Source organism: Nannobrachium achirus (assembly GCF_963921795.1).
Source record: "Nannobrachium achirus genome assembly, chromosome: 6".
NCBI lineage: Eukaryota > Metazoa > Chordata > Actinopteri > Myctophiformes > Myctophidae > Nannobrachium > Nannobrachium achirus.
Window position 1 is genome coordinate 54999541 of NC_137815.1, and position 72089 is coordinate 55071629.

The window sequence follows — 72089 nt, forward strand, 5'->3', positions numbered from 1 at the left end:
ATCATGGGTGTTGTCAGATATACTTAGAAAGAGCAAAACAATTGTACTAGAATATGTGTGCAAAGATATACCTTCAACAAAACCATGCATTGTATAATCAAAAAGAACAAATGGAATAAAGAACACACTTACACACTTCTAAGTGGTCAAATCAATAGTGTGTAGTACTGTGCACACTGAATTCGGTTTTGTAGCCTAACTAAGTACATTTACTCAAGAACTCTAGGCTACTGAAGTAAAATATTGAGGTTTACTTCAGGCTACTCGAGTATTTAATTTTTGAGCGATGCTAACCGCTCCTAAGTCTGGCTCTGTGTGTAGGTCCCTATGTCCCTATGTCCTTATGAACATGAGATTAACGTCACACGAGACTAATGTCATAGAAAGTACCCAGAGACCGTCATCACCATGCACAGGCAAATATTTTACTTTATACTCTTTGAATTATTTGACAGCTCTAGTTACTAGTTACTTTGCAGATTTATATTATCCTATTACAAAACATACATTAACCACTTAAGCCGATTTTATATTTAGTCTATTTCAAAATTGTGTTGCCTTGCGACGTGTTGTACTTGTAACCTTTGTAGATCTGCAAAGATGTTGACAAATGTTAAAGATTTGTTTATTTACTTTGGTATTTTAATCACATTTTGATGCCAATACTTTTGTACTTTCACTCAAGTAAAGTTAGAGGCATTTTACATGGGTATTGCTACTTTTACTTATGTAAAAGAGAAAACTTCCTCCACCACTGGACTTCGGTCCCTACAAAACACAAACGTATGCTGTCCATTCGCTATTTATGAACGGGTTCAGAATTCCTCTCCTCACAAAGGGACGTCACATTAAGAGAGTCGCCGTTTTATGACTTCCTGTTCAGAGCTGTGCCTGAGGCTATTCCACATACAAGTCATTATAGTTAGCAGAGACTCGGAGATAGAAACCCACATGCTGTTCTACAGTATATACTGGCACTGTATCACAAAGTATACCAGAAAAAGATCATTATACTTTTGAACAAGAGAGAGTAATACAACAGAAGCTCATGGCATTGTTCACAGTTCACAGTGGTCGACTGACTGTGTAGTCATCTTTTATAAGATCCCCAAACTCACTGCTAGTACCGTATCAAAATAGGTTCCATGATCTACATTTTGTTGACTTTCATCAATAAAACAGATGCCTTCACAATACTTGATTAAAGTAAACAGTAGATGACTGATCAGGCATTTAGCCGATGCTCTTATCCAGAGCAGCTTACAAGTGTGAAATCGGAAAGATGGCACTGCTTCATGAATTATTTGGAGCGGTGATTGCCGCTCCCTACGCTTGACTTAGTCTGTCATGGACCGTTCGTGCAGTTATGCAGTACTAACAGCTGCAATGAAACTTTTGTTACAGAGGCTCAAACTCACCAGGAATCATTGAATATTGAGATGTGATGTATTGTAAGCTTGTAGATCAACTACTTACGCAACAAGGAGGATAGTTAAAATCATAAAGGCTGATGAATACAAAGTAAACTAGGAAAAGTGCTCCTCGGAGCACAGGTCACCGCCAGGTCAGGTAGGTTATTGTGGGCCAGCACTGTTTAAGTCAGCAATCAGGATGGAATATGAAAAATAGGATGGATCCGTCTTGATCACTTGACTATAGAGATAATGTGTACCAATTTGCGTGATGTTTGGACAACATTTGTGGGACTAATATAAAATAATATGTTTTGCAAACATTGCCTCCTGGTAGCGCTATAATAGGGCAATTTTAAAAGGGAGGCATTTGCTCCTCAACGTAGTGGGAATGTGTGTGCAAAGTTTCACCGCATTCAGATGCTGCATTCATGATTCCCAGCATTTTGTTCACTTCTGCAAACTTTGGAAGTCAGTCGTTGCTAATCAGAATGGAATATGAAAAATCTGTTAGACCCGTTTTGTTTAATGACTACTATTAGAGATACTCTGTACCGATTTGTGTGATCTGTAGGCGTAATGTCCAAAAGTATTTAGCACAAATCGGTCTCCTGGTGGCGCTATAACAGGTCCATGAGAAACATTTAGGGCAGAGGTTCTGCTTTGGCATACAGGGAGTGTGTGTGCATAGTTTCGCTACCATCAAGCCAAGGGTGCCGGAGATTAGCTGTCCACAGACGGACGGACGGACGGACGGACGGACGGACGGACGGACGGACAGGGTGCAAAACATAGTCTTCACCATTGCCTGGCAGCCTGGCGGAGACAATGATTGCCATGAAATAAGTATGGGCAGTATGGGTTTTCATCATTGATTCATTGGCATTGTGGTATAGTGTTTCCTTCTTCAGTTCATCTCAAAGAACAAGATGCTTTGTTTTCACTGCATGTCTGTGATTAGAACCAGGTGCACATGCAGGCCATTTTTCCTGGTATGTATAAAAATGTGTGTGTGTGTGCGTGCGCCATGCGTGCATACATATGTCTATGTATAGTACACATGCATGTGTGAAGTATGTTTGCAAAATATCTGGCAATTGCTCAAGACTTTTGTGGTCTGCTGGGTGAATCTAAAGGGGAGTTCTCGTGAGAAAAGCACAAACGTACTCTTTTGAAATTGAACCCAGATGCTGCCTCGACCATTTCATCCAGCTCTTACCACACAATGCTCCAAGGTATTTAATGTACATAAATATATGAAACCACTAAAGCACAACCCCTTTAAATGTATTTGTTTTGTTTCGCTTATATTAGGCGGAAGCCTAAAATATACACCATCATAAACTTTGCACCAGCCACCGGCAGTGGCTCAAGAGGTAGAGTGGCCATTTGAGAACTGAAGGGTTCTTGGTTCATTCCCCAACTTGTCCTGGCTTACAGTCCTTGAGCAAGCATAGTGTAGCATAGTGTACTCACACTATGCTGCTGTAACGCCTTAATTTCCCTTCGGGGATTAATAAGTATCTCATCTCATCTCTCATCAAGACACTGTCTGCGCTTTCGTTGCCCATTGCTCCTAAGAGTTAGGATGGGTTAAATGAAGACTGTTTAGACATGAAGACATTCAATCAATGCTCTATGGGGGAAAAGGAGTATTTTTAAATTATGTAATTAATTATTTGACAGATTAATTGAGAGCTAGAGTGAAGATCTGGAAACTGGGGTGAGGGGATCCACTCTTGGTATTAGTAGGGACTCGAGCAGCAGCATTCTGGATCAACTGCAGCTGTTTTTAAGGGAGACCGGTAAAACACTGTTAGAGTATGAGTCTACTGAAGGAAAGAAGCCCATATTCCAAACTGCCCCGAGCGGTAACAGATGTGCTGAACTGTCAATACACTGTAAACAAATAAAGCCATATGACGTGAGTACTGGGCCTTTGCTGAGAGGCCATGAGAAGTATATGGGCTTGCTGTCTGGGGCACACACGTTTAATGGTTTTCATAGCTCTTTTATCCAAAGTGTCCACCCACACTGATGGCAGAGGTAACTACGTAATGCACCAACCATAGCCGACAACTGCTTTTCCTCAGGAGCCACTGCCATCAGGCCACCTCTATCACTGTGTGATGAAGACCGGCTTTGTTTGTGGTCTAACTCTGTTTGTTGCTTATCAGCTACTGACAATCAATTACCTGTACACCTCAGGGCAAGGAAGAGAGCTGGCAAGGTCGTAACAGACTGTATCCGCCAGGCATGTGCACACAAACTGTAGACATCAAAGTGGGCTTGAGCCCCTGCCCTTTTATCCATCTGTAAAAAGTGCCCTGAATGCAGTTTTTACTATGGTGAAAGAAATGCAAATGCCCTCTTTCCATGCCATACCTGAAGGCAGCATTCAAGAGAATTGCCTTGTCCAAACTCTCCTGAACTTGAATGCAGCATCGCATGTTGGCCTCTCTGTGTAGAAATCAATAATCAAAAATAGCTTCTGTTTACAGGCGAGTGAGGTAAAGCCACCATTTGTTTTGTTGAGTAGTTACTGTCATAGCATAGTTTATCATAGCGCTATAATCCATGGGAATTTACCCACGAACCACTGACCATATAAACATCTAAACAACACAGCTTAATTATCATTGACTAAATATAAAACAAATCTCGAACCAAACAACTTATTTAAAAGAGGCAGATATCCTTCCTGAAAACAGCACTGTGCAAAAAGTGTAATTGAATTTGAATGAAGAAAAAGATAAATCTGAAGGAAAGGGGGGAAATGGAGAGAATGACATGGAGAGGACAGGAAGAGAAAGTGAGGGAGGACACGGCTCTTCCCGGTGCCCTCTTGGGGGAAATGGTTAATTCTGCAAGGAATTTGGGATTTAAGCAAAAACTAAACATAACTAGCTAAAAGGTCCAGTGAATATTTAACTAGGGTGACATTATTGCTAGGCAGTGGTGGAAAGTGCATACTCAAATACTATAATAATAGTAATGATAATAATTTGGTCTGCAGTCCTTTGTGGTATTAGCCTAAGTATTAGGAGCTTGCTCAGGGGCACTTCGCAATGTAGACCGGGTCCGGGATGCGAACCGGGAACCTTCTGCTTCCCAGGCAGCCGCCACAGCCGATCTATATGCTCACAATGCGATCATGAGACGTGTTGTGAACTTGTAGATCTGCTATTTTCAAAAAGGTTTGACAAATGTTGATAAAGTTATTTTACTTTGGTACTGCAAGTATACGTTGATGCCATTACTTTGCCATACTTTTACTCAAGTAAATTCAGAATGCAGGACTTTCACTTGTGTTTTGACACTTGTGTTTTGAATGTGTTTAGACATTGTGGTATTGCTACTTTTACTCAAAGGGGAAGACCACCCATTTTCAATATTGAACTATGTCATCTATACTATAATTTTGCGAATGTCTGACTGAGTGAGTGAGTGAGTGAGTGTCTGTCTGTCCCAGCGTTTCTCCTCGGTGGCTGGAGCAATTGATCTGAAATCGCATCACCATCAGCATATGAACACACCTGACATAACTGTGAAGCCCGTTTGTCACTTTCACAAATCGTATGCTGTATAATAGCATTTTTATGGTGTATCTATATCTATTTAGCCTACAGTACCTTTTGTGACCACACATGTTAAGGGAGGGGCGCTGTTGTTCAGGCCATGCACAATCACACACAAACCCACACACACACACACACACACACACGCGGGGGGGGGGAGTGTGTGTGTGTGCAGGCGGGCAGGCGGGCGGGCGGGGGGGGGGGGGGGGGGGGGGGGTTCTGGCCCTGTTACAGATGTTGTCCACAATCATGCAGATCGGTACACAGTATCTCTGTAGCCGTTAAATGGAACGGGTATTTCTTACATTGATGCTCCTACATATTAGCATGCAAGCACCAGTTAAAGTTACTTTCCATCCCTCATATACTGTGTGCACAGTGCACATCCCATAATCCACACACTGCACATCATTTCGGAGCTCATATCTTTGAACGGGTAAGGGCTAGTTAATATAACTTAGAGGAGTTGTGTGGAAATAGAAAAAAAGTTCCCCCCTTCTGTGTTGCCTTTTGCCTAGGACTGGAAAATTGATTTTGGTGTTTGTATTGTAAAGTACAACGGTGTGATGTCATCAAGTTGTACTTTACAATACAAACCCCAAAATCAATCCTCCAGTTCTAGGTTTTTTTCTATATTTCCACACAACTCCTCTGAGGTATATTAATGACATAGTTCATTATTGAAAATGGGTGGTCTTCCCCTTTAAATAAAACAAATCTGAGGACTTCTGCAACCTATGGGTGCTGTCCAGCTGTGGCATGGATCTCTCTCTCTCTCTCTCTCTCTCTCTCTCTCACTCTCTCTCTCTCTCTCTCTCTCTCACTCTCACTCTCTCTCTCTCTCTCTCTCTCTCTCTCTCTCTCTCTCTCGGGCATGGGCAAAGCACGCTCATCTTGGGAAAACATTGAGTTCTAAATGAACCCCACCTCAGCGCCCCACAGTTTTTAACTTAATGTTACTGATAGGGGTCTGGTTTTGGGGCGACAGGGAATAGAGAGGAAATGGATGGGGGGAAATTGTGTGTGTGTGTGTGTGTGTGTGTGTGTGTGTGTGTGTGTGTGTGTGTGTGTGTGTGTGTGTGTGTGTGTGCGTGTGTGCGTGCGTGTGTGCGTGTGTGTGTGTGTGTGTGTGTGTGTGTGGTGGGGGGCGGGCAGGCAGCAAGGCAGGGACAGGGGACCGACCATGGGCAGCAGTGCTGGTATCAGGTTACAAGACCATTCCTCGAGCTCGTAAGAAGGGTTCCACAAGCCACTCTGGTTTGCTACAACTGCCCCCCACTTCTTGTTGTTGCTTCTTCGTTTTTTTTTCTTTGTGTAAAGAGGGGGGGGGGGGCTTTTTCCTTTTTTCACAAGTCATTTAGCATACCTCCACCAGTGGTTCCAGATGTCAGATGTACAGTGAGAAGGAGAGCAGCTACAGTATAAAGAACTCAACATAGCAGTGGTTCTCAAAGAGGGGTCCGTGGACCTCATCAGTTTAACCACTTTAACCCATATGCATTTGCTGTTTGAAAATAGGCCATCTACAAGCTCACTTGTAAAAAGATAATAATTATATCTTTGAAACATTTTGACAATGCAGACCTTGTATGGGGGTCCCTAATGTTCATCAATCAGATAGGGGTCCACAGCCACATACATATTAATTTGGGGGTCCTTGGCATGAATACGTTTGAGAACCACTGGGTCTTGTCACAGGGGTGCTACAAGTGTACCCTGTGGAGATGTGAAAGCTGTCTTTGCTGCTTAGGGTATTGGATCGGCTGCTGTTGATTAATGGCATTACTGGCAGAGTGGTGGGGGCCGCTGAGGCCGCAGTGAAATGGATTAATACTATTAGCATAACAGTGAATGACACTTTTGTGTCGGATAGAGAGATATTCCTTTCCTCAGGCAATACCTCCATAAGCCTAAAGTGTCAAAGTGTCACAGTCTCATTGTCCCCTATAATATGGGGGACAATAGGTATATAATACCTTCCTTTGTGTATTGGATTACAGCTAGTCTCCAGCGAGCACAAACTGGTTCAATGCTCAAGCATGACGTTTGCGACTGAATAAGAACAATAGATTCATCATTCAATCCATTTTTATTTAGAGTGCCAAATCACAACATAACTTAATTTTCTCATGACACTACACTCATCTCGAGTCGACACGCTGTGAGCTTGTAAATCTACTATTTTCACTATTACACTTTTTATTTTTCACGTTTTATAGCCTTTCACTGATGATGGCATGCCCAAAATAGGGATAGATTATTAATAGATTATTTTATAAAACAATCGATTATCACCCATTTGTTTGATTAACTGTTGTCTTCAGATAGATAACTGAAGTAATGGTCATAGATCACCCTTTCTTGAAATGTCACAATTAAACATCCAGGATCTCTGTAAGCCCAGTGACCGCAGAGCTTGTGGCCATGTCAGAGAGAACACACAGTTTATAAGCATCAGTGCTGCGAGGCATTTGAAGAACGCTGCTACATTTTCCTCTCTCCAAAAATGCATGCCAACCAGACCTTATTCTACTCTTCTCTCCTTGTGCTTTTCCCTCCTTTTGCCTCTGCTTCTCCAACAGAGGAGGGGGGCTCGGGTCGGGGGGGTCACGGAGGCAGGGTTGTTGTAAACCAGTGAAAGAAGGGGTGTGGGGCTGGGCTTTAGTCGGAGAGGGGAGGGGGGTGTATAAAAACTGTCAGAACACAAGTGGTGCTTTATATTCACCCCTGTCCCGCGCTCACAGGGTAAAAAAGAGAGGAGGAAACCCTAAACTGCTGTGGCCCTCTAGTCCTCGTCTCTCTCTCCCTGTTATTTCACACACCCACTCCCACTCATTCACTCACAGCTCGCTGGACGTGTGCTCGCACAGAAGGAGAATGGCAGCATCATTCACAAGGAAAACCGGGGAATCCTGGAAGATGATGGCTCTCGCGGTGCTTCTCATCGTTTCGCTCTCAAACGGTAGGTGGAAAAGCTGGTTTTGGTTCAGTGGTTGAAACTTGTATAAGAAATCTACAGTGAGAGAGAGAAAGAGAGGAAGGGTAGCAGGGGTGGATGGGCGTTTGTCTCAATGATTTGTAGGGCCAAATGTGTAGGTTTTAACCTTTCTACTCCCTAGAATGATAATGAACTCTGTCAGTCCTAAAAACACAATGAGCTTGCATATGTTCTGGATAATGGTATGGAAAACAGTTTTATCTTTTTTTTTTTTTTAAATGCTGAAAGGGAACCGTTACTTTGCTTCATACCTTGGCAAACAAAGGGATCATTTTAGGGAGAGGCTTTGCAATTTTGTATGGACACAGTGATGTTTTTTAACTTACAATGCCTATTTTTAATTTATGAACTCATGCATGATGCTCAGACAGGCCACTCCTTTGTTTACTAAACTTGTTTCACGTCAAAGAGGTTCATTGCTGCCCCTTTTCTTTGTCTCCTAAAGTTCTGTTGGACCCCCACCCCCTCCACAAACTTACTCTCCCTCTGCATTGGGTTAGGGGTTAGGGGACCACCTTCTCTAGCTATGTCTGCAATTTCATTGACCTGATTCTCGTGATGTTCCATGGCCGGGAGATATGTGTGTATTTATATTTAGAAGGTGCTAGCGTGAGTCCAGTCAGCCTGTGAATGCGCGCGTGTGTGTGTGCGTGTGTGTGTGTGTGTGTGTGTGTGTGTGTGTGTGTGTGTGTGTGTGTGTGTGTGTGTGTGTGTGTGTGTGTGTGTGTGTGTGTGTGTGTGTGTGTGCGTGCGCGCGTGCATGTGTGTGTGTGCGTGTGTGTGTGTGAGTGAGACATGGGTGTGGATCTTGCGTGTGGGCAGAGGTTGTTTATGTGGACAGGATTGTAAGAAATGCGGTGTTGTTGATAGGAAGGGGTGGGGGGGTTACCGCAAATGAAACTATGTGTGTAAACAATATGTGGATTATGTGTCATCTTAAATTGTACATTTTGTTGTTTGAGCTCAGTTTCATCACGCTAAGCTAAAAATGCCTTTGTCTGGATGTTGATAATGAGTTTATTGTCACTTTGGGGTTCATAATCCCACTACATAAGCTCATGCATGTTAGGAAAATAACTTTTACACAAGTGCACCTTTGTTAAATTATTGTAGTTCAATATGAGCATGCAATTAACTCAGCCATTGTTTTTCATTGTAATGGAATTGAATTATGTTTATATTTGTCTAATAATCTGAGATCTTTATTCCAGATCCCAGACAGATTCATTTACAATAGATACAGAGTAATCTTTTGTCTTGGGAAATTAAATATCGACAATGCTGCATTGCTTAATTCAAACCTCATGTCTTGTTCATGGGATAGAGCTCATGACATCATGGATCTGGAGAAGGACAGCTGGATCTGCTTTGGAGCCGTATGGCCGCTAATGTATTCCATAGATTATGGCTGAGTTGCAACAGAACTTTGTTCCACATTTTTGTCCAAGAGAATTTCATCATTTCTTGAGGTATATATTGCATTGTTTTACCAGACTCTCTGAAAGAGAGAGAGAGAGAGAGAGAGAGAGAGAGAGAGAGAGAGAGAGAGAGATCAAGGGAAAGCAAGAGACAAAAGATCAATAACAGAAGAAAAAATTGAGGGAAATAAGACCTTTCAAGTTCAAAACGTATTTCCACTGCAGGGTCCAACAACGTCTCTTTCAGTCTGTTTTTTTTATTTATTTATTGTTGGATAGTCCTGTCAAACCATGGGAGCAGGGGCAGTGTTAAGTCTGTGAGCTTGCAGATCTACTATTTTCGGCATGCTACACCGTTGTGCGGCGGAGCATGAGTCAGGCATTATGTAAGCACAACACAGATAGGACTGCACTGAAATGAAGTAACAGTAAGTCAGAGAGGTTTCACAGATGTTAGCCAGCTAGTAGTGCAGCATAACGGTTACTTAGGCAACCTGGGAAAGGGTGGGCATTAGGGGTTGGCATTAGGAGAGTTGCGTTGCCAAAACATTATGTAGAGTTCCGGTAAGAAAATGGACCCGAAGGGATGATTGAGTAATGGCATTAAAGCCTATAGCATTTATTTTCAGTGTCATTAGTACTTGTAGAGGCCGATTTAGCAGGAACAAGACTAGACTATCTTGTCTTTGTTTCAAAGTGACAAAATGGATCTACCCTGAGGTCACAAAAGTGAAATAAAGTAAGATAAGGGGCCACACCATAAAATTCAAAAATGTCTATTTTTTCATTTATTTTATTATTCCCAGTGTATTTTTCCACGTAAATACAAAAATAATACAATTCATTAACTCTAAGCCTGGGTTTTCGTTTCTGTGATTTTCTGAGTGGGTGTGTCCGAATGGTTCTCTCCTGAAAAGGGGACTATACAGGAAAAATTTAAATTGGAACGATACAGGGAAGATTAGCATGGTGCCGTGCTAATATTAGCCAATTTTAGCCCAAAGACAGCGCCCCATTGCCAACAAAGGGCATTTTGGTATTGCATCTGAAACTACTTGGAATTAGAGACAGACAGAACATGAAATTTCTATATCCGAGTGGTTGTTTAGGCTAAAACCTGTATAAAACCGTATTATGGACCAATACTTATATCAAATATATATTTTTATAAGCATGGTGTGGCCCCTTTAAGAAGCACAGTGGTAGGCAATTTACTGTTAGTGAATGGTTGTCAAAATGATTATGGCACTTTCAAGGACCATGATATGTGACATACCTAACCACTTTCAATCTGGCATTAAAAAAAATCTAAACTTTTATAAATTAATAGCAGATCTACAAGCTCACGACACGGCAACGGCACGTTGCTGTTTTCACCATCACGCGATAAAGTAAAACGAGTCTCAAGTGGTAAACGTTTCTTTTTTTTCCCGTTCTTTCAAATTGCATGTATAGAATTTTCAGAAAAATGTACAGCCATTTTCAAGCATAGACACTCACCCATATTCTGCTTTGCAGTGGTTTTAGGAGGCGCTCTAGTTGAGGGGAAAAATCCCAGCCTAACCTCGGTGCCAGGCCTGAGGTCTGTAATTATGTGAATCATTGTTTTAGTAACATCCATTGGAGTAACAGATGTATGAAAACCTCACAGAAAAACACTTAACAACAAAACACTTGCTCTGTCTGAGTAAGAATATAGTTCAGAATAAGGCTAGAGTGAAGTAAGGCCGAGCACCAGAGTCTAGTGTTCTAGGTCAGGGGTCTTCAACAGGGGGTCTGGGACCCCTAGGGGATCCTCAGAGTTACTGCAGGGGGTCCTCCAAATCTTTGTGTGATAGAAGCTTTTTTTCTCCTTTTTTAACCACTTGAACCCTAGCGTCCATATTCTCAGAACTCAAAAATAGACGATCTACAAGCTCACAACGCCTCGCAGCGCGAGGCGTTGTGAGCTTGTAGATCTGCTATTTTTGGCAAAGAGGTTTGGTGTAGAGGGGATAAAGAGCAGACTAAGTACAGACTGAAAGGTATTGACGGTTCAAGTGGTTAAATATCTGAAAACACAGATTTACGTGAATCCAAAATACACTGATGATTGTGCTGTCAAACAATGAAACTATATGGTATCTATGGGTTGTGGGGGTCCCTGCTTCATCTCTCTCTCAACTAAGGGGTCCTTGGCCTGGAAACGTTGAAGACCCCTGTGCTAGAGCTTGGCTACGTGTACACACACACACACACACACACACACACACACACACACACACACACACACACACACACACACATAGCCGAATGACAATGACACGCGTACATACACTGTCTTGAGCGTTATTTCAACTCTGAGAGTGCAGATGGAGTTATTATGTACACTCTGAATTGTGTACACTCTGAATTGTGGATACATTAACACTGAGGATTCTAGTGTAGCTTACGTACACATAACACAATTACATTGAACCTCCATCTCAAAGGCCCCTCATTCACTTGGGATAATACTTTTAACTTTCATCTAATGAGAGGCAGGCTGTTGCTTTTCCACAGAGTTCTATCTTTGAACTGTTTCCCCCCTCAACACTTAGGCCTATGTACTGCAGTTAATACTCCTTGCATTTTACAAAACCTTCTGGCTTTGAAGGTCAACAAATTGCTTACCAGGGAAATAAAAAACGGTAAATTCTTCTGCATGTTAAATGGGTGTTTTTTTTTCCGTCAGCAGAAAATAACTGACAAATACGTTACTGGATGACACCCAATAAATTCCACGGTGTTCATTTAAAAACTGAAAGTTAAGAATGAACCCTACTACGTCATTAACCACATGAAGCCTAGCGCCCCTATTCTAGGGTGAACGTTCGTCAAAAATAGCTGATCTACAGTTTCACAACTTGTTTTTTTGTGCAGCTATTTTTGTGTGAAGAGATAGGGAAAAAAGGAGGCAGGAGGGGCCTTGTACACCAGTGGTGGAAAAAGTACTCAATTTTTTTACTTTACTGCAATGTAGAAATACTCTGTTACAAGTAAAAGTCCAGAATTCAGAATGTATTTGAGTAAAAGTATGAAAGTATTGGCATCAAAATGTACTTAAAGTACCAAAAGTAAAAGTACAAAAATGTTTGAAAATAGCAGATCTACAAGCTCACAAAGCAAGCTTGAGATCGGCTATTTTCATATAGCCAAGGTATAAAATATGGCTAAAGTGTTTTATGTATGTTTTATAATATTATAATTTATATCTGCAAAGTCATGAGTAACTAAAGTTTTCAAATAAATGTAGTGGAGTAAAAGTACAATATTTGGATTCCAGATGTAGTGGAGTATAAGTAAAAGTATTTGAAATTAGAAATACTCAAGTAAAGTACAAATACCTCAAAACTTTACTTAAGTGCAGTACTTAAAGGGATATTCCACTTTCAAAATAATCTGCCTTGCATGGGTCTGCCTCCCCATGCTCAGGGTCTCTCCACATGCACACCCATTGTAACTTCAAACCCCATTTTAACCATGATAGATTCATTAAAAACACACATTATTTTTTTCTGGTGACTCATACTACCCTCCTAATACGTGAGCAGGCTGTGTTTTCTCAATAACCTTTTTCATTTATTTTTAATAATTTTGTTTTGTATTTAATTTTTCTCATTTTCCCAAAGAATTATTAAAAATAAATGAAAAGGGTTATTGAGAAAACACAGCCTGCTCAAGTATTAGGAGGGTAGTATGAGTCACCAGAAAAGAATAATGGGTGTTTTAATGAATCTATCATGGATAAAATGAAGTTTGAAGTTACAATGGGTGTGTGTGGGGAGAGGCCCTGAGCCTAGGGGGCAGATAACATTTACATCAAATATGTAAATATTGAATGAAGTAAATTAAAAACTGTTCAGGGTGTTCATAAAAGCCTGATTAGATGATAAAGTGACCAAAAGTTTTTTTGAAAGTGGAATATTAAGTGGAATATTAAGTATATATAATTAAGTAAATGTACTCAGTTACTTTACATCACTGTTGTACACAGATGCCTCTGCAATACCAGTCAGCTAAGTATATGGGTTCAGTCTTTACTTTATCTATAAAATGTACTTGCAAAGGTTTGGTGTTGTTTCTGTAAAAGAGAGATTTGATAGAAGTACCTGCAGCACTTTTTGCTAATGCTTCACTTTACAACCCTTTGGCTTTTGACTAAGTGCACTCCATTCCATTGTTTAAATGGTCTGTTAAAGTGCAGAGCTTTTTTTTCCAATACCACCTCTAGAGGCACATGCAAGTATTTCGTCGAGCGAGGTTATAGAAACTGGACTCAATCAACATCCAATATTTTATAGCAGGAACAAGATACTGCTACAGTCTAATTGGGTACACTCAACCCAGACAGTCAAAGTAATACACCTAGCAGTGAAACTGTAGTGGACAATCAGAGGGGTCGATGATATAATACTCACAATTGAAAGCAGATGTCATGTTTCCTGAGGTCCCCAGAACCAGCCACTATGTATTAAGGCAGGTCAGCAGGCACAGCAGCCTTGGGGGCAGGGGTTGGTCGGGTGAATGCAGCTGCTGTTGGGCAGCGTTGGATGAAGTTAGGATTTCTTGTTGTAGCCAAAGGGCTAGAGCAGGGGTCTTCAACGTTTTCAGGCCAAGGACCCCTTAGTTGAGAGAGAGAGAGAGAGAGATGAAGCAGGGACCACCACTACCTGTTAATAGATTCCATATAGTTTCATCGTTTGACAGCACAATCATCAGTGTATTTTGGATTCATGTCAATTTGTGTTTTCAGATATTTAACCACTTGAGCCGTCATTACCTAATAAACTTGACCTTTTACTCCGTACTTAGTCTGCTCTTTTTCCCCTCTACACCAAACCTCTTTGCCGAAACTCCGAGGCGTTATGAGCTTGTAGATCGTCTATTTTTGGCTACAGTTCTCAGAATATGGACACTAGGGTTCAGGTTGTTAATATAAAAAGGATTGGAAGATTTGGAGGACCCCCTGTACTAACTCTAAGGACCCACTAGGGGTCCCGGACCCCCTGTTGAAGACCCCTGGGCTAGAGAAGTGCAAAGAATAAATAGTTCCCAGAGAGAAATTGAACAAAAGATCTCTACAGACCAAAGGATGGGCTTGCTGCTACTGGGCAATGGGTGGGTGAGTGCCCCATCCTTGCAGCCTTACAGAATCCACGAAATTCTGTGAAAAAACTAACGATTTACTTCACCTCAAATTGGGTACCTCGTACTAACAACTATTTACGTCACCCCAATTTGGGTACCTCGTACTGTTTACGCAGGCTTCACTTATTGCTCTTAAGTTACTTGGTACTTTTAATCTACACCTTTGCCAGAGAGAAGAGAATTAATGAGCTGGATTCTGCTATTAATGGCTGTGACAGAGGCAAGGGGTCATGATAGTGGGGTCAGCAGTCTGCTGTTTCAAAGCAGCTAGGGTTGCAGAGCATGTTTAACCTTAGGGACTGGGCTCCGATATCACATTCCTTAGACACCCACTATGAACTCTCACATTCAAATTCTTTGAGCCTGGCGGGACTCATGAAAACAATCACTATGGACTAGGCACAACACTCAAAATTCAGACGTAATTGTGTTCAAAGTTGCATTTTGGATAGCACAATTATGATACTCTTTAATTGCGTAATAATAGTTCTACAATACTCTGTGTATAACAGTGTAACCATGTAATGTCAATGTACTTAACGTTTGTTCGGTGTCAACCGAAGTTCCTTTGTATTAGGATGATCATGGTTTATCAGTACTAATACAGTAAAGAACAGAACTGACATTAGTGTTTCCCTTGTGATTTAGATATTATTATTGCGACCGAAGGTCGCAGTTTACTATGAGAAACGTCACAGCTTGTCCGCGTCCATCCGTATAGACGTGTACACATTTTTACGGTCTATGGGTTTGCCGCTCTGATGTCACTGTGATGTCAGGGGAACCACTCTAACAGAATGGGTTTGCCGCTCTGACATCACGCTCTGGCTTCACTGTAATGTTATACTAACATAATCCCTTTTATGCCCATATATGGAGTTCCCTGATGTCATCAATATTAATGATGCCCTGTTAGAGATATCCCTGTGATGCCAGGGGAACAAATCCCTTTTATGCCCATATATGGAGATCCCTGATGTCCACATCCCTGATGTCCACATCACTGTGTAGCCCTGAGGCGTCTTATTATTATTATTATATTTCTTTGGTGGCATGGCGATCACCCTCTATAATAATTAGTCTGCCAATGTGATAATGACATCGTTGCTGACACCTCAGCCGAGGTCATCAGAAGGATGTGGTGTCAGATGTGGGAGACAAGATGGCGGTGGGATGTGGTGGTTCGGGGTGAGTAATCGCGGGGCTCACATGCCTGAGACCACCCTGTGCAGCCGTCCCACCCTCCCTGCTCATTCCTCACGGAGCTCAGCGCTCACACATATCCTGTTGGAGGACGTGAGGAACATTCCCAACATATGTATTCCTCACACCCCCACCCCACCCCACAAAAAAAGGGATATATCTTGTGAGAGTTTATAAAATCTGTCTCAGTTGGATTGGAGACCCTCACGCACACCAACATTTGGGATGTGTATGCTTTTAGCTGTACCGTCAGTGGGGGAAATATGGTTCAGTCGACGCTGCCAATTTCATTTGAAATTCTAAGATTAATGAGACAGCTAGATTTGGGGATTGCGTGCCTCCCTTCGTTGTGCAAACACTGCATCATGTGGTAACCATCGCATGCTGTGTGCGGAGCAGGGGAGGCCGCTCCGATGTTTAAGGGGTTTGGGGTTTTGCCACGGTGGTCCATTTACACTTCGCTGTGTTCTGAGCCTTGTTGCAAGCACAGGGATTTCCCCTTCAAAGGAACTCTGCAGGATTAAGGCTAAAATATTAGATAATGTGACCGTGATTATGAGTCATCATGATGGTTGGAAGAGCAAAATTATCAAATTTTCATCCACAGGGGACTTTTGAGCCCAAGTGTCACTATTCTGGGGCTAACGTTCAGTGACAATACTACATCTGAAAGCTAGAGCAGCTATGTGTAGAGCCAAAACAGGAGGTGGGTCCTTAAGTGATTAAAAGAGAGGCTTTAGTGTCATAGTGTAATATATGTCACCTTTCCATGGCATGATGTTAATTGAGGAAACTGAAATAAATGAAATAAAGTTAATAATATTCTGTAGTGGAGCAGATCTAATTCAGAGGCAGAGAAGGGCAGAGTGGACAAGGCTCGTAGGCCACAGCCTCAGGACTGGTCATTAAACAGAACAAATAGCACAGCCCAAAGGTTCCGTTGACAGGAGGCCAAGTTCATAGTTGTACTGTTCCATTTAACAGGTCTCAAATACATCAGGGTTGAACCTAGCTGTCTAGGGAAGAGAGAAGGTAACTGCATTCTGCTCTGGCCCCTGCTATGTGCTTATACATTAAACTACATGACATTGTGGGAAAGGTGTGAGGGCCAAATGCCAAATTTAACAGCGATAGATGGCTAGGATTAGTTGTGCGTGACTGGAAGTCAGGGAGTAGAGAGTTTTTTTTTTCGGGGGTGGGGACTGGGGAGGCATGGAACTTTAGGCTTGTCCTCTTCCAAAGCCCGCCACATTCCTCCATCCGGAAGTCCCAAGAGATGAGAGAGGGGGGAGGGTTGGGGGCCGGAGCATATCCAGAGCATGCAGGGCCGTCACTCCAAGAAATCTGGTGGGAAAATCTCTGTGAACGCTGGCGAAGTCTAAAGGCCCGATCTGTATAACATCTGGAGTCAGGGTGGCTTAGGATGCTCAAGAGCTTCATGGTACTGTATACTGTATGTAGTGATAGCAGGGGAAAGAACCGGAGACGTGTACCGGGACCACCTTGACGACTGCAGTGTGTGTTTATTGTAGGTACGTGTTGAAGTAAAGGGTGTATGATGTATGTATCAGGGGAAGGGGTGCCGTAAACCAGTGAGGGTTTAGCTGTGTCTGTGGCCCCTGCAGAGAGGCTGAGTGGAGGGGCAGGGCAGTGACGAGCCGAGAGGTTACCGTGTCAGGAAGGGTGTTGATGTGACTCTGCCGCACGCAGGGAGCACCGGGGCAGCTAACCCCACAGGACCCTGCGGTATCAATTACACAACAGAGGACAGTTCACCACTCCCAGGGCCCCAACGCCTAGACAACCTATTCACACTCTCCTTCTGCTAACACTTTGCAATGGATTTACTCCCGGACATTAACCACTGTGTTAAACTATAGGCTACACAGTATAACAAGTTCATTTAACTCTGAATGTGTACAAATGCACATTCGCAGAAGCCTCATATCTCCATATTTCAACTTTGAACGTTTTTGTGCAGTACAGTTTGTTGTCCGGGCTCTGAAGCGTGGCCTACATCTGGCCTACATCGTGGCACAAAGCGCCCAAAGTTTGTTGTACAATGTTGGGTCACATTGGCCAAGCTTCGCGGGACACTTAATGAAATGAACTAAATAGCACCGCTCTATGATAATGTATACATACAATTGTAGTTGCAATACTATCTTCCTGCCCCCATTCAAACAAATAACAAAGGTTAAACCAACATGTTGGTATAGCTGTAACCAAATGAATACAAAAACACTCAAAACACAGTCGCCTCAGGCGTAAATCCAGTGGAACGGTCTCTGCCTGGTATTCCTAAACGTAACCTCAGTAAAATATGCCTAAACGGTTAAACCTAACATTATTCCTATAACCTCAGTAAAACTATGACCCTAAACGTATTTCTAACCTTATCCTCAGTAAGTGGCAAATAAACAAAGAATTAGGGCGAGCGTGTTTTAAGGTGAGCCTTCTGGTTACCAACCAACTGTAACCAATCCTCCTTAATGGTTAGTTGGGAATTTATATTTGCAGCAATGTAATAAAATAGAAACTAACGCAACTTTCATAATGCTGCTTGGTCATAATGAATCAGTTGTTTACAGGAGAAGGAACAGTTTGTTTGTATGTAGCACATGACTGATTGCCGGTCAGACATTAAAAAAAGCACTTACAAGCGTTTACAGGCTATGTTGGCGGTGTTGCTAAACAACGTATGGTCATGTTTTAAGCTCAAGGAGAGTTTTCAAGAGGGAGGAGGAGGGGGGGCTTTGGTAAACCTGGCAGAACTCTTTTACAAGTACACTACTGGTGCCATGACATCATTAGCCTGATGCCTGTAACATTTTACGGTCTTTTTACAGTGGTAAGTTACAATTTCACCACAACTTCCAGATTGAATGCAAAACCTTTTAGAGAATAACTGTTAATTAACTGTTAATTATGGAACATAATCAGGCAATCGCAAAAAACACAGTCTTGATTCCCTTGTGTATTAAAAGTACTCATAAACTCATCTCCTGTCTCTCATCACAAAGACTTGGCTGCCTCCCAACTACTCCTGAGAACTTGAAATGCTTTGCCGTTACAGTCTCTGCCCTTCATATTTACAACACATGCTGCTCACACACTCCTCACTCCATGACTGAATAATGTTTAAAGCGTGCAGTGGTGAAAAGTAACAAAGTGTATTTACTCTAACAATGACATGTTGAGAGCTTGTAGTCTCAAATTAGTCAAACATTTTTGAAAATGGTATTTCTACAAGTTGTAGATCTGCTATTTTCAAAAATGTTTGACTGAAATATGTGAGTACTCTTACTTTGGTAATGTAAGTAAGTATATTTATATCTATTCATTTAACAGGACTTTTGTAACGGAGCATTATACACCGTGGTCTTGCTACTTTTACTTAAATCAAATTGGAGTACTTCTTCAAACACTGGTAGCATGGTAACATCAGCACACCTCCGACTCTGCACTCTTCAAACTGCATGTCTCATTTGGATTAAAACGTTGATTTATGGTGGGCAATCTTTCCCTCTTTGGACGTCATCCCGTCCTGTAGTGTAAACAAAGAGACCACCCAGAGACGGATGAGGGAGTGCAGCTGTAGGTCTAGACCAGGGCCAGGGGTCTGGGGGGCATGGGGGTCTCAAGACAGATACAGGAAAGGTGAGGGAGTCCTTGAAATGTCACCGGCCTACTCCCACACTAACAACCATATAAGTCAAACCCTGAATACCACAATAACATTGCTGGAGTGTTCTAGTCTTCATGCAGAATGTCCTTGATAAAGACAAGGAGAGACAACCTTCCCAACCCACTCAATCGTTAAATCTGTCACACATTGGAATACTGACCCCCACCCAAGATAAAAAACTGTGATGTAGTATCGCATTTATTTGATCACAATACAAGACTAATATATTGTATGTCAACCTATACTGTAATGATGAAAAATAGTAAGTGATTCATATTCCACTGTTACAGACGATCCCATAAGTAATCATCGACTCCAGATGAAAGACTTAACTAGGATTTTCTGGAAAAATGACAAGACACAGCGGAGACATTTCAGCTGTACTGTATACTTTTCCAAATAAGCCAGTAATTGAATAACACATTCATACTATTTCCAGCTGACACAAAGATAACGGACAGCTGCGATGGACAGTTGCTAACCCTTAGCGTGCTCATGAGAGCCCGCTCCCTCGAGGCCGTTGACCCACCTGCTGGTTTCAGCACTCGGGACGTTTGCGCTACACTTGTGACACCTGTTTGTCATAGTGATTTAACAAAGGAAATGAGTAGCCATGTTGGACAATGTGGCTACTGTGTGAACATCTGTGTTTGACATGTGAGGAAGACCACTATCTAAGACCATGGGGCTGATGGGAGAAGACTGTCGGCTCAAATCCATACTTCATCATCACTCGCCAAAAGAAAGAAAAGATTTTCCAAGAAAATAAATTGGTATGTGTAGTGTCACAGAGGTGGCAAGAGACACAGATCTTTTCCACAAGTAGAAGCATTGCTACTTAATTTTAATCGTGTTCATTCTGTATTGAATAATTTAGTACAAATAACCGTATTCACAAGTTTCAGCCCAAACAGTGCAGGGGCTAAGAATGAATGAATGAACCAACGAACAAACCAATCACTGTCCTTCTGGCTTCATATAAAGTTTCAGAGGGATTATGTTTTTGTATGCAACAATCCATAGCTCACTCGATTTACATTAAAATGAAAGTACTCAAGAAGATGTAAGTAGAGGCTTTTAAAAGTGTAGAACAGTAATTTGCCATATAAGCATATGAACTGTTACGATAATTTCCTGGAGCGAAGACCTAAGCAATCTAACTAATAAATCACTACTTTGTAGTGTTTGTGGATACAGACTGGCCTAAAACATTGTCCTTTAAGGAAAAACTGAACCTACTTTAGTTTTCACAATATAGGTGTCTCACAGGTAGCCTATGTACCGGTATAACCCAAACGTGTCATCAAACAGAGTTGTCACATATACCTCTTAAGGGAAAACAAACTTAATAATGTTGGTATCATGTGAATTATGTATGTGTACCTATTACCAACAAGGTAAAGAGGCAACATATACTGCAATCACAGTTAGACCGTAGGCTTTAGCAGAACAATAATAAACCAAATCTGGCATCCAGTAGGGAATGACACGAGGGAGAGTGGAGTAATGAGATCTGCAGCATTATGGGAGTGTTTAGAGAATGAGGTAATGCTACAGTATGTGTGCGTGTGTGTGTGTGTGTGTGTGTGTGTGTGTGTGTGTGTGTGTGTGTGTGTGTGTGTGTGTGTGTGTGTGCGTGCGTGCGTGTGTGTGTGTGTGTCTGTATGTGTGAAAGAAACAGAAAGGGGGAGCGTGAAAGAGAAATTGAGGTGTGAAAGTAGTGTTTGCTATGCATTCTGCACAAATCTCAGGAACAACAAGACCAGGTTTATTAGTTGGAGGGCTTCAAGGTCTGGTGGCATGTTATGTTTTAAATCAGACAAGGAGATTAAAAGTGCCCTGCAAGTTATTTGGGTTAGTAGTACTTTCCAGCTGACATAGCTAACTCAGCAGCCGTCTAGACCTACAGTATATATGCTCATATGATTCAAAATATACTGTCAGAGGTTAGAGATCGACACGGTCAAAAGGGGTCCTCCATATGATGCAATGGAACTCTAATGGAACATAATTAGTGTAATTCCGCTGGCTGCTTTAGAAAAAGTGATGTATTCAATAGCGTCATTATCTGACACTTGGTAGCATTGGATTTAACTACAGCATTCAACTGTTTAACAAGCTATGAGGAAAACCATCACACTCACATACTCCCCTACTGCATATAGGCCTACTGTACCACAGTCAGACTATTCACCCACATTGCTTAACTTTGTGTGTCCCCCAGTGCCTAACCTACAATGACGCCATCATGCCACTGTATGAAACCACAGCATCTTTTGTATGAGCTGAGAGCCAGATTGCATATCAAAGCTCAGAATGTCTTGGTATGGTTAGCCGCAGGTGTAGGAATATCTGTCGCCTACTACAGATCCATTACTAAACCCCCTGTCGCTCCCAGCTGGGCCATGGGGGACTCGTTTCTCACATCAAAGCAATATCGTCACTGTGTGTGAACCAAAAAGCTCTCACAGATTGTGACAAAATCATCAAAATCACGTATGATAGCTTCATCATGATAATTGATGAAGCTATCAGACATTGGGGACAATCCACCATTACAATTGTGAAACTCAAATTAAATAACAATGACTACAAGGAATTTCAAATTACTATTTCTTATTGAGCTTAAAGGAGTAGTATGTTATTTTCTATCAATTCAGGTCTGAAGAAGAGCCACCAGGCTCGAAACGTCACCTGAGTAAAAACTAAAGTATTGGGAACATCAAATTTGGTGTGCGGACTCTTTCTTTCTTTTATTTTCTATCAATTCCACACCCCAAGAAACTTTTAATTCATGGAGACATTTAGTTTTTGTCGCATTACTAAGCCAATAATTTGATGACCGGCGGACTCCTATTGACTATGATGTGGTAGGCACTAGGGGCGAGCTAATATGGGAGACATGGCTAGATGATCCCATGGCTAGATGATCGGAAATCTCGGCCTAGTGCGTATTACATCTGTGGAAACTTAAAATTCTAAATATGGACTAAAAATAGCAGAGTGTGATTACACTCTCATAGTGAAGAGTAAAACCTAGGATTCTACAGTGTAGATGAGAGGCGGGCCAATTTGATGAGCTTCAACTCAGCTCTGGTCATCAAATTTTTGTCTCAGAAATGCGACAAAATGCTCCATGAATTCAAGGCTTCATGGGTTGTGGAATTGATAGAAAATAAATAGTTTAATACATATAGCCTACATATAATAACATTTGGGGTGAACTACTCCTTAAAGACATAGTGGTTTTCCACATCATGAAAACAAACTCTTAAGAACTAATCGCAAAAATGTAACTGTAAAACTGTTGCATAGCTCACAGTGTGTCTTCCTTTAAGAGCTCATAGCATAGCACCAGTCCCACAGGGACAGTGGCTGAGGTCAGGGTTTTTGGCACGTGGGACCAGGACATGCACTGCAGAGAGGCTTTATTTGCTGTTTATTCCTTCATTGAGTTATTAATTACACACAGGTCTTCAGTGCCTGGACCTTTGATTTGAGGCCAGGCCGGGAGTATCCTATTAGTGAGAGAGAGACTGCACCGCCCGGTCCACCCTAGTGCAAAACATCTTCTGCTGGATCCCATCCAAGGCATTACAACCCCCAGGGATTAGAAAAGGCCAGATAAAAAGGGGTGCTGTTTGATTGCTATCATTAAGAATTATAGGTGTTAACATTTATGTTGGTACATGTGATGCCAATTAGCATAGATTTCAAAACTTGGAAGGTGAAAATATCTGGGTATGAGTTTCTCGAATTAGTGGGGGAAGAAAATACAAAAAAGATATGTAGAGATACTACGTTGTCTGAGCTGAGTCTTATCCAGAGCAACTTTAGAGTAATTGAACGGGCATTGGTTAACTATATTTATGACTGAAACTGAAACGAGACAAATGGCCACCAATGGACATGTATTTGCAGACGTGGGGATCAAACCATCTCTATGTCCAATGGGTCACATTGCGTTCCCACCAAGCTTTGTTATACATCAACACCTGTCAACGCTGTCTATTAATTGTGGATGCCATACGGCCAAATGCCTTAATGTCTGTTGTAGAAGATATTATATTATGTTATAATGATTGATAATATGTGACCTTATTTACAGTACATTATGTTGTTCATCTTAAGATATTTATATCTGTGCCTTATGATACATTATGATATTTGATAGCTTGTAAGACTCTAAATGTTTCCACTATGCCTGATAGCTATTGTTTTGGTGAAGCCTATCTTGTTATGGTTCAGCTCGTCCTTGAACCAGCGACTGTAATCTCTGACTTGTGCCTCCTGGCAGAACTACAGTGCCACTGACACAAGTGTTGTACTTCTCCCCATGATATCATGTTACATAAAGCATAACCACCACCACCTAGAATATTGTCAGGTCTCCTAATTGCCTCATCGATGAATGATTGATCCAGAATTCCACAACACTGTCAACTGTAATTTGGAATGGATTATCGTTCTTTTACAGCTGGTGTCTTGGCACAAGAGGAGGAAGAGGAAGTTATCACCGGTACTACGCCACCTGTGGATATAGCTGAAGTCGTACGAGGAGACATGGTTCCAATGACAAGTGAAGCGCCTGGTAAGAGTCATTAACTTGGACTGTAGGTCATATAGTAGTAGACTTACTCTAGATTTGAATTTCAGTTCTGTACATACTACTTACATGATAAAAGCTTGTCCATAACATGCAATCACTTGGTAAATCATATGATTGCTTAGATTTCTCCACTTTAAGGGCACTATTTTCATCCATGCCTTACCCCTTATCCCTAAACATCTTTGCCCCCTTTTTTACTATTTTGAAAAACATTTTAAAATACATCAAATAGTTAAACAATTTTTACATGTTTTTCAAAATAGTAAAAACAGGCAAAGAGGTTTATGGATAAGGGGTAAGGCACGAGAATAGTAGCTGTAAATATGAATGTATAAAAGTGAGCATGAGGGCAAAATACATCTTAGAACACACGTATTCAATTAAAATTGACATTCTGTGAAAACCTTTCAGGGACGGTGGAACCACAGGGTCAGGTTTGGGACTTCCCTTCTTTGGACTTCCTTGGCACAGCAGGTTCGCCCACAGAAGAGGCTGAGGCTGGAGAGGGGGGACCTGCAGGACCTGAAGAGGCCCGTGATGATGCTGGAGAGGCAGTGACAGTGACAGTCATCAAGCTGGAGTCGCAGGCGCCACCTCAGCCTGCCAGGGGTGACGGTCCTGCCAACATAGTGCCAACAACTAAGGTGAGATCTTTCACTTTAATATTATTATATATTTTTCTTTTGTGTAAATAATGATCTACATCGTCTTCATCGTACAAGAGTGTCGTGCAAAAGTAGCGGAAAAAGATCTGCAGGCTCACAATGCGTTGCTGCCAGGGGTCATCAATATGTCCGGCATACATGGACAGCTGTGTCTGTGGCAAGACATGGCCTTGTCCTTGGCAAATTGTAGATTTTGTTTTTTCATAATGTTTTGATCATAATGTTTCTTCAGTATATGTATGGCACTGATTTACAATGCCAATATTATGGCACATTAGTGATTCTCAAAAAGAATATACATATATTTTCAAGGACCCCCATAACTCTTGAGTGTGTACAAATACGGGTCCATTTGGTTTCATTTGTACACTCTCAGAGTTACAGTCATGTACTGGTCATTTAGGTCTAGGCGGCTAGCTCATTTGTATGTCCATGGCAAAAGATTTACTTTGTCAAAAATGTCCACGATACTACACCAACTACTTTGGATCCATTTGGAACACAGGCTCTTATTTCCATGAGAAGTAACCTGACAGTATTTTAGCTGTGCATTAACTGAAGTGTCTCCTCTCTCCGCAGCCTGTTCCATCGTCTGATGTCATGTGTGTCACCAAAGAAGCTGTCCAGGACAAGGACGCAGTCAGCCTCAAACTCAAGGCCTCGTCCGACTGCGTAAGTTTAGAGAACATTGACCTCCACGTGTTTTTGTTTTGTCATGCAAGATATGGCATAACATAATCTGTCTCCTGTAAAAAAGCATCATAAAATCAAGAAGTGTTTATAGTATGTCAGGGTACAAAAATATGGTCCAAGTGAACCTAAAGAAGTGCAAACGATGCATGCATAATCCCTCTCTCTCTCTCTCTCTCTCTCTCTCTCTCTCTGTGTGTGTGTGTGTGTGTGTGTGTGTGTGTCTCTCTCACACACACAAACCACACGCACACAAACCACACACACACGCACGCACACACACACACATGAAAACAAAAACATGGCACACCCTCCTCACACACAGCTTCAACTCAGCTCTGGCAAACACTTCCCTTACATTCCTGAAGTGCCTCTAAGGAAAACCCTTTAAGTTTTGAGCTAAATTCAAACCAGATCAAGAGGAGAGCCTTCACGTGTGAAAAACTTGGAGTCTGAGCTAGATGGTGTGAGATTGAACACACCGCGGAGCCAGTTCCCAAGGCAAAGGCTTCAATTACAGCTGGAAGTAAAATAGTTTGTTTACTGTGAATACCAGTTTCAATCTAGCATGATTCTTATCAGCGTGTGGCGCATGAACTCGGGCATAAAACTGCTCCTCATTAAGAGGTATTATATCTCTGATGGCCATCAAGGAGGATGGTGAATAACATCCGTCCTGCTTCCCTGCATGAAGGAGGAAGTCAAGAGCATTTCTGTTGCACCTCAGTGCATGAGTGCTGCGGTGAGGGTCGGAGAGGTCAGAATGTGTTGAAAGCTGTTTTCAAGGGTGAACTGTCTGTGCTGTCGGCTAGTATACAGTCTATAGAGACATGATGTTGGTGCGCTTGAGTACATACTTGTATCTCAGGACAGTGATTTTGCGGTCAACAAGAATCACAACTATGTGGAGGTCTGGAGGGATGAAAGACGGAAGGGATATATAGCCAGCAATCAGGATTCGGCAGGGCCCAGGGGTTGTTGATTGTTTTCCTTTTTTGAGCGGTGGTCACACCATCTCCATAGCGTGGCCGTGTGTGTATCCGTGTATGTATGTGTGTGTCTGTCTGTCTGTCTGTCTGTCTGTCTGTATGTAGCCTAAGTTTGTATGTAGCCTGCAATACCTTTTCTGACCACACATGTTAAGGGAGGGGCACTGTTGTCAGGCACACTCACACTCACACACACACACACACACACACACACACACACACACACACACACACACTCGCACGCACGCACGCACGCACACACACACACACACACACACACACACACACACACACACACACACACACACACACACACACACACACACACACACAGCCTCCACCGCTCAGTTCACACAAGTGTGATTTTTCCTTTTTGGAGTGGCTTGTGGCAGACAGGGCAGGTCAGGGAAGAGCAGGGGTTGCCTTCTTAGGCTATGGCTGTCAGCCAGCAGCCTGGATTTACTCTGATCTGGGCTGATACGGCAAGCGAGAAGTAATGGGGAGGTAAATCACCACATTCCTGATGATATCTCACACATCCAGCCATTTAGTGGTGGTGAGACACATCTACTTTCTCATGGTAGATAAACACAAGGACTGTTTGGGTTAATGCTTGGGGGGCAGTAACCATACAGTTTGTAATTGCCGGTGGAGTACAGATAACTTGCTAGTGATGCTACAAGAAAGTTCATCTAACTTGACCATTTCACTGCCTGTTGACAGCAGCAACAGATCAAACACAAGTTTTAAAAAAATCAGCGCCTTTATTGATTGAGAAAGACTGACAGGATACGGGGGAGAGAGAGATGGGGAGGGACATGCAGCAAAGGCTGTTGGAAACGGGACCGCAACACGATGTCAGGCTACATTAAGCCTAGGCGCCCTGTGGCCCAGGCCATATTTTTAAGGGTAAACTACACTACATGTACACGTGACATGTCTGCAGCCCTTGACCCCACGTCCACGCCTGTTACCATTGTTCACTTGATATACAGTAGGCCTATATGTGTTCTTTGAATGTGTCTAGTTTGTCTGTGTGTGTGTGTGTATGCATGCATGCATTGTATTTTATGCTTTACTGCAATCAAATTTGCCATTTGGGACAACTACATTCTTGAACTTCGGCCAGCTGTCCTGATATCAAAGGCTCTTACAGTTGTCAGTTCAGGCTTGTGACTCTATTTGGATCAGATTACATAGGGAGGCGAGTTCCACAAAGTTTATCATTTTCGGCTTGTGGCAAGCGTTAGACGAAGATTTGTAGAGACAGCGAGGGTGAAATGGAATTGTTAGTTCTGCCAAAGAGTGATTGTTTGGAATTTACATAGTCTTATGATGCAAATGATATGCAAGTCAAGTCAAGGCAAGTCAGGTACATTTTATTTCTACAAGAATAAATAGTGCAGTGATTCTCAAAGTGGGTACAGGGTTCCTTGAGGGGGCTCCAAATGTAGGCTACCCTTACTAACTCTCTAAAATCTAAATGTTTAGCAACCACTGATATACCACCAAATCACAACAGGTTTTCTCATGTAAATTTTCATATAGAGCAGGTCAATTCCATACAGATCCAACAATTCCCCCATGAAAAAGCAAAAACAAAAATGAACAGAACCTGGCTGTATGTAGGTGGTTTGCCGCCTACCTTCAAACCATGTATCCTCACGTTCATCTTCAGGCATCTACTGTACGACACAAGACATTATATGGGGCCTGCCTACACTACACTACAATACTCGACAATATTTTGCTAAGATTTAAAAAAAAAAAAAAAGTCTGACACCGTCTCACACTATAAGATTTTGAAAAGACTTCAATTACTTTTTAAATATTTTTCAAAGATTGCAGTCTTTAGATGTGAGACTTTTCTAAAGACTATTCACAGATTTAGCAAAGACTAGGTAAATTTTCCTTTGGAGATTATTTCTCATCATGTTATATTACTGTGAAAAATATTATTACAGTGAATACATTGCCATATAAATGTGTATCATTCACCAAAAACAGCCGATCTACATGCAGGCTCACAACACATTGTAACACAACATGTGAGTTTGTAGATTGATTATTTTTGCAAAAGGATTTGGTGTAGAGTGAAAAAGCATACAGTTGCAACTCAGGTCCATTTTATCCTCAGTTAACTTACTACAGGGAGACCGCCAAATCTTTGTATGATAGGAACTTTTATTTTTACATGAACCACTTGAACCCTAGTAATATATTCTGGGCAAAATAGCAGATCTACAAGCTAACAACGTTCCGCAGCCCAACCCATTGTGAGCTTGTTTTGGTGTGCAAAATGTAAAAAGAGCAGACCATGTACAGAGCTCAAGACAGTGCAACTATTGGTTGTTGACGTTCTAGTCCGACAGTCCATTTTCCCGACATTTTATAGTCTGTAAAATGTTAAGTTAGTGTGGGGTTAGGGTTAGGGTTAGGCTAGGTTATAATGCGTGCCGTTGACCAATGGTACTTCCGAACAATGGACCATGAGACTATGTCATGGCATCCTATTGACTTGTGTACTGTGTAGCTGACAATTCCTTTTTTCTTCTTCTTTTTTTTCCAACTTTTGTGTTTCTGACTTATTTTGATAAGTCGGTGTAGAGAGACAGGAAAGGTGGGAGAAAGATAATGGGAGTGACAATGGTCCAGGGACTAGGTATCGGGTCTTGGTTGATTGATTGATTGACATGATTGATTGATTGATTGATTGATTGATTGATTGATTGACAAAATGTACCAAACAAAGAAATGTGCACAGGAAAACGTCAAAAGTATGACACAAAAAAGGCAGAAGCTGATTTCCACTGTGGTCCCATGACAAGGGAATTTGAAGTTGACCATGGACATGAAAATGACCAAACACATGTTAACTGTCAGCACAAAAAATATACTGATACTCACAATGCAATGTTTTGTTCCACTTGCAGGAAGAAAGCAGGGCTAAGATTGCTAGTGTTCTTCAAGATCTGTGCGGTGATGATTGCAAATTGGATATTTACCAGGAGGACAACACTAATGAAATACTTGTCTCTGGACAATATGTCGAAGGTTAGTCCAATTACATACTTATATGAGAGAAAGATATGGCTTTCTTTTATTTATTTTTTGCATGAAAAACATTTCAGCTTGTTCTATAATCATATTCTGCTAACTGCGACAACAAAACAAAATGTTTTTACTTTTCCTTATTTGCAGATGATGCTGCTGGAATGGCTGATAGGTTCAACAATGACAACATCAAAGATATGGTAAGGTGGCACTTTAAAGAACACATGTATGCTCTAAGAGCTGAAATAACTGGTTAACTACAGTAACTCCTTGAAGGAAAAAGTAAAGAAAAAGAAAGTACAACTAATGAACTCTGAACTCATCATATTTGCCAATGAACAATTGTGTTTGTGTGACTACTTGGTTGCTTGTCCACACCTGCAACACAGATCAGTTCACACATGCAACCACTGAAGCCCTATCATCCCTATTCTGGGGGGAAACGTTTGTCAAAAATACAAACACGACGCATTGTGAGCTTGTAGATCCTCAAAGAGATTTGGTGTAGAGGCAAAAAAGAGCAGACCAAGTACAGATGCAACTCATGTCCAGTTTAATTACAGTACATAGTATAGAGGTTTAAGTTGCACTCTGACTCTCCATATCCTACCCAAAATTTTTACTTTGTCCCCACACAAGTGCAGAATTTAAATGTGTTTATCTGTTCTGCATGCAGAAATGTATTCCTTTGCGTTATTATTTTGGCAGATTTTTCATAAGCATGTAGTACACTACTGGTTTGCAAAACATATTGTAGGGGTCTGAAGTGTGAAATGCGCCTCCTGTTCAAAGACAAACACGGTCTCACTCACACTCCCACAGGCTCCAAGTTGCCAAAATGACACTCAGTGTGACGATTCTCTTCTCAGCTGGAATCCATTTGTTTTACCCAGGGAGGAATCAGGCTTGGGTAGAGCCTGCTTCCTCCACGTCTCCCACCCTGGTATCTACAGTATTTGATAACACACCCTGTATTTCTGCAACGCAATAGTACACTACTGCTCTTATTTTGACACATTGATTCTTCAGAAATAGCCAGAAAGCTATTTTCCGAACATCAGTTCGTCGGGTGACATGGCCATGCAATGAAACATTGAGTTAATTCATTTGAACGTCTGTTGTAATGTTTATATATTACTTTCTCGTCAGATTGATATGGAAGAGGCCGTTCCTCGCTGGGGGAAGAACTCAAAGTTGGTTCTGGTGTCGTTGCTACTTACTGGCCTGATACTGGCTGCACTACTGGTGGCTGGATACTACCTGAAGACCCACCGCAAGAACGCCAAGGGTGTCAGACTGGTGAGTGGATTAGTGGATTACAGATCCAATATTTAACAAGAAAAATGGAAGAAGAAAAAAACCTTTAGGTACTGCTGAATGCTGATCAATAATTGTGAAGAGAAAGTAAAGATGAGAGGGAGATAATGTTATGAATGTTAAGAATACATCCTTACTATCCATCCTTCCATCATTATTTACAGAAATCTGCCTTATGGTATGGTCTGTTTAAAAAGATGTCTCAATGGGGAATACCTGCAAAATCAGCTTTGCCAAAAAATGTATGGGCTTTTTAACTGTTGTATATGAGAGTCTGGTGGCTTTTCTTTCTTACAAGACAAGACAAAAAACAGATGGTGCACACTTGATTTCGTGCATGCAGTTAAAACTCACTTGAACAACAGGCCTGTGGTCATCAATCTTGCTCAAACTAAATTCTGTTTGTCTCAGCTCTGTGAGCTTGCTGCAACCCAGTCCAACTCGAATTTTACACTTCTAATTGTCTCCACCAGCCGAAGGCATGGGGGAGAGTATGTTTTCCCCTTCGTCCGTCCGTGTGTCCGTCCGTCCGTGCGTGCGTGCGTGCGTGCGTCCGTGTGTCCTCGCAGTTTGTGTGCACCTAATCTCAGTCGCCGTTGGCCCGGTCGCTGCCAAAGTGAGCACACACATTCCCTGGATGCCAATCTAGAACCTCTGCCCTAAATTTTTCAAATGGGCCTTTTCTAGCGCCACCTAGTGGCCGATGTTCGCAAAACACATTTCTGTGCACTACTCTTACAGATTTTGTTGTAAAATCCTACAAATCGGTAGGCAGTATCTCGATAGTCATGTGATCGACACGGATCTGTCCGATTTTGCATATTCCATCCTGATTGGCTAAGATTGGCTTCCAAAGTTTGTAGGATTGAGCAGTTTTGAACAAAATGCCTCAAATCCCAAACGCAAATTGCAATTATCATGAAATCACGCACACACGTTCCCACTAGGTCGAGGAAGAAATGCCACTTCAAATTTTTGAAATCAGCCTCATGGTGGCGCTATAACAGGCAGATTTGTGGTTTTACCTATAACTCCACCGATCAGTTTCAAACTTTGTAAGCGCACTCCCTAGAGGCACTCCCACATCAGCCTTTTATAGCGCCACCAGGAGGCCGACTTATGTAAGACACAATTTTTCCTATTATTCCTTGAGATTTTATCCAAAAATCATGCAAATCGGTACACAGTATCTCTATAGTCATGTGATCAAGTCCGAACCGTCTGATATTTTATATTCCATCCTAATTGGCTAATATTGGCTTCCAAAGTTTGCAGGATTGCTCAGTTTTTGAACAAAATGCTTCAAATCATCAACGCAGCTTGCGATTACCGTGAAATTTGCCACACATGTTCCCACTATGTCAAGGAACAAATGCTACCCTTTTCACGTTGGCCTGTTATAGCGCCACCAGCAGGTAGACTTTAGCAAAACACATTTTTGGAACACAATGCCTCAAATCATGCATGCAGTGTCCGATTGCCATGAAAGGTCTAAGGTGAAGAACATATGCCAGCCTTTTTACATTGGCCTATTATATAGTAGTACCACCGCCTGGCCTGGTGGAGACCTGTGCTCGGAAGAGCACTGCTTCTAGTTCCATACTGTAATCATCATACACATTCAACCTATAATGCTAGGATAGAACAGCATAGAGAGCAAACAAGCAATAAAAAAAGGTTGAGCTAAATAAATGTTATGGCACATCATACAGTAATACAGAGAATGGTAGATTGACATAGTGACTGACACATCTACTGTATGCCTATATAAAATGTTATGACTGGATTTACAGTAAAGCTTGGTGATTATCCTTTGGTTGAGTCCTGTGCTTGACTCACATGTGCACTCAATGCCATTGCCAAGCGGTCATACTAAGTCTTCTCTGCTGTTTCTACTACAGTTCAGGGGGAAACACATGGTTTTAGTTTCTTGCTTCTCTTTAGCTCCACTGACAAAGCTCATGACTTCATTTTTTTTTAAAAGAACTTTCATATGGGGCACACCCATGTGATGGTTAGGAGAAACGCATGTGGATCTGCCTAGACGTGGCAATTTGTTTTTCCAAATCAGTCACTTGCAGTTTCATCACAGGTCCGCCGTGCTCCTAACTTAAACAAGGCCACTTCTTTTTTTTATCCTTTGTCAAAATATCCTTTTCTCAGCAACACCAGAAGCAAACAAAAAAGATTTGCTTCCATTTTGTTTCAAACCCATCCCTGTAGCAAAACAATTGTTTACCGACACCCTTCAGGAGCACACAAAGCTGGAAACCATAAACTGCTAATCAAGAATGTCCTTTCCTTACAATGTAAATGCACCGGGTACTTTCTTAAGGCCTGTTCATAGTCTCTCCGAGAGTTCCGACTTTCCGACGTGAAGATTTCCGAACTCTAATTTGATGTAATGCTTTTCAGAAGTCCCGAATGACGTCATTTTGTAGTTGAACCGGACCTTTCCGACGAAAAGTTCGGTTTTGGAGAGACTATGGACAGGCCTTTATACAGTAACTTCTTGAACCAAATGAACCCTTAGTAACAGGTTCAATTGGTTCCATTTGTACACTGTCAGAGTTAAGGGGAGACCTTCAAATTTCAAAGTTTGAGAACCACTGCTCTAGAAGCTTTAACCTCAAAGACGCCTCTTTTTCCTCAGGCGGAGTCTTTCCAGGTGGACGAAGAGAACCAGGCCAACACCCTGGTGTCTGTGGCCCCGCTGCCCCAGGAGCCCCTCGACAAGCCTGCTAATGGGGAGTCCCCACCAGAGAACGGGACCAACGCGCCCGCCACTAACGGGCACTCCGCCACCCAGACCCCCGTGGCTGACACTGAGATGTGAAAGAAACCGTGACACCTCAGTACCTTCCCTCCAGTCCAGTCCCCTTCCCTTTCCCCCATCAATCAACCTCAACAACCCCACACCCTCCTCCATTGCCTCAGAGATTGTCCAGACACTGGCACACATTCTTCTAACACCGGAGGTTCTCAAACATTTTAATTTCAAGGACCCCTCCCCCATAACTCTGAGAGCGTACAAATGGAAATGGTTCCATCTGTACACTCTCTGAGTTACAGACATGTAAGGGTCCATTTGGAACCCCCTCAAGGAACCCTGAGGTCCCCTGGACCCCACCTTGAGAACCTCTGTTGTACACAAATCCACACCACGTACTCTTCCTTCCCTGTCCCTGCCTGCACCCCTTGGTTAATCATGACGACCATGAAGCTGATGTACCACGATGACAATGTCAATAATGCCTGTAATGTGAAGACGCCCTTTGCTGGTGCTCTGGCTGTAGCCATGAGTCCCGGTGCTGTGTTTGAGGTAGAGACTGGACAGCAGGGTGGCTGGCTTTGATCGGTAGCGATTTGCGGCCACAAATGCAGTCTGTCTAGTAAAATGATTTTCGAAAAAAAGGAAAAAAAAAAACTAAAAAAAAGACAAGAACAATTCACCAAAGTAGCCTAATGTCAACTTTGTGCTGTTTATCCGTTATGCGTGTGTAGCAGAGTGACTCAGAGCCTCTGCCTATACCCAAAGCCTATAATGTCTCCCTCGGCCAAGGGGGATTCCCCTTTAGATTAGTGCATAAGATGTTCGGCTTTAGTGTCGCTCCCCGAGCGGGAGACTAGGGTTTGAATCTGGTGGGGGAGGTCAAAAGGGGCCACTGCCTGAAGACCAAAAGCCAAATATCCCCCCCTGTCCAAGGGGATCCCCCTTCAGGCTAGCGTATAAGACATTTGGCTTTAGTGTGCCTTCCTGCACATGAGGCTGGGGTTCAAATCCCAGGTGTTACATGTGGCGCAATGTAACCAATGACACCAGCCTGTTAAAAAGAAAATCTCTTTTGTAGTGTTAAAAGGACCGACATGTTTTAGTAATGGTTTGTGTTTGTTGCTTGACAGTTTGCTTAACCTTTGGATAAATAAGACAATGGTTGTGGCAAAAATCGAAGTCTTAAAGGGACACAGTAGCGTTTTAAATTAAGGTCATATTTCTTCTTCAACCGACAATATCATGGGAAATAATCTTCTTTTTTTGTCCTTCACCTCCCTACAAATGTCTTAGAAACATTAGCACTATTGCTCAATTAGGAGGCATGGCTTTGCACAAGCTAATTAGCTTGCAGCCAGCTCTGTCACAGCTTTATTCAAGGATGCCATCAATGCTATCTAGCTGTTGCCTATTCATCATCCAAGTGCAGAGAGAACAATGTCAAGCTATCGTTTTACAAGACTGAATTAGATTGGATAAATAGCTTTTGTGCCATAAACATTGGGGAGTTGCGAGTAGGTAGCTTCAATGAGTAGAATTATTTCATGAATGACTGGTGCTGACATCTTAATTTTAACCATGTTACCTGTTGTCAAAGCTTATCCATTAAGGTCCTGACACACCAGGCCCACTTGCAATAACTAAAGGCCTACTGACAGATTATTTGTGACACCCAGAGGCGTCAATTGGGTATGGCAAGCTATGGCAGTTGCCATACCTTGGCTACAGGGGGGAAATAATACAATTTACTTTTCATCGTGCTTGTTGCTAAGGTATGGCAACATGACTGGTGTCTTAAGACACCAGTCATGTTGCCATACCTTAGCTTTTGCTGAACTGACGCCACTGGTGACACCTTGTGTCTTCTGTAAAAGTTGTGCTGGAACACACCAAAAAGACTGCGGCTGATGATGGTCGGCTGATAGTCAACATGATGACATCACTGCCTTGCTGCTCACTTTCAGCACATTTCTCTTCTTGTGCTCTGATTTGCTCAAGCTGAACAGCCAAGCGAATTCTCTCCTAACCAACAACCGCCGCTGCCGATTCAACATACTCAGACAGTTGAACGGCCACTGCTAATGGCCAACTACTGCCAACGACATGGGAAAAACTAGAGATGATGGTCGGCCAGACGGCCACAGACTCTCAAGTGTGGCTTTTTGGCTGCACGGCTTGGTGTGTCAGGGTCTTTAGGACAGGCAACCAAATGCTTAATATGTACTTTTGTGGTTGTGTTGTGATTTTTGTCATGACATTTTTATTGTACAGTTTCTTACAAATGCTGTTTTTTTTCTTACTGACTGTTACCACTGTGTCTTTGGGAATGTTATACCACAGTATTTTCGTAATTTTATTAGGCAAATCAAATCACAAAAACATGCTGAGAGGGTTTAAGTCCAGGTTGATAAATAACATTTCTCTTGAGGTGCACTGCCGTGAAATATTTACGGTACATGAAAGGATTCCAACATTCTCCAGGCAACTTTGAGCTCTTCTATAAATCTGTTTATTATGTTTTGCTTTGTTTATTTTTGCTTTTACATGGATGGGTATCATGTATTTTAGCTCCTCTTGACTGGTTGTTTTCATACTGCATGTGTAAATAGCCTGCTTTCTATGTAAGTCATACCCGTGTGTGCCTCATAAACTGTGATTGTTGACCAAATGTGTTTGGCTCTCTTCTCTATCACTTTTAGTTTTCTTTAGTTGAGAAAGAAATGCCACACCCCAGTGTCCCACTTGACAAACCAACGCACAACCTACCATGCCAATAGAGCTGAGCCCCTATGGATGATGGTACTTACTATGGATGACTATGGTACTTACTACGGATGACTATAGTACTGACTATGGATGACTATAGTACTGACTATGGATGACTATAGTACTGACTATGGATGACTATAGTACTGACTATGGATGACTATGGTTCTTATATGGATGACTATAGTACTTACTGTGGATGACTAGAGAACTGACTATGTATGACTTTGGTACTTACTATGACTATGGTACTATGGATGACTAATAGTCCATGGAAACCTTGTTGTTAAAAACAACAAAAAAATAAAACGTGTTCCAATGTAATGGATCCAATGTAGTTATAAAACCCACAGACAGATAACCACTTTCGCTTTCAACATGTTTCAAATATAGCAACAATACACAACAATACATTTACAAGCTCACAAGGCTGAGCTTCTAGAAGTTGAAATATGGAGTTCTGAGGTTTCTGCCCAACAGCAACGTGTATTAGATGGCTAAGTTTGTTTTGATTGATTGATTGAAGACTTTATTAGAAGTTTGCATAGAAAAAGGTACAGTTTCATGACAGTACAGTTCACAGTAACAGGAAGCCCACACAAAAAAGGATGTTTACATTATTTTAAGATAGTTTGGTTCAGTAAAAGAAAGGGGGGCTGCGAGACGTGCTGAATGATGCAGATCAAAGTTCGTGCAAGGATTCCAGGTCACATACACTAAAACCAACTGCTTGTTAATGCAGGCCAGTGATGTTGTGTTTGCACCATTGGTTACCAATGGTTACCAGTGGCACAGCCATATTGGAAAGTGACGACAGAAATATTGTAATGTTAAAACCGTCCCTTGTTCTTTCCTTGTTACATTTCCTCCAAAAATAGCAGTATGACCCTCATACTGCAGCCTAGACCGAGAGCACAGAAATCGTCTTGTGTGACTCATGAAGCGCTCAATTTGGCTTGGGGGCTGACAATATATCATTCAAATATCACAACCTAAATATTCTGGGTGTAGAGGTCTTGCTCCTAGGGTTTATGACATGGATGGGGCTCGCTTTGTATTATTTATTTATTTTATTTGGTGTAAAAAAGAAAAAAGGGAAAGAAATGGTGTGTGATACTGTAGCATTGCACTTCCAGTGATGTTGAGTTTGCTACTGTTTTACTGTTTTAGAATATTAATTCTGTTTACTGTCAGAATGTCAGAAATCACTATGAGCTGATTCTGTATTGGCCATTTTAATAATGTGACATGATAATCTGACCATGATAGAGACATGATACTGACCATGATACTGACTGATGTGGTATGTTGGTATGATTGCAGCATTTTATTTATGTTCATTATCTGGGAAACGTAGTGCAGGTAAATAAATATCAGAGAACCTTGATGAAGTTGATGACAATGGTGACGAATACAGTATAGCACATCTTTTGAGCTGACACAGGCTGAGTTCCACGGGCGGAGCTGCTTTTGGCTGCCTTAAAGTATTTGAATATACCTTTAAAGAAATGTATTTGACTAATGATTTCCATTTTACCTGATGCCACAGCATGCACTCAGATTGGTCAGTCATTCTGCTTTCAAATATCTTGAAGGACCATAACAGAAAAGGGTGCAACATTACATCAGTGAGCCTCAAACCCAAAGCCTCGCTAGCCACAGCCTTTCTGTTTCATTACATGAAACAAACCCAAAGTAACATGGCGAAAACCGTTATCAGGTTCCTGTTTCTCACAGCTCTATGTGACGTGGTCTTCTGTGTTTCTGGGAGGCACATTTATGTTCCTTTTAAAGAGACGTGGAAAATGGCCAGGGATTACTGTAGATCGATGCACACGGACCTGTCCTCAGTCCACAGCAGGGAAGAAGACAAGGAGCTCCCCCAGCCTCCTACAAACACTCATTCTTGGATTGGTCTGCACAGAGATACCGATGGCATTTGGAAGTGGTCAGGAGCGGGCAACGCATCGTATGTGAATTGGGTAAAAGACGGGAACAGCAATGATAATGACGTTGAAGATATCTGTGCGACGAAAGGCAGAGCTGGCTGGCACAAAAGACCTTGCTTTCGTAAAAGATCATTCTACTGTTTTGAGAGCAGCCTGGTTCTGGTGAAGGAGAGAAAGACCTGGAAGGAGGCACTGGAGCACTGTCGGGAGCAACACACCGACCTGGTCAGCCTGCTCTCTGAGTCTGCTCTGGCTCAGGCCCAGCAGAGCAGCAGGGAGGCAGACACCCAGCATGTATGGACCGGCCTAGGCTACCTGGCCATCACCTGGCTGTGGGTCAACGGGGATGCTCTGGTGTACCAAGCATGGAGCAGCGGGACAATGCCACAGTGCCCTGCCTTGACATGTGGGGCTCTCTCACTGAAGGGGCAGTACTGGGAGGAATGGAACTGCTCAACAAAGCTTAACTTTATTTGTTATTAATATAGCAGCGTGACCTTTGATTTGATGCGAAAAGTGGTAGTCATAAGCATAACCTCTTTATACTGTACACGATTCAGGTCATAATACTGTATTATCAAGCTAGCTATACTGTATGTTTCATACCACGCACGCACGCACGCACGCACGCACACACACACACACACACACACACACACACACACACACACACACACACACACACACGTATATTATAGAAACAGTCTGCTATTGTCTTGTGCAAATTAAGACAATACTATACAATGCAGCCATATTATGAAATATATAATAATAATAATCTGTTGAAATTGTTATTCTGTCAAGTGTAATTATTTTAAGCTACTGCCTACAGTATATCATATTGCCAGAGCGAAAGATTCCATGACAAATAAAAAGGGGACGGTATAAAAAATCTATCAATGAATGTACCTACAATTACTGTATCTTAGTCTAAAATGTTTGAGAACCGCTGGGATAGGATGACTCAATGAAAATGTGTTTTGAATAAAGATGTGATGACCAAAGTAAAATAAAACGGTCAACGAATTCTGTATGGTATCATATCATTGATTGACTGACAGCTGCTGATTGATTTATTGATTGATTGATTGATTGATTATACATAGCCTACTGGAAGACATGTTTGTCCTCCTGTCAAATTCTGTACATTTCGTGACAGGATGTCATGGGTTGATGTCCAAAACTATGTGCATTTGAGAGATCCTGAAATGGTTTGTCTGTGTGTCTTCCAAAGCCATTGACCTTGATTCCATCACCAATATAATCATCCTACATATATTTGTCAATTAATCAGTTAATAGTCCATACCGCCATTTCCAACCACCGTTCCTCTGGGCTATGGAGCCAAAGATCCAATAGCCTGCGAGGACGTCCACAAAAACACAGATAAACAGCTGGAATAACAGACAGAATGACCAGAGGTTTCTTACTTTTATAGAAGGATAGTAGGATTAATATAACTTCTGTTGGAGTCAAACTGCCCTCTAGTGGAAGGCAGTGATAATACATGAGCAGAGACACTTGAAAATGGATAGGTCATTTGATTTGTTCAGAAATATAATTTTTCAGGAAAATAATGATGTATTATTATTTTTTTGTCTCTTTAAAGCTATGATGGTGGTGGTGGGGGGTTAGATTCTGATATAATGTAATTTCTTTCACATAAAAATGTGCACATTTATAGCATCGTGATATTTTGCCTTTTGTTGTCATGTCTTGCAGGACTGGATGTTTTCAGATAGCCTAGTAAACTAGACTCCTCCTGTTTACGAGTTTTCAGAGCCTATATGCACAAGAAAGATCTTGACAGCAAGTCATCATTTCCAAAGGAAATCATGCCAAATATAAAAGAAAGGTCACATACATCCAACCAGCTCAGTTGCCAAAAAACAGGGTCCATTTTACATTGTCTGTAAACAGTAAACAGTAAACAGTGACTGTTATAGTAGATGCTACAGTGTTGTCAGTTCCCTCCGCTCTGCCAGCTGAGTCTTGTTCTCCTCCACCTATTGAGACGTTGTATGTTTGTTTTGCCTATTTGATACTCTGTTATACAGTACAACAGTGTCCTACATCTAAAATAGCAGATCTACAAGCTCACAACACCTTGCGATGTGAGCTTTAGATTGGCTGACATCCTCATTAACATTTAAAATCCTATGTGTATTTTGATGGCTGATTTCATGCAATCAGTGTCTACTCTAAACATCGATCTATCCATCCATCCATCCATTCATCCATCCATCCATCCATCCATCCATCCATCCATCCATCTTCAACCGGTTATCCGGAATCGGGTCGGAGGTTCAACAGTTCCAGCTGAGGAGCTCCAGACTTCCCTTTCCCGAGCAACATTAGCCACTTCCTCCTGGGGGATCCTGAGGCGTTCCGAGGCCACTGAGGAGATATAATCCCCCCATCTGGTCATTGGTCTGCCAGTGGGTCTCCTCCCAGTGGTATGTGCAGCGAGGGCCTCCCTAGGGAGACACTCGGAAGGCATCTGTGCTAGATGCCTGAAGCTGGCTCCTTTGCAGGAGAAGGAGCAGCAGCTCTTGAATCTCTTGTGGATGACTTCTGACCCTATCTCCGCTTATAAAGCCGAATACATTTCGGTCCGGTTCGGGGAGTCACAAAATCTTGGTGGCACCGAACAGCCGAATTAATGATGGCACCCGTGCCACCCAGAACCTTTGAATGACATCATATTGTAGTTTGGACAGAGCCGAACCGAACTAAATTCGGATCTAAAAGTGTATGTATGAATCGACCCTAAGGCAGAGGCCAGCCAGTGGCAGTGGTGAGAAAACTAATTTTGGCCGCTTGTATCTTATTCTTTCGGTCATGATGACCCACACTTTCTTTTATCCCACGATTTTGTAACCCATTTTTCACCCAGTGCCAATTATCCGCTACACTCCCTCTGCCAACCTGGGGAGAGCAACGGACTGACCTCATGCTTCCTCCTATGCATGAGCAGTCCAAGCCGCTTCTTTTCACCTGACAGGGGAGAGATTCCGTATAAATTAAGATGCTTTATTTTTTATTACATACAGTCGAAGCTGATTTATGAATGGCATTTTTGCCTGACATCCCCAAGGACAATTGTCAGTCGTTAGATGATGTAGGCCTATTTATGTATTTGTGTACAATATATTGCCAAATGGAAATGGTATCTATGTCTATTGTGTTTGTTTTATTAGCCTTCATTACCCGCAAACACCTTCCAGGTGTGGGGTGTCATCTTCACGTGAAGTTATCAGTAGGCCTATTGATGTTTGTCAACTGTATACTGTCTGTCACCTCCTCCTCAAAAGGACACATATAATTCTGCACACTGAAGAAGGCTGGATAGACAAAACTTTTGTTTTTTCGCTGCAGAGGGCTTTTTATTTACTATTTGTTCCATCTACTGTAAAAGTGTTCATTTAACTCTACACAAATTGAACCAAATGGTCCAGGCCCATTTGGTTCTTATCTATCAATCATTTAGTTGGGGACTCCTAGAAACCACTCTAAGACCCCTGGGGGTCCAAGAATCTCAGTTATAAACCAGTGTTCTAGCTTTTCTCCCACTTCCTACGTCATACATTTTATGAATTGAGTACAAAGGGACCCCAATGCAAACAAGCCTAACAGCTTTCTTGTGGTGTTTACTGTTTAGTTGACCTTGTATCAGTGAACCTTTTCCTATGCAAACTTCTAATAAAGTATTCGATCAATCAATCAATCAATCAATCAATCAAACAAACAAACAAACAAACAAACTGCAGTGAATATGAAGCTGCCTGACGTAATGTTTATTTGGAATGTGATTCATTTGGACCTTGATGGCGCATGGCTGGGGACCACTGGCCCAAACTAAACGACACATATAGACAGCTGTTTCTCATCGGTGTTACATCGCCATCTGCAGTAAGCACTAGGTCAGTGCAGTTTCGAGGGTGTATTTATTTGCTTTCACACAGCACGCATTCTGTTCCTCGTCATGATCAGAGAAGAAAGAACAAACATTTCATTCTGTACCATTGTTAACTTGGTGGGTCTATTTGTCAAGATATGGTCGACTACCTAAAACACACAACGATACAACGGCCTAACGTTCGCTATTATGGTGAAATGTTTAAACTGGGATATTTTGTCGGTAGCACACAGGACACAGCCTCAAGTCTCGGGACAGCCGCAAGCTGCTGCGTCAAAGCAAAGGGACAGTTTACGGCAGTGGTTCGCAAAGCGAGCTCCATGGGGACCATAGAGCTATGCCATAGAGTGGTGAAAAAGGTTTTACTTAAATACTGCATTGCAGAAATACTCTGTTACAAGTAGAAGTACCATATTAAAAATATACTTGAGTAAAATTACTTAAGTATCGGCATCAAGATAAGATACACTTAAAGTAGGTTACTAAAAGTAAAAGTACTCAAGTTGGCAGTCAAATGTTGTGTCCCATTTGATTTCATATGTTCAAAATGTATAAAAAAATATTTAAAAAAATGGATGCATTGTGAGCTAATCGGCTATTTTCAAATGGCAAAAATATAGGCCTATATATGTTTTGAAATAATACAAATCTACAAATTAACTAGTTACTAAAGCTGTCTGTCAAACAAGTACAAATATTTTTAAATAAAATATTTTGCCTATGAGATGTAGTAAAAGTACATTTGAAATATTTCAGTAAAGTAAAAGTAGGCCTACCTCAAAATTGTCCAGTAGGCTGCTTGAGTAAATGTACTTGGTAGGCTACACCACTGCATCCCCGACCCCAATGGCCCTTCACCCTTGCATGTCTGTAACGCTGAGAGCGTACAAATGGAACCAAATAAAAATAAAAAATAAAAGTTGGAGAACCGCTGGCTTTACGGTAAAAGTCTACCGATCATTACCATGTGATTTCGGCGGTGTTTGTAAACACGCGTCAAGCCACATGTGATCGTCGTGACGTAGGGGAAAGAATGTACAGCCGCGCGGCCAATCAGCGCGCGGGGGAGTGTCAGGGGCGGGGCTATGGCGTGTTGCGCTATGGAAAAATCGATGGTCTCGTACTGTAATAATAATGTTCTGCTGCCCGGGCGCTCTTCAACGTTGAAAATTATGACAAATGGCTTTCAAAAGGAACAGGTGACTGACCACTCCTGGACCGAAGACCCCCATCTGGGCTCACAGAACGGACTGGACGCCTGGGAATGAGAGGAAAACAGCGTTTGGGGTAAACACGTTAAGTCATGTATCTTTTATTATAGGGCTACCTTACCCTACGTAGTTTGCGTAGGGAATACCACTATGTAATTCATTATTATAAGCACTATGGTTGGGTTAAATAGGTTAGAATAAAGGCTCGACAGGAGAGGTGTGTCGTAGAAGTGGGGAAAGTCCCTGCGTTCGGGTTGTGTTCGCTTATTTGGACTCAAACGGAGGGCTTATTGAAAGAAGCAAGAAAAGAAAAGAAAAACAACAACTTTATTCTAGCGCGACTATTTCATCACCGAAATGACAACAGGTAAAGTAAACTGCGTCAGAGAGAAGCGGTAAAGACGCGCGACTTACGCCGAACGAAACCCCACGTACGGGTGGGAATTTCCACTGCATAGGTAAACACGCCACTAAAAAACAAACAAAATAAAGCGTTATTACGAGACTTTGACTTTACATCGGCTTTATTTTTGACAGTTCGAATCAAACAACGCGTGGACGGGGAGCGTAAAGGCGGAGATGGCGTGTGAAGGGAGAGCTTGGAATAGGATGCTGCGCATGAAGAGAGAGATGAACGCTGCTGCTGCTGCGTAATCCTGCTGTTACGCACTTCATATTGGCACGAACACTTAATACCTCGTGGCTCGTCTGTTTAACCTTGTTATCAGACACAATTAACACGTTTATACACAGAACAGGACGGTGCCCTTTCTCTGTCACGTCTGAATGTATTGGTAGCATATATTTATTTCAGGGAATGTACATAGCCAAATGGAACAAAAAATGGACCTGCAAGGGTCCAATTGGTTGCACATGTACATTCTCTGAAATACATTTTATGTTTAAAAAACATATAGGCCTATATAAATCCACAAATTAACACATTATTTACAAAGTGATAAATTAACAAAAAGTGTTTCACCGCATGTAGGCTACAATGTTGTTTTTGTTGTTTTATGCTCTGATAAATCTGTGTTTGGTTGTATATTAACATGATGCTGGGGTTGCTTTGGTTTTATATCATATTTAAGCACCAAATACCCTCTGCGGCAGAACTTTAAAACCAACGGGAGCTGTCATTTGTAAATCGAGATTTTCAGTACGCACTTGATATGATGTAAACAAACCCTACTTCCCAAACATAGGTGGTGCTGTTGAGTAGGCTTGAGCAATATATCCAGTCACAGTGCAGTGTTTACATAGATGCTTACATCTAGATGTTTACATAGATGCACTATTTATCTCTCCCAACGTAACAAAAGAGAAAAAATGGAATTACATTTCAGTATCGCCTACCACTGCAGACAAAGGCAAATGACAATTAATGAAGTTACAGACTAAATGTCTGCATGCTGTTGCTGTCGCATCTAACTGTTGAGCTGCAGCACTATAACAAAGTCTTTCCTCAAAGTTGGCATGCCTGTGAAAGAGTCATTTAGGAGGCTGGTCTCTCTTTACTCTTTGGCGGAGCATGTAATCTACACCTGTCAGTGCACAATGGCAGCCTGACACGCCTGTTGTGATGTCAGTGTTGTTGTTGTTGACACAGAGGGCTGCCGGCCAGTCTCCTGTACCTTCCCTAAAGTGCCAGCAGATGAAGGTGTGGACATACTGTAGTGAGCCTTCATGTTTACCTCTGAGGGAGATAGGAGATGAAACCCTGAACGCTTTTAGGTGAGAAAGGCACACACAGCAGGAACGTCTTTCCATCCTGCCAAGTGAATTTGTTCTGTCCATGGGTGAATCAGCATAGGGCATCGTGAGTAGATAACCCACTGCCACTGGCAAGGAACTGGAGAGAGAGAGAGAGAGAGAGAGAGAGAGAGAGAGAGAGAGAGAGAGTGAAGGAAGGAGGGAGGGGGAGAGACAGAGAGAGGGGCAAGGCTTTTTAGACCTTCAATTATGTGTTCTAAATAGAAACTTGATACTTGAGGGAATGTGATAATGATAGTTGCTTTGAAACAAACAGGTAAAGGTCACGGATGGATGTGTGCTGGACTGGTCAATTATGGGAAAGCCTTGTTAGGATTGGCTTTGAGACTACTAAGCACCTGTTACCTACTTTTGTCCAAGTCTGAAGATATAATAACCCCAGGCTCTATTATGCCATTAAACGCAATAAGGAAATAATAAACAATCAGAGCTGTTAGTCTGCATCAGAACATTTCTATTTGACAGCGTAATGGACCTTGAGAGAAGGTATCATATCCTCAGAGGTCCTAATGCTTAGCACCTCTCCTCTCAGCTGACCAAGTGAAACAAGTGACCCACTTTCACAGACAAGGAAACATGACCTCAATAGCTTGTTTCTTCTCTACTCTTCCCTTCTCATTTTTGGTTTGCCATTCTTCTGTGAGAGGGATGCTGCTTGCTGCCTCTCGAGTCAAACAAACAAAAATACAAGCAGGCTGAAAAGAGCTGAGCGTGGTTTTTACTTAGACTTGCTGGGGGAATGTTTCAATGACGCTGCTATATAAAAAAACTTGCTCTTTCAGCTGCACTCTTAATTCAATTCAGTAGATGCTGTCAAGCCCGAACCTTAGTACAGCAAACTGTGTGTGTGTGTGTGTGTGTGTGTGTGTGTGTGTGTGTGTGTGTGTGTGTGTGTGTGTGTGTGTGTGTGTGTGTGTGTGCGTGCGTGCGTGCGTGCGTGCGTGCGTGCGTGCGTGCGTGCGTGCGTGCGTGCGTGTGTGTGTCTCCTGGCTTAAAGATCAGAAGCCAAAAGTGACTATACATCGATGAATATGACAGGGAGCCAGCATCACTGGTAGGCTGTAGCCTAGTTAGACCCACTGCTCTTTCTAACACCCAAAAAAACTGACCACTAGGGGCCTACACTACATGGAGAATACAGAGGAGGCAGTGGCATGGTGCCGAGACATGGTGCCGAGACATGACGGTGCTAAAATTAAACCCAGGGCTCTGTCTCATGATGAGGATGATGATGTATTAATCGACAAGTGGGAAGCGGCACTCATTTTACAGGCAAGATGTGTAACGGACAGCAGAGAGCAGACAAAACAAAATCCAGTACTAATATGATTTACTGGAGGCTATACTGCATTAAAGAATTACAACTTTTTACAAGCCATTTTAATACTTGTGTTTAGAATTCCGTTCCTTACTGTGTAAGTGTCTGTTTTACATATAGTGAATAATGTAGAGGGAGAGTGCAAGAGAGAAAGGGAACACAAGATTGGGCTTTTGTTTTAACTGCTATTGGGTGAAAACTTGAGACCTCTTAACAACTGTTAGTGTTCTTTGCTTTTACTGGAACTGAACGTTTATGTGGTTCTTTTGTGTGTGTAAATGTCATAACCTCAAAACCGTTTAAAGCTATCCAGAAGTTTTTTGTTGTACAGAGCATTTTGAAATGGTGAAATTGAGGGATTTTCCCCTCTTCCTAAATATAGCATATAGCATTTCATCTATTAGAAGAATGATCATCTAACGCTCTTTCACTCATGAAGCTGCTGTTCTAATCGCTCAGAGTGTGGACATTTGCCAATAGCCAAGCGTGACCAGACATAACAGAGTGTGAGAATGTAAGAGAGCGACTCTGTAGGCCTCCTCATCCATCCCCGCCTAACCCTCTGTCTGTAGCCTCCTCGTTCATCCCCACCTAGACTTCTCTTTCAGAAGCTCCATGGCAGGAGGAGTGAGGAAATATTGTTTGTTTAAGAGTTACTCTCAGAGTTACAAATGGATGAATGAATACTGAGAATTGTACTGTTTAACTTCACTATAAAGATGTGTTGAAATGTCAGTCTTCATCGTACGAGCAATAAAATACATTTATGAGAAGATTGGTGAGCTCCACTACTGTACTGACATCTAGGGCTGTCACGATTATGACATTTTACATGACGATTAATTGTCACTCAAATAATTGCGATTAACGATTCAATTGTGTTTTTGTCGTTGACGATTACATTTCTGTTTGGCTTTTAGGCTTTGAAGTTGCACATGGTAGATATGACACATAACCTAAATATACAAAGAAATTACTGACATATTTGACAACTTTATACTTAAAAAAGAACATTGATGGTGGAAATAGCCGATATACAAGCTCACAACGCGTCACATCGCGACATGTCGTGAGCTTGTAGATTGTAGATTTCCACTAGTTTTGACATTTTAAAAAAATATATGAAAGTTTTTTCAACATGGAAATGATTATGAGGATGATGAAAAATAATCGCGATTTTGTCAAATAATTGCAATTAGACGATTATGTAATAATTCTGACAGCCCTACTGACCGTGACATCTTTTAGACCAAAAAAATGAGCATGTCAAGGCTACAGTATCATCTCTCTGTGTTACTGACTTACTGTACCTTACTTGCATAGGTTTTCAGTCAATTTCATCTTTCAGCTTTACCTTTAGAGATTGAGTAAGCAGGGAAGAGATCAAGAGAATAAGAAACACTCTGCTGTGCCACCTTCCGCCTTTCATTGTTGTAGATTGAGTCATAGCAACCTTTGAATCTCAATGTTTTAACTATGGACATCCCCCATGGCTCTATACTTGGTCTGCCCCTTTTTTCCCTAGTCTACACCAAATCTCTTCGCTGAAAATAGGCGATCTACAAGCTCACAACGCATCAACGCATCGCGAGCTTGTAGATCGGCTATTGCACATGTTCACCCCAGAATAGGGACACTAGTGGTTAATGAATACAATGTGCAAAGATTATTGCTAACATTGAAAAGTTAGTTGGTTTCACAAGTGGGAGGTAAAAACACATTATATCAATGAGTGTACTCCTCTCACTCCTGATAAGTTAGGAGCTCTAATCTGTAAGAGGATTATCCACCTACCTCTTTTACACGTGCAAACGTGCACGCAAAACCCCACCCCTGACCTTTACACACACACACACACACACACACACACACACACACACACGCACGCACACACCCGCACGCGTGCATACCCACACACCCACATACACAGAGTGCATTTTACGTCATGAGCCAATGCAAATGACCTAGTCTCAGCCCAGTGTAATATCTTGGCCGCTAACATGTTGTGTTGCCTCCTAGTGCACAACGGTAATGGTAATGGTAATGGGTTGATCTCTTGTCCTTATGAATCAGTGGATAGATTATGGTCACCCTTTTCTACAATCAGAACAACTTGTTCGGTGTTGATTATATTATAATTTTCACCAATCCAATTGCTTTTTTTGCCAGTGGAATTTGTTGCTAAAAGGAAAGAATCATTTATTTATAGTCATGTAAGTGGTTTCAAACTGACAAGAGCCTCACAGCACACTGCAGAGCTTTTGTTTTGGCTTTAAAGGAACCGATGTGCCTTTAAAAGGCACTAATGGTCAGGTGACGCTGTGAGCAGCAACAAACTCCACTCTGAAGCAGAAAACAGCAACAGCAAGCGGTAGCAGGAAGGAGAGAGCGAGAGCAAACAGGACAAACAACAAGAGAGAAAATGGGTAGAGTTTATGAATTGCAATGTGTAAAGGAGAGGGTAGGTATGAGATGACGATAGTGCCAACGAGGATGATGGTTTATGTTTGTTAATGAGTGGGCCTGTTTGTCTGACGAAACTTGTCCAGCAATGGTGGCAAAAATAGTAGAAATACAGCAGCTAATTAACTGCTAGTATGACAGCAGTCAAGGCACGGGAATAGTGAGGAGGATGAGAGAATGAGAGCCAGGGAAATTGTCCCCAAAAGTAAGTGAGATTTTTGGATTGCATCAACGGGACAGGATTGACAAGGCAGGGTACTACCATCCTTTCAATAGCAAACATTGTCAGTGTTATTTTCACTCCGAGGGTGTACATTTGCACACTCTAAGTGAAACGAACACAGATGATCTTTCTGTGTACAAACCAGAATGTGTTGTCATTTACTTTACCCTGCAATTAGTTTTGATGGGCTTCCCTCTAGCAAGGTGTTTGAACAGGAAATGCTGCATGGATAGTGGGAATGGTGAGCGGGTGCATCGTGGGATGCTTGAGGGGCTCATTAAGAGGGGCATATGTTCAAGGTATTGACAGAGATAGTGTCTTCACACTTTAATGAGGAGTGCTCTCCCTGTAGACCTGAAAGTGCTACACAGAGAGGGACAACAGTGATGAACACTAATGACTTCTTCTCACACACTTCAACCTCAAAGTATCTTGATGCACAACATTACTAAATGAAAGTATGAATGCATGGTACTTTTTACAGATCACTTTAAACGGGTTGTGCTTTAAGATATAGTATGCTGTGAAGACCAACATGTTAGGTGTGAGAGAAACTGGATGTTACAGAGGCTATGCACTGAAGCGAAAAGAGAAAAACAATGCATAATAAGTCATTAGCAAAGATGCCCCACAAGTTATGTTTTTGACAAACCACACTTATTCAATTCAAAATATTATTTTGAATTAGGTTGCAATTGCATAATTATCACATCATCACATGTACTCATTATGATTCTCCTTCCCCTTTCAAACATACAGTAAAGTGACCTGCTATGTCGTAGGAACTGGTTTTCCATTATTTGTCCAGGAGAGGACACCAGCAACCTGTGGTAAAGTACATACATATCACCATGAAGTCTGTACACTGTAAAAAGTGTTAATTTATCAATGTGTAACTCTTCCCTGTTTACTCAATCTCTAAAGGTAACCCAACATTGTTAATGTCATTGTTTTTCCATCCGGCCGTCCATCTTTGTACAGCTAATCTCCAGCACCGTTGGACCGATCAGCGCGAAACTGTGCGCGCACACGCACGCACGCGTGCTGGAGATCTGTAGATTTTTCATATTCCATCCTGATTGGCTAAAATCAGGGTTGTGACTAACGCGTTACAAAGTAACTAGTTACTGTAACGCAGTTCTTTTTTTCAGTAACTACTCTAACACTTTTTTTTTTATTCAGTAACTCAGTTACCGTTACTCCGTTATTTTGCGTTATTTTCATGCAGCTAGAGCTGAGTGTATAGTCCTGATTCTTCCCGTGCAGACAGACACCAACACCCACCAATGCCATTCAGGAGCCGCGCTGAGACGCCCACTAACAATATCATAGAATTTGATAACTTTAATACAGTTGCTGACTTTCGCTGATCAGTCATTTCACTGCAGCAGCGTGTGGTGGACGTGCGTTCTGTGATTATTGATGAGATGATTGAGAGCGGCTTGTAAATCCATGCGCTTCTGCCCTTTATTAACTATGCTACACACAAGAAAAGCTATTTGTGCTGCTCGCCGCTATTTGTTTAAATCCTTTGTGAATTATGTTTTCATTTTCACTGTTGATGCATGTTGTCGCGACTTGCAGTCAAATCCGTTGTCGCGTCTATTTCATAAAGGCTCAGTTGCTCAGTTATCAAACCGTGACATTTTTGTTAGAAGAAAGCTTTGAAATATATCATAATAACTTCCTGTGGTCGTAACTCGTTAGGTAATTTTCCCTCATGTTCCTGCTGGTAAGGCATTGCACATTATTTCAGAATGTCTTGAGAAAAATAAGATTAGTCATTAGGTATAAGTTATAAGTTAACGTTATTTTCTAAGTAATTATATGAATAAATAATACATAAAATCTAAGAAATTCCATAAATTAGAACATAAATATTTAAGAAGTAGTGAAAATAGCTGATCTACAAGCTCACAACGCAGCACTAAGCAACGGGTTAAGCTTGTAGATCAGCTGTTTTCACTATTTTGGGTCACAGGCAAAATGTCTAATTTCTTGTTTGGGAACCACTGGTATAGACCACATTGCTTAGCAAAGTTACTTTTCACAGTAATGCATTACTTTTTTGTGTAAGTAATTAGAAAACTTTTGAAAGTTTAGAACTTTTGAAATGAAGTAACAAGTAATGGTAACTAGTTACTGTTTTTCAGTAACTAACACAACACTGGCTAAGATTGACTTCTACAAACTGGCCTGACAGAGACCTGTACTCCGAAGAGCACATTTTAACATTTTTCTATTTATGTATGTTTTTTTTCTTTTCATAATTTACCCAAAATATATATTATTTAGAAATGTTGTTTGTAAATCCACACAAAACAAAGCAACACGTTTTCTTTTCACGACAAATTAAATGCATCATATACATCATGCATCAACCTGTATGAATGTGGCATTAACAGTATTATGAATTCTTTGATGTGAAATATTTGCAGACATATTTTCGTATTCTTTTTCTTTTCACTGTGTGTTAAGCCATTCAGAGTTAAATGAACACAGACGATTTGACTGTGTAAGAAGAGGTAATGGCTGTAATTTCTCTGAAGTAAGTATTGTTTTTTTAATGGGTTCATTTGGTGTGTGGGCCAGCTGCTGTGCCCATCCTGCTCTCTCTCTCTCTCTCTCTCTCTCTCTCTCTATCTCTCTCTCTCTCTCTCTCTGCTGCAGTGGTTCTTGGTTGAGCGGTGCACTTCTGATGCCAGGAAATGAGTTGCTGTGTCACCCAGGGAGACATGGGCCATGATGACGCATTGGACCTTTTCACTTCTCTCATCATTCTCCAGGTGTCTGCAAATGTTTCTAGATGTCTGTGGCTGAGAGTCTCTCCTGTCTGTTTTTATCACAAACCCCCTTCTCTCTTTTCTTTCTCCTCTGTCCCTCTTTTAACCAGTTCCCTTGCAATTCTCTCACTGAATACGGCGCCGATTACCAACCTGTGGGCCAGGGCCCGCTGGTGGTCCGGGAGGATATTGCAAGTGGGCCCCCAAATAATTGGTAAAACAGTAAGATTCTAATGATGAAATAACATTATTATAAATAAATAGGAACAAAAAATATACGTGTATATGTGTGTCATGCACTGAAAATGCACTTTGCCCACCCATCTCACCATTTAACACTGCAGCCGAATGGCTGTTTCCCCAGTACAGATGTATAATCCTAAATAAGGGCCTTGGTAATGTCAACTCTCTTGATTTATCTTTATATTTACAAATATAACTGTTTCCTAAACGTACGTTATCTCAAATTGTTTCTCAACTTATCTCTTTGCAGAGAACAACACATCTCTTGAGCTGTATGTTTGGAGAACCACTTTGGGCCTTTCTAATAAACAGAGACGATAGTGGTAATAAAATACATTCAAATGTCCTCACACACAAGTTCAATACAAAGCCTGTAACTGAGGGCAGATTTGAAAGACTTTTAAAGACTCAGCCATAGCTGAGTGGTTAGTGAGCCCACCTGGGAAGCCAACCCTGGTTGTCCCAGGTTCGAGGCCAGCAATATCTCGATGTGTGTCCCTGAGCAAGACTCTTACCCCATAATTGCTCCCTGAGTGCCGTAGAATGGAGATCACTGCTCCTAGTAGTTATAGGATTGGTAAATATACTGTAGAGGACACATTTCACGTATGTGCTAATAATATACAGTGACAAGAAAACACCCCAAGGAGTGAGGACTAATCTATTCTACTATTCTATCTATAAGGCTAATTACAACAAAGATGTGTTTCCTTATTCCACCAAGAGCCACATCTACAATATATAAACACTAGAATTTATTACCATTGGATCATCAGGGGAGACCATTTGATAAATTAGTTTGTACTAGCCCTTACCCGTTCAAAGATATGAGCTCCGAAATGATGTGCAGTGTGTGGGTTATGGGATGTGCACTGTGCACACAGTATATGAGGGATGGAAAGTAACTTTAACTGGTGCTTGCATGCTAATATGTAGGAGCATCAATGTAAGAAATACCCGTTCCATTTAACAGCTACAGAGATACTGTGTACCGATCTGCATGATTTTTGGACAACATCTGTAACAGGGCCAGAACCCCCCCCCCCCCCGCCCGCCTGCACCCCCCCCCCCCCCACCCCACCCCCCCGTGTGTGTGTGTGTGTGTGTGTGTGTGTGTGTGTGTGGGTTTGTGTGTGATTGTGCATGGCAACAGCGCCCCTCCCTTAACATGTGTGGTCACAAAAGGTACTGTAGGCTAAATAGATATAGATACACCATAAAAATGCTAATATACAGTATATGATTTGTGAAAGTGACAAACGGGCTTCACAGTTATGTTAGGTGTGTTCATATGCTAATGGTGATGCGATTTCAGATCAATTGCTCCAGCCACTGAGGAGAAACGCTGTTTCAGACAGACAGACAGACAGACAGACAGACAGACAGACAGACAGACACTCACTCACTCACTCACTCAGACAGACATTCGCAAAATTATAGTATAGATATGACTCTTAAACGTGTTGACAGGCATTTCTGTTGTGTACAGTGTTGACTCTGTGAGTGTTAACATTATTTTGTTTGAGTGTACAACTGTTTTTTTTTGTTTTGTTTCGACAGACTTAAATGAACAGAGTATAGGCCTAAAACTGAAGCCAAATGGAGCCGTAAGGGTCCAAACTATGGCTCCATTTGCGTTTAGTTTCAGTTAAATTAACAGGAATTTACTGTGTTGACACTACAGTAGGCTATATCATTATCCTATTACATGCTGAAGAAACAGTGATAGTAGCCATTTCATGAGATTGTACACCAGTGTGTCACAAAATTGGATGTAATCCACTTTGCAAATTACTGACACAAAGTAACACAAATTAATGGGAATGAAATTGTTTCCATGCTTTTGAAAGTAATTGCTTTACTTATTTCTTGCTTTTGATCTACTTGGATATGTTTTCCGAATGATGATTTAGATCACTCAGATGCCTTTGGTCTCCTCCCCAGGAAACTGGTTTTAGATGGTGTTTTAGAGTATGATCAAGGCATCTAGCACCATTTGAAATCAGTGTTCTTGAGCTGGAACAGACTTCATGGATGAGGGCATTCAAACTGAACAGGCTGAGATTGCATTTTACAGTGGTGCTACCTTGACAATGTAGTCTGACAAATGTAGACGTTATTCATAATAATAATGTCATAATAAATTATGTGAGATAATTTCAGCCCTCCGGGGATGGAAATATAACATGATTGAATGACATGCAGTGTATGCGGTGCATGATCTTAAATGAACATTTTGATTAGTTATTTATTATCAGTCATGGCAGAGACACACATTCACAATGCAATCAAACATATCACTGCTATAAACCATGCCATCTACAGTAAATGTCCATCAACACTTCTTGAGGACCAGAAATAAAAAAAGAAAAACAGAAGATTGTTACCAACCATGAGCACCTCAGTTTGATTAATGTACAAGACATGGAATGGAGTACATCTGAAATCATTCTTAGATCAGTTCTAACTATATTATATTATATTATATTATATTATATTATATTATATTATACAAATACACGTTTAACATTAAAACGATCCAACAATGATTAAATGATGATTAAAACATTTTAACAACACAAATCTTGTATGGAGAAGCCCCTGGCACCAAATATTCTCAGATGGGTGTGTCCTGCGAGCATCACCCATTGAGTGTCTACAAACTGCCCTCTCACCAAGGCTGACCGTTTTCCTCTGGTGTTCAGAGTTTCCATCATGTCTAGCACCATTTGAAATCGGTTACAATGTAGAGGGACTATCGTCACAGACTCAGAGGATGGAAAACATGAAGATATTTGTTTCCCCCCTAGCAGCCAGCTGCCTACTGTACTGTGCTACTTGCAAACACCACTAGATGGCAGTAGCTTGCTGCCTTCAAACTACTGCAGTGTTGTTGCTGGTCAAGTAAAAGACAAAAGGATCATACTATTGAAATCACTCCGTAGTCCTACTCATTATATATTGCATTATAGTGATTACACCATTTTGTAGTGGTGTCCGAATGTATAGTAGTGACCTTTATTATCCTTAGTGTTTCTCAAACTTGTTTTAGGTCCAGTGCCTGTGCCCGCTATTCAGCACCACACCCAATTAAAATGTAAGATTTATTTTAATTTTTATTCTGTATTGTGATTTGTCTTGCTTAGGCCTATATAATTTTGAAGAAAAATCTAATCGTTTTCCAAATACCAGATCTTACATTAAGCAGTTTTCCCATTAAACAGGGCATGGTACCATGGTGTTACCATCCCTTTGAGGGGGCCTGAGTTGACAAGGCCTGACATCCCTGTGACACTGACGGTCTCCTAGGAGAGGGATGTCAGGTCTTGTCACAACCCTGTGGCATGATACTGATAGGTCAGTATCACACGTCAGTATCATGGTCAGTAGTTCATCATCATGGTGTTAACCTGAGTTCATTTTATGCCTGTATGTGAGTCATTTTGCAGGATTGTTCCAGTCCCAGACTTTGGAGAGGGATGTTTAAAAAGCTGGGTTTCTCCAGATCATCTGAGTTCTCTTTCCACTTCCAGCATAATCTCTCAAGACAAATAGTGATGCGAAACAAAACAGAGAGGGCGCTGTTTTTCATTTGACGATGGGTTCCCAGATTGCTTCCAGCAAGACTGCCAGCCAATATGTTGCTTTGTAGAATGTTTGTTTGTTTTTTTTACATAATAATTAGATGCCAACAAATTGCTAAAAATATATTTTTGTGTGTTATGTCAATAGTCGATTTGAATTACTTCCTTTAAACACAAACATTGTTGATGAACTACATAGGCCTAGATCGTTTTAATATAAATTTATGTTGATTCCCATAGCTCAGCTCACGTTCCTCCACTCGCACCTGATTTAAGGGAGACACTGTTGGGCTGCTAAGTTCTTTATCTAAGTCAAAAAGATGGCCAGACAGTGCATTACACTCTTTTAAACTTAAACAACACAACAAAATACAGTATGTATCTGAAAATATTTTAGGTTAGAAACTAGAAAAAGCACAGCACAGGTCTCCGCCAGGTCAGGTAGGTTATCGTAGACTAGCAAATGTTCGGAATTCTGCAATCAGGACGGAATATGAAAGATCTGATGGATCCATCTTGATCACTTCGATCACTATAGAGCAGGGCTACTCAACTTAAGATGGTTCAGGGGCCACTCAGCAAAATACCAAAAGTCCAAGGGCCGCAAGCTAAAAAGTATGGTCGTATTTTGGACGTTTAGAGAATGATTTTGTAACACACTACATGACTAGTCTAAAAATTAAGGAAACACATAGATAACAGCCAAGGCCAAACCTCATTGAACAAAACGATTGTCATGGAATGATTGATGAATGATGAAATGATGAAGTTTCTTCTTTTGGAACAAACAAAATAGCAAAAAAGTCAAAAAAAAGTCTTGTATAAAACAAAACAAAAAATGTTTCGGAGAGAAACTGAAAAATGACATCAGAAATTATTTGTCCACACTGAAAGTATAACAAAATGATGACCATGACAGGCTGCATAGACATGCCACAGGGGCCGCGTGCGGCCCATGGGCCGCAGGTTGAATAGCGCTGCTATAGAGATAATGTGTTGTGTAACGATTTGCATGATGTTTGGACAACATTTGTATGAGTAATAATCACACCTAGTGTGAAGTGAGCGTTACTATTTATGAGTTAATTTCATTGAGTGTCTCGCGAAGCATAGCTAATGTGACCCTGGGCATACAAACGGACAAAGCAAGATGTAGGAGCTTAGCCATGAGTACCGCTCAAAAACATTTAACAAAACTCTGCCTCCTGGTGGCGCTATAATAGGGCTGGCATTTGTTCCTCAACATGCGAATGTGCTTGCAAAGTTTCACTGCAATCAGACGTTGCGTTCATGATTTGCGGAATTTTGTTCCACTGGGCCACTCCAGCAAACTTTAGATGCCAATCTTAGCCAATCAAAAATCGAACAGATCCGTCTTGATATCATATAGATCATGTGTAGCCTACTGATTTGGGTGAAATTTGGGTTACATCTGAAGGAGGATTTTTTTTTTTTTCATAAGTCAGCTTCGGTTACACGTTGGGAACTCTGACAAATCGTTATTCCGACCACCTAAACCTAACCTTAACCCTAACCCTAACCTCAGTAAAACTACCGCGGGTGAATGTTAACCGGTGAGTAGCTAACCTGCCGACTTGGTGAATGCTAACCTGATAATCGGAATGGTGACCCGTCCCCGTCAGCTTCCTGGTGGTGCTTTAAAAGGCATTATGTGAAAGGTTCTGCCCTGGCATCCAGGTAGTGTGCGTGCACTGTTTCACTGTGAATGTCCCAATGGTGCCGGAGATTAGGTAGGCACAGACAGACACACGGACGGAAAGACAGGGTGAAAAACATTGTTTTGGCCATGCCTTTCGGCCTGGCAGAGACAATAAGCAATGTAGTAATGCTTCACACTGCCCCTCCCTTTTTCCTGGTCTGCATGAGATGCAGACTACAAAAAAACAGCCTTCTCTGGTTAATGGCTTTCCATAGCCCTAAGGGGATGGGACTTTCAGATTGGTTCAGAAACATACAGGCCAGCATTAAATACTAAAACTTCAACATAAAATGACCAAAAAGGCCATTTCACCAGGACTTTTAACAGCCTGGGTCCATAATGGATTTTGTTGAATTACGGTAGATGTTCTGTGTTTGATTAGGTTTTTTATAATTTGATTAGGTTGGTTATGTCTTATGTTTAGTTCCTTGTTTATTATTTTGACTGTATTAAGCTTACTCTGAAGTATATTCTATATTGTCTTTCTAGGTAATGAATCATAGCCATTGGCATTGGTTGATATGCTTAAACAGGGATCAACAGTGACACCCATCTGTGTTTTCTTACAGACAGCATCCAAGCCAGGAGCTATATGTGGTCCTCCCTGCATCTCTACCTCTACACTGCCAAGTGACCTTCTCACATAACATATTTATTTTCTACGGGGGTGCAGTGGCGGAAAGTAACTAGAGTACATTTAATCAAATAGGCCTACAATTTGGAGGTACATTTAAAATGTTCAATGTCACCACATCTCAGAGGCAAATATTGTATATTGTTTCCTACAGTACAATCATTTGATATTTTTGTTATACGTTATTGTAGATTTTTATTATTAAAAAAAACATACATAAACCTATTAAGGCCTGTTGTATTCTTTGTCTATTTGAAAATCGTTTGTAGATCTGTTATTTTTTAAGGATTTTCCCAAACGTATGAAATGGGCTAGAGTACTTTGACTTTTGATACTTTAAGTATATCGATGCCAATACTGTTACTTGAGTACTTTTACTCAAGTAATATTTTGAATACAGGACATTTACAAGTAACATATTTCTACATTGTGGTGTGGTATTGCTAAAGTGATGAGAGCAGCAGGGTGGTTGACTGTCCTAAACCACTCTAACCTCTGCCTTGATCGTTCCACATTGAGTCACTAAATAATGGATAAAACATGATAGCCTAATCTTTTTGGCTGGTAGGAACTAGGAAGAATTATGGTGCAGTCTCGTCCAATTACCAGGCACAATAAAACACACTGTGTAGGCTTATCTCCTGTAACTCCCAGTTTAAACCCAAAAATATGTGTTGCTTGGTTAAGTGTATTGGAGTAAAGTTCTACCATCCAAACAAATATTTAGGGAGTGGTGAAAGTCAGATATGTCTCCACACCCACCGTGATTCCATTTATATCAACAAGACCTGGGTAAGGAGCCAACCTGGCAAAGCTGCTGAAGATATATTGAGAACTGAGTGTGTTAGTGTTACCATATGAACTGTAAGCAGTAACATATGACCAGTTATTCTATTGTTTCCGAGCCAGGGTGAGTCACAGGAAGGGATATGGCACATATTCACATAAAATGATGATCAATGATTTTTGCCCTGCCCTGTCTGGTTAGCTGTGATGCGTGTGGTTCACTCTGTGGGTGGTGTTTCTACGGTGATATGGGAGGGATCCCAAACAGAAACACTGGAAAGAAATCTAAGTTCCAGTTAATAAAATGTAGCTGTTCAAATGACTTGTGGAAAAAGCATTTGAGGAAGCGTTTCATTTTCATTTAGGAAAAAAGTAATAAGCTAAAACTCTTGACATATGACATATGTAAGTTAAATAAAACACACACACACACACACACACTCACACACACACAATTTTAGGCTTAAATGGTTAAAGGTTATGTATTTATTTATTTTTTCATTTCTAGTTTGCACATCTTTTCTTTTTGGACAAAATATCGGTCAAAACATTGGTGGTCTAGAACTCTCCAAAAGTCTGGCATTGGTGAGGCTCTAATCTAAACCACTAGTTGTGTAAGACAAGCTGCGGTTCATGGCTCATAGCTGTGGGCATTATACTCAACACATCGACCCACTGACAAGTGTGACTAACGTTCCAAATTACGTCAATGGCCCCAAAAATCTGGCTCACATGGGTTGTCTTACACAGTATAAATCAGGCTACAGGCGGTTGGGAGGTTGCCTGTGATTCAGAAGGGTTCCGGTGTGGTCCCATCTCCTCCCAGCTTCATGCCAAAGTGTCTTTTCATTTTATGAAACTGACCATTTTTAGTGAAGATTTATTTTATGGTTTAAAGAGATGTCGGTCAGATATAAGACAAGTGTCAGCTGTGTTGTCTAAAAGCCAAGACCACAATGATTCCTCGTTGTGATGTGATTTGCTCAAGCCACTCACCCATGCTGACTCAAACACAGCCAAGTAAGAGTAAGTTATTCAAGCAAATATACTGCTGTGTTGAAAGCAGTATAAGTGTATTTTTGAGCGGTGGTTACACCGTCTCCTATACGTGGCCGTGTGTGTATGCGTGCGTGTGTGTGTGTCTGTATGTAGCCTGCAGGCCTGCAGTACCTTTTATGACCACACATGTTAAGGGAGGGGCGCTGTTGTTCAGGCCAGGCCAGACCAGGCACACACACGCACACACACACACACACACACACACACACACACACAGGGGGGAAGGGGGGGGGGGGGGGGGGTAAACCACCGCTCAGTTCACACGGGTGTGATTTTTACTATAACTCTTAGGTACAGTAACACCACTACTAAAAGTATTAGGTACCACCATTGATAGGTACCACTCACTGGACCACCACCTATGGCCTAGTTGATCCCCTCTGTATACTACTGAGGGTTGATGGTGACATGAATGGCAGACTCATCAGCACAAATCATCGGCACTACTGGCCTGATGCCCAGAAACCAGTGGGACGGAAACATTTATGTCTTGTTTGTAAATCAGAGGATCTACGTTCACTGTCCTCACGAGAGCAGCTTTGTAAGGACACCCAAACACCACCATGATTTCTACTGCATAAGCAGACTGTACCCTATACTGATACTGTCACTATATTATGCACACCAGTATATGTTTGAGATTACACAAAGAAAGTAGTTTGAAGATATGTTTGAAAATGTTATTTTGACCCTGGAAATACAGTATACCAGGGGTCTTCAACAGGGGGTCCGGGACCCCTAGGGGGTCCTCAGAGTTACTACAGGGGGTCCTCCAAATCTTCCAATCCTTTTTATTTAACAACTTATACCCTAGTGCATATTCTGAGAACTTTAGCCAAAAATAGCAGATCTACAAGCTCACAACGCCTCGCAAAGAGGTTTGGTATCGAGGGGGAAAAGAGCAGACTAAGTACAGACTAAGTGTATTTTCTCCCACAAAATATATACTCTGGACCATTAGTTCACGTCTTGATATAAAAGATATTTGTTTTCAGTAGGGGCAGTGCCAGTTTAGTTTAGTACCTCAATGTGCTGGTAAGCCACAGCCAGTCAAGTTGCAACAGGAATGTTAAAAATAAAACCTTTATTGATCCCCAGAGGGAAATTCAGGTGTCATAGCAGCAACAGCATGAGTGAAACAGGAGAACGGAGCACATGTCTCCACCAGGCCAAGTAGGCTATTGTGGGCCAGCAAAGTTGGATTTGAACCTAGAATCTTCTGTTAACAAAGCACTGACTTTTATTCTATGCTGTAGGTAAATAGATGATTTGTGTGACAACAAAATTACTCATAGGCGGACTATGAGAAAATGAGCGGTCCACACTCACACCTACTTGCACTGCCAATCCGACCATTATGTCTGAGTAATTGCAACCGAAGGTCGCAGTATGAGAAATGTTGCCGATTGTCTGTCCTTCAGTCAGTACAGGAAGTGATGTCAATTGACATCACCTCATCAAAGATCAAACCCTGGATATCCATACTGTGTCAGTCAGTCAGTCAGTCAGTCAGTCAGTCAGTCAGTCAGTCAGTCAGTCAGTCAGTGATGTCATCAGTATGCACATATTATTGTAATGCCCATGGGTATATTGGTTAGATCAACCCTTCTGGACAACTGGATAGTTATAGTTAGGCTCTAGACAACGGCTTTTCCCTCCCTTGAGTCCTTGCCGCTGAACGCTTCAGGTTCGATTATCAACTCTTCCTGGCCAAGGCTACATTCACCAAACGTGAAAATTTATAACAGATAATGAGATGGCTCACCCAAACTGGGGAGGCATTGAAAGTGAAGAGTCACTGCAAAAAGAACTGCAGGAACACGGAAGGCCAAAATACACCAAGCCAGGACCAAGTGTGGACAAGAGGGGTCACAGGTGCAGCTGGTAAGACAAGGAGAGCTTCAGGCAGGAATAACCCCACAGTACTGGACATTGCCTCCCCAGAAGAGCCTCTTGTTGGTTATAGAGCAGGAGAGAGGAGTTTAGCCTTGGCCAAGAGGAGGAGATGGGCAGTGATTTGGACACCACTGCCGACCGGTTCGAAAAACCTGACGATCGATGATTACCACCTGAAGACATCAACTCTTCCTGGCCAAGGCTTCATTCACCAAGCGTGAATGAAGGAGAAACATCTTTAGATGGCCATCCGGCCTGGTGGAGACAATAACTTGCAATGTGTCTCTGAATGAATACAGTCTATCAATATATGTACAGTTTATATCAACAGTTTATGAAAATCACCATTGAAAATATGAATGGGTATTAGACTATCAACAATGAACATATGAATCATTGTCATTGTTGTTCGATATTCCATTGCAAAATAAAGTCGTATTGATCCGGCATTGTTCAGTAATATAGTGTATCACCGCTGGAATGCATATGCATTAGAATGCTTAGAAGTCCTAGAGGCGCAGTAACCTCGCCTACCAGTCTTTCTCTGGAGAAAGCCTGGTGTTCGTTCACAACAGACTAGAAGAAGCGGCGTCGCTTTGATTTAGTTCCCCTCGTTTGTATCCCCAATCACTATTAAAATGCTCGAGAAGCCTAGTGTAGTCTTGCCAGTCGCTATGAGTTGGACTAAAAGATCACATACCAAACGAATTTTTCGAAAGTAAAACTACGCCGCATCAAGGTGTTTATTAGGTAGGCCCTAAAACTATGTCCTTGGGTGCAGGGGAATATTTTGGGTTCAAACTGAATCCGGTTGATAGTTCCGGCCAAAGTGTAGTCCGTCTAGGACTACAACATGACGTAAAGTGGTTTCCGCTCCCGACCGGATCAAACCTCGCAAAGTGAAGTGATCCCAGACTAGAGGCGCAGTATAGGCATAGCACAGGGTACACAGCACAACACTTGTGCAGTGGAACACAAAATGAAACAAAAAGCTTCATCCCTTAGTTTCCAGTAAGGAAGAGGAATCGATACTTGAGTCAAGTTGAGTGAATGGAAAAAAGCAGGGAGGACACCCAGCCTGTTTCCTGACATAACTCAGCTGTTATAACTTCCTGTTTTCGCATGTGATAGAGGGATGTCCTCCAGTTAATGATGAAGGCTGTTAAAGTGTGTCACACGTGATATAATTATAATAGTACAGTAGCCTATTTTCTGTGAGCATGTAATTATATTTCATGGCTGGCTAGTGGACCATATCTCCTTTTTTGTTACTACTAGATGATGTGTGTGCTGGCCGTGTGTGTGTTATAAATATTGACGCATTTCTGGTCCACGTTACACTGATAAGAACTAGATGCATGCGCAGGTCGGTACCAAAATTAGCCAATGAAACCAGCGCTGCCCAAAACAACAGGTTTGGGGATTGGTGGGAATTGATTATATGATACAGTCACCTGTGCATTTAGTCTCAATGTTTGTAAACAAGAAACGGGTCTTATAGCCTTGATACAATTTTAATTGAAAATCATCAAACACCATCATTTTCATTCAGTAGACTGGTAACACTGACAGTAATGAATGGCAAAGTGCGATGCAAAATCCTTTGATTTTGATTCAAGTCTAATTTGAGAAGAAACTAGAAGGCATCTTGAAGAACTTGTGATAATGAAAGCCTTTGGTAGTGCCCAAAGATCAGGGCACAATGGTAACAGCACGTAAGTTTGGGAATTGTCTGGTCATGAATCCAGATGCTTGCCAAGATATTAATTTGTCTTCACTGTCTGTGGACATGTGAATGTTTTCTCCCCTGCTTGTCTCTAAAGGACAGGGATCAAGACACTGCTTGTCTGTCAGGACAGGGAACAAAGCCCCAATGTTTTGTGCAAAGTGTTTGTTGTGAACAATGCCTTATTCTGTTAGTAGTTCATCAAAAACTTATTTTTGGGGCATTCAGAGCTTTGTCTCTTAAGATCCCATAATAAATACTGTACTAACCACGTGCGGACATTGCCGTGGGTAGTGGTGAGGTCAGTTTAACCGGGGCCTCTGCAGAGTCAGCAAGCAGGTTCAAGTCCCATGCTATCTCACTGCACTGGATCACAAACCCAGGGCATGGGGTCGGAGAGAGAGGCCCATGTCTCTTCCTAATGTTTCCAAAGAGGAAAGTTGGGGGGTTATGTCAAGAAAATCCTCAGCCAAATGCACTTGTACAGATATTAGTTGATGGCACTCATATTTATTCTTTTTGTAAGTGCAGTTACAAGTGCAACTATATAAACAAGAATCGTTCACTAGGACAAAAAGCCCCATGGCAGCTAGTTTAATAAGCATCTTATAAGCACTTAATAATAATAATAATAATAATCTTTATTTATAGAGCACATTTCCGGCATAAATGCATTTCAAAGTGCTTTACATTCAGGTTTCAAACAAACACTTTAAGACATTGTAAGAAGTTAAAAAAGAAAAAAAGTAGTTTATATCAGTTAAAAGCAAGGTTATAAAAGTGGGTTTTTAGCTGCCTCTTAAAGTCATCAACTGAGGTTGCCAGTCTAATGTAGGGGGAGTAGGTTCCAGATCCTTGGTGCATAGCTACCAAAGGCGGCTTCACCATATTTCTTGCCATTTATTGATGCCTCCGTCAGCAGTCCAGCACTGAGTGACCTGAGGGGGCGGGCTGGGACATACTTCTCTATCTTCTTAGATATCGCTATAGTCTGCGAGGGCCCAAAGCAATCTGTCAAATATGAAGGTGCTAGGCCCATTAAGGCTTTAAAAACAAGAACTTTAAAATCTATCCTAAACTTAACAAGGAGCCAGTGCAAAGATGCAAGTACAGGGGTGATGTGGTCCCTTTTCCTAGTGTTTGTTATTCTGGCAGAAGGCAGATGCATTTTGGATAAGTTGTAATCGCTCAATAGTTTTCTTTGGCAGGCCTGTATAAAGTGTGTTGCCGTAATCTAATCTGGATAAAACTAAGGCGTTGGTCAGTTTCTTAGCATCCTGCTCTAGGCAGAGGAAGGATCTGACTCTTGCAATGTTTTTCAAGCGATAAAGGGCTGTTTTGGAACCGTGGGCAATATACTTTCCAAAATTGAGGTCTGGGTCAAGGATAACACCCAGGTTTCTGACAGTTATTTTTACATGTGATGACACATTTCCAAGTTCATTATTGCAAGTCTCTGAGCGTCTGTGCCAATGATGAGGATTTCATTTTCTTTCATGGTTTAGTTTAAGGGAATTGCTGTTCATCCATTGATTTATGCTGGAAAGGCAGTTTAGCAGACGCTGAAGTGGGTTACTGCCGTCTGGGTCTACAGATAGATACAGCTGGGTATAGGGAGAACAACAATGGGCCGAGGATCCAGCCCTGGGGAACAACAAAGCTGGAACCTCGCCTCTCCGAGACATAGTCCCCCGAGACTCACCGAATAGCTCCGTACTTAATAAGTATCTTATTAACAGTTGATTAATGTTTAGGATGGTCGTTAAAAATTGCTACAGAAGGTTTTTCAGTGTCTCAGTCTTTATAAGTAAGTGTAACAGTGGGGTTTGAAGTAGGAATGTGACAATAATGTCGACTCAATGACTCAATAACTATGAAACCCTGCTCCAGTCCACTATAAAAGCAAAAAACACACACACACACACACACACACACACACACACACACACACACACACACACACACACACACACACACACACACACACAGTGATATGGAATCAATAGTGTGTTCGAGTGCACGTCTGGTCGTGTGTGCTCTGAAGGACCATCATTTCCTAAAGTTGTATGCTCGTCACATATAAGTGTTGTGTGGGACAAATGAAAATGAGCTGAAGATACATCAGTTACACAATACATACAATTTAGTACATGGTTCATTAAAAATAAATAAAGTAAACGAAATGTATAAATAAAAGTACTGAACACTTGAACGCTGTTAGAGAAAAAGCAGAGAAAGGTATTGTGGTGGAAGTAAATCATGTGTCCAATTATTGAAAACACAAATTAACATCATAATGAAATAACTTCTTCCTTATGACATGTGAGTCTTGTCCAGCAATGTTTGGCAAGAATCCATGCATTGACTGGTGGGATATTAATAATATAACTCAATAACATAATCACATACATCCTTGGCACTGGTAATGAAGAGTGATGCTTTTATTACACCACACCCAGGATTGAAATGCCATACTGGAGTTTCTCCAGTACTTATTTTTGTGAATATAGCACCACTCTTCAGTTAGCTCAAATCAGGCATAGTTTTTACTAGCATCTTTTCTTTGCATTATCGGTGCCAGTGGTTCTTGAAGGGGTTCCAAATATATTTGGTTTCATTTGTACACAGTCAGAGAGAACCACTGAACTAGGCCAAGTCTAAGGCCATCAATGGAGTTCCTCTACAGCAGTAATTCCAAAACCTTTTCAGCTCAAGACCAAAAGAGAAATTTGGTGCTTATAATTACAAAAATACATTGTGAATGAAACCCTTAAGCCCCCTTTCAAAAATAGTAAATTGTCCTTCACTATTTCTAAAGGGCTTGTAAATCATCTATTTTCACTACGGTTATTTATTTTTGAAAATCTTTTGAAATAATATTGTGTTTTTTTAGGAAATGGGGGAAAAAAATGTTTGGGAGACTCTATAGGCTCTATAGGCTTCTGTTATTATAAATGAACAGAGTTCAAAGCGCTTAGGTAGGCTGCACAAGACAAGCCACCAAAACACCCCCATAAACAATGAACAAAGCAAAATGAGTTGGTGTGGAATGCAGTTGATTGTTTCAGTGTTTTCTGTACGCTGAACTGATGGCTGTGTGACTCTTTTCCACATGCTTTGTTGTTCTAAAACCACCATTGTAGAAAGAGGAAAACATACGCATGCATTGACAACACTTCTTTATAGTTGGGAGTGTGTTTACTTTATTCCAGTTTACAACATAAATAAATACAAAATAGAAATACTATAGAGGCATTAAATATTTACATTCTGCAAGGAATAAAAAATACATCTTTACAAAAAAAAAGTGCACTTCATTGTGTGTGTTTCATTGCTTCCATTTCTCACATTTGTATTGCAGTATGGTTCAAATTAAGTTGGGTTTGTTATTGTCCAACCAGCCAGAAATTCCTTTCTCTTACAGATCGGATGTTGGGACTTCCTCCCCAAGGTCAACAGAGGCATGCCCACTACTAGAGGATAGGAGCTGTCCCATTTGGACTCCAAGGACACCTAATGTTGACAAGAAATATAAGAAAATGTTTTAGGTGAGGCAGTATTACGGATGTCACGATAACAAAATCTAAGCTGACGATCAATTGTCGAAAGAATTATTGTGATTAACGATTTAATTGTGTTTTTGGCAATCAAACTTTGATTTATATTTGCCTTTTAGGCTTTGTAATCCAAATGTATATGACAAATAACTGAAATATACAAATAAATAGACATATGTAATAATGTTATACTTTAATACAATTTGAACATTTTGACGATTATGCAAAAATAATTGCGATTATCTCAAATAATTGTGATTATGTCAAATAATTGTGATTATGTCAAATAATTGCGATTAGACGATTATGTAGGCTAATAATTGTGGTAGGCCTGGGCAGTATAGATTTCATGTTTCGTGATGCTTGTACTGTGCAGTATATCATCTCTTGGCTATGTTCTAATACGTAACGGAAACAACAGGTATTTTTGGTTTCATGGAAATGGCTCTTGATTAAGTTGGTAATTGACAGATACCTTAGCGAAGAATTCGATTTATAGACTTTGGAATTGTAATAACTCCGGCTTCAGGTCCTCTCCAGTGTCGTATGAGCTATGATGTCAGCAAATAAGGAATATGTGTCAGAATTATGTTTACAAGTGTTTTATTAGTATGTTATTCTATTAGTTTACATGCCAATTTACTTTGTTGCGATCTTGATGCATTGACAGCACGTTTAGCAGTTATTCAGCTGCAATCATTTGCATCACAATGATGCCAAGGTGCAACATATTAAACCAGAATTTAGCATAGAGCATTCAAGCAAATCACAGTGGTAAGTTACATTGAATCCCTCTGGAAATGGTTAATAGGTTGTGTAAGAAAGCCTGCCCCCATATTATGCCTAATTTATGCTCCGTTGTATGACGGTGCATAGTGTGTGTCAGTGTGTGTCTTTTTTTTTATATTTTCAAAATATACAATGTCCAACTAGCTGTTTTTATGTGATTCTTTATCAAAGTTCAAAGGCTCAATTTGCCTCAAGGGTCTTCTTTTCCCTGATGTTAAAGTGCGTCATCATAACAAAGCATTTCCACACAACTTCCTTCATTTTCCAACATAAATCAGGAAACACACATTATCCTGATTTAATTCCATTGGTTTAATGTGCAGTCAGTGTGTGCGTGCGTGCGTGCGTGCGTGCGTGCGTGCGTGCGTGTGTGTGTGCACGCGCTTGCGAGAGAGAGAGAGAGAGAGAGAGAGAGAGAGAGAGAGAGCGTGTGTGTGAGAGACAATTTACCTTGGTGTTTGTTGACTAGAGTTCATGCTTACTCTGCTATTCCAGCCTTGGACTTGAGGTCTGCTAAAATGTGTAAATTGTGTGTGTAGTTAAGATATAGGTTAATGAGCTACTCTATGAAGCTAGTTAGTTGGTAGAGCTATGGGTTCATGCAATGAAGATTCATCAACCAGCTATAGTAGCTGGACCTTACCCTTTCTTTCTCAGAAGATACCGATGGAACATGAACAGCAGTATAAGTACAACTGAAATGAAAGGACAAAAATAACATAATTAACTTGCGGTAATTTGAATTTTGACTGCAAAGCACAAAGTGATTTAAACAAATAGTTGAGATGTTACCTATTACAGTAGATATTACACTCGCTATGACAACAGCATGTCCTGAAAGAGAAATTCAATGTTAAAATGCAAAACCTGAATAATAATCCATGTTAATGATTGTCTGGTTATAAGCAGGCCTTATGAACTCACCACTGCTTTGGTCAGGAAGTATTTTGCCTGCAAATATAAAATAGTTTATCAATGAGCAAGTACAACCCAATATGTCAAGTACAAAGGAGAGCTAAATGATTTGACGTGTTTGATCCTGAGGGGGGAATTCTGTTTTCAACACAGTAAAGAAAATATTTCACTGGAAATTTTAGCTACAACACCAATAGAAATTTCCATTGACCAGATTTTCACCTTATGGTGAAATATTTTCTTTTCTGGCATAAAGTGTATTTTAGACATGAGGTGGGGGGGGGGGGCTTGCCGGGGTTGGGAATGAAACCTGGGACCTTTGTCTGTTTCCCAGGCGTGTGTCTCTACACTAAGCTATGGCCGCCACAACATAGGGACAAGAGGACATTAAAGTTATACCATGTAACTTTTTTTATAAAACAAATCTTAAAATTGTCCTAACTGTTAAATCGCTAAAGTTTTAGAACACCCACTCCGTCACAGAAAACATATAAAGCCTTCTCTTTATATGTTTTCTGTGATCCTCGCCGGGGTCCGGTTTTCGCGGAAAAATTACGTCATCATACACTACCGGCCAATCACAGCGAGGGTTATACACTGCCGGCCAATCACAGCGCATCTTGCTGACTTCTCAGGAAGTAGCTTGCCTCAACAAAACAACAGCATATACTCGGGTGAAGGAGTCCGTTTCTCCGGAATGCCTGAACGCACAGGAACCAGGGACCCCTCTAAAGATAGATCTCGGCGAGGTGGAGACAGACGCGGGGGTGTGAGGCCCGGTCCGCGGCGAAAAACGGCTGAAAGACACGGACGCGACCGCGGTTTGCTATAGAGCTACTGGCCACTAGTTGAGCAACTTACACAGTATAGCTTTAAGGATACAACTAAAGTGCAGGGCAGGCAGACTGTTTGAATTAGTGGTAGCAGAAGGTAGTCCAGGAATAAGAAAGCCATCAGCTTAGAATTATTCCACTTGCTCATGGTGCATTTATGAACTGACTGTTCACAGCCAGTCTTCCAGGCTGGAAATAACACTTTCTATATTTATGTGATTTATCTTTACAGCATTGGCCACTGAATGACATTTCTTCAATGTTTGCCATAATATGCAATGGGCAGACTTATGTAGCGATGACTTGATGTAATTTGTTTTCTCATAATGTATGGTGCCAGTTTTGAAAACATACCGTAGATAGGGAAATTCCTTCCATTGGATCTCTCTATTCAATGAAATAGCATAGGCCACATCTGGATTTACTTTCTCAATACCATAACATGCTTTATGACCTCCCACAAGCACTCATGGATGTTGTTCCATGGGACTGTGGTTGATCATAATATGCTTTGTCAGTGTGCATTAACATATGCCTTAAGAGAATTTGGAAGGAATTCCCCCTGTAATTACGATATTTGAATACTGAAGAGAAATGTGTCTTACCTTGTGTTGTCGTGGCTGATGTTGCTCCGGTTGTGGTAAATATAACGTCTGTTGTCAAAATATGTTTGCCACCTATTAGTATAAAGATAATGATTAGGGACATTTGTGTTGTTTGAAACAGAGTTAGAGGTAAATGTTCCCGGCCAAGTTCATAAACTATGATGGAAATGGGAATGCATGCCGTGTACGTCTACAGTATGCCATTCATTACTGCATCATGCAAAGTAGACAGAAGACATCTTTAGAAATAATTCAGAAAGATGTACAGTCATGCTGAATCTGATGTATGTCATGCTTGGATATACTGTCACTGTTAAATATGTATAAAACCCAGACAGACTTAACCACTTTCAACCTAGTGTCTCTATTTTGGGCACGTCATAATAGGCGAACATTTTAAAACAAGTTTAACTAAATAAAAAGCTCACAATGCACCACTGTGCGATGTATTGTGAGTTTGTAGATCAGCTAGTTTATCTCCTCTTGCACGACACTGCCATACGACAAAGTATAAAATAGGGCAATAGATGGGATGGGATGAAATATGGACATGCAAGGTTTCTGTCGACGGTATTTCCTGTACCTTGTACTGAAGGTGAAGCAGTTGATATTGCAGTGGTGGTGGTAGTTTTATCTGTATGAATTGTGGGTGTGACGGATGTGTCTGTGGTAGTGGGTGGTGGGTCTGTGGTACCTTTTGTTAAAATATCTTTTCCACCTATTAAGAGAACAATACTTAATACCTTTGTGTCATGTCATCAGGGTGATTCATGAATACAAGTGCAATGACAATTTGCACTGTAAAAATGTAATGTGACATTAGCTTGTAATCAAATGCATTTCAGCTTATAGCCACATAGAATTGCATGCTCTATTATTCGTCATTGCAGAAAATAATAATAATAATAATTGTATGTAAAAAGAAAAGAAAAAGGATTCTGACAGAGGAAGGCCAACAGTCCGAAACATAAATTGAATAAATCACTGCATATGGAGCCAGAGTGTGTGACTTATATTTCTCCTTCTTAAGCTTGTTCCAGAGGGTTAGCACCTCACCAAACCCTTGGTGTGTGTTAATGTCCCTGCTATATAAGAAATAAATGTATACCTTGAAATGTGGTTGGTGTAGTTGACATCATCCTTGTTGTAGTAATCATATCCTTTGTTGAAGGCTCTATGTTACCTAATTTGGGGTTTGAAACATGATCACATAATAATCATGATGAGCCACTTCTAAGAATCCATGTCATGCTGAACCCAATTCATGTTGCATGACGGCGTCGCCGTGTGGAAAATAGCCAACGTACAAGCTCACAACGTGTCGCGTCCCTTATGCATTGTGAGCTTGTAGGTCTGCTATTCTCGGCAAGCGACGCCATCCTCGGCTTTACTCTTGAATTATGCACTTCATGCAGAAAGTGAAACCTCTATTACCAAGAGAACCCTTCTTTGCAATTATGAATAAAACCTCTCATTAGTGTTCTTCATGTCATGTGCAAGTGTGCATGGTAAAAGGTTTAACAAGATGAGAAATCATACTCTCAGGTGTGACGCATGAGGGAAATCAAGAGGAACGTCCACTTATGCTGCACACCAGCTCCCCCAGGCCTTGCAATGTGTAGCCAAACTAGCCATCCTCACATTTAAAAAGAGGCAATAGTAGGGAGAGAAAAAAAGGTGTGCCATCTCCAGTTAAAATACAAAATTGTATGTCAGGAGACACAACTGTAAAATTGAGGGGGAAAATATCTACTGGTTGTGGAGCGTGTCTTTG

The 72089-nt window shown here is 41.3% G+C and overlaps 2 protein-coding genes across 6 annotated transcripts in view; one reads left to right on the forward strand and one right to left on the reverse strand.

Annotated features, from left to right (window-relative positions):
* The first annotated feature begins 7730 nt into the window (after window positions 1–7730).
* On the forward strand, window positions 7731–35318 carry LOC308287502 (uncharacterized protein). The gene is made up of 8 exons (XM_080728696.1): window positions 7731–7952; window positions 23944–24057; window positions 24487–24719; window positions 25320–25412; window positions 29353–29473; window positions 29621–29673; window positions 30623–30772; window positions 33444–35318. The coding sequence occupies exons 1-8, from the start codon at window positions 7868–7870 to the stop codon at window positions 33624–33626; spliced, it is 1032 nt and encodes a 343-aa protein (XP_080584822.1). The 5' UTR covers window positions 7731–7867; the 3' UTR covers window positions 33627–35318.
* Window positions 35319–66830: 31512 nt separating this feature from the next.
* Window positions 66831–72089, reverse strand: part of LOC308287501 (complement decay-accelerating factor) — a 12662-nt gene continuing 7403 nt past the window's right edge. The window contains exons 6-14 of one of the 5 annotated variants that reach the window (XM_080728692.1): window positions 71424–71498; window positions 70899–71033; window positions 70316–70387; window positions 68887–68913; window positions 68755–68796; window positions 68606–68657; window positions 68413–68472; window positions 67649–67724; window positions 66831–67129 (exon numbers count right to left, since the gene is read on the reverse strand). In XM_080728692.1, the coding sequence (XP_080584818.1) occupies window positions 67667–67724; window positions 68413–68472; window positions 68606–68657; window positions 68755–68796; window positions 68887–68913; window positions 70316–70387; window positions 70899–71033; window positions 71424–71498 (521 nt within the window). In that variant the 3' untranslated portion in view covers window positions 66831–67129; window positions 67649–67666. Of the gene's footprint in view, window positions 67130–67648; window positions 67725–68412; window positions 68476–68605; window positions 68658–68754; window positions 68797–68886; window positions 68914–70315; window positions 70388–70898; window positions 71034–71423; window positions 71499–72089 lie in introns of all 5 variants that reach the window. The other 4 variants (XM_080728691.1, XM_080728695.1, XM_080728693.1 and 1 more) reach the window with 4 other exon arrangements.

Bases quoted from the DNA above. Each gene is read 5' to 3' on its own strand.
- LOC308287502 (XM_080728696.1), top strand. From the start codon at position 7,868: ATGGCAGCATCATTCACAAGGAAAACCGGGGAATCCTGGAAGATGATG. The intron at 24,058-24,486 runs GTAAGAGTCATT...AAAACCTTTCAG, and splicing joins AATGACAAGTGAAGCGCCTG to GGACGGTGGAACCACAGGGT. The intron at 29,474-29,620 runs GTTAGTCCAATT...CCTTATTTGCAG, and splicing joins CTCTGGACAATATGTCGAAG to ATGATGCTGCTGGAATGGCT.